The 72,089-nt window shown below is 38.5% G+C and overlaps 3 long non-coding RNA genes across 4 annotated transcripts; all 3 read right to left on the reverse strand.

The window, feature by feature from the left end:
• Positions 1-15,258: 15,258 nt before the first annotated feature.
• On the reverse strand, positions 15,259-15,674 carry LOC137092381 (uncharacterized). The gene is made up of 3 exons (XR_010908255.1): positions 15,584-15,674; positions 15,415-15,507; positions 15,259-15,341 (listed from the first exon to the last, which is right to left on the reverse strand). It is a non-coding gene; the product is annotated as an uncharacterized lncRNA (long non-coding RNA).
• A 1,832-nt stretch (positions 15,675-17,506) lies between these two features.
• Positions 17,507-17,882, reverse strand: LOC137092382 (uncharacterized). The gene is made up of 3 exons (XR_010908256.1): positions 17,839-17,882; positions 17,677-17,761; positions 17,507-17,600 (listed from the first exon to the last, which is right to left on the reverse strand). It is a non-coding gene; the product is annotated as an uncharacterized lncRNA (long non-coding RNA).
• Positions 17,883-34,070: 16,188 nt separating this feature from the next.
• LOC137092384 (uncharacterized) lies at positions 34,071-37,025 on the reverse strand. Of its 2 annotated transcripts, XR_010908258.1 has the most exons (5): positions 36,950-37,025; positions 36,581-36,679; positions 36,264-36,310; positions 35,723-35,772; positions 34,071-34,223 (listed from the first exon to the last, which is right to left on the reverse strand). It is a non-coding gene; the product is annotated as an uncharacterized lncRNA (long non-coding RNA). The 2 variants fall into 2 exon arrangements; XR_010908257.1 differs by lacking the exon at positions 35,723-35,772.
• Between the last annotated feature and the right edge of the window lie 35,064 nt (positions 37,026-72,089).

Below are 72,089 nucleotides of genomic sequence, written 5' to 3' on the forward strand. Positions count from 1 at the left end.
ATAATACAACATAAAACAAAAAATAGGAATGACCTTAAATTTATCGAGGTAACAAACATCACATTTACTTTTTAGGACAAATATGATATTTAAAATAACACTGCACTTCAAATACTTCAAATATTAATGGTTATTAGCTTTAAACTTTCCGGTAAAATAAATTATAATAGTTTATATAAGTTAAAATGAAAGTGCTCCATTAGCTTTTTCTTTCAAGTAATTTTTTTTTAAAAGAACTAAAAAAAAAAATCATAAGAATCATCTTTTACAGTACTCTTAAGTAAAACATTTAAATTGAAAATTAACATAAAAAAACACATTTCACCATGAAATCATGTAGTGAATTGTTCTGTGTGTTTAACAATCACCATAATGATATCCAGAGCTGTGAAAAATAAAAATACATGAAAACACAACACTGCCTGAAGTTTTTTTCCCCCAACTTCAAAGGCCCCTTTAAATGATTAAAACTAGATGCTTAATTTTAACTTTAAGGTTACTTATCATGTAAACTAGCCATATACAGCATGTTAAATGCATGTTTGGAACAGAGGGGAAAACGGTCGCATTTGCAGCAGATATGCATTGCTGCCTAATGTGCCCATTATAAATTAAAGCACGAGATGCCAGGGGTCGAGCAGAACACTGGAAAACCTGACAGAATGGACAATATTTGTCTGTATGTGCAATACACGAGCGCGGCTCCCGCTCTCCATACGCAAAGCTTCTGCGCCGCCTGCGTGTGCAGTGTGAAACCGCCGTTAGCGTCGAGTTTCTTAACTTTTTTGCTGCCGAAAGCAGAGCCGTGGAGACCAACTTCGCTGTACTTTCATTGTTTTGACGGGCGAGCTGAAATGACGGGAGGGGTTGTGTCGCGAAGATTTGCTTCCCCCGGTCTGCACTTTCCTCAGACATACGTTCTCCACCCACACGACACAGAATTTCATTACAAATATGTAAAATTCCGGGGAAATCTGCGTTAACACCAGATTCCGCGTTTATATGCAGATTCCGCGTTAATATGCCAATTCCGCGATTCCGTCCGCGATTCCGTGATCGCGGAAATTATAGGGCCCTAGGTTTTCAAGTCTTCCCATATTTATTATTATTAAAATGTAAATTGTGTGTGTGTGTGGGCGGAGGGGGGGGGGGGGGGGGGTTGTGTGGATCTACTGTGTTTGTGGGCCCAGTTTACAGCAGTTAGTTCACCTACAAATGAAAATTAGCCCATGATTTACTCACCCTCAAGTCATCCCAAGTGTATATGACATTCTTTTTTAAATGAATAAAATCTGAGTTATTTAAATTTATATTAAAAAAGTCCTGGCTCTTCCCAGCTTTATAATGCCAGTGCCTTGTCGGTCCATAAAAGTGCATCTAACCATCATATAACTGATCCACACAGTAACTGATCCATAGACTAAAATACTAGCTTTCGGTTTTCAGTGCCACACGAATCACATTGCGCTTAAAGGACAACTCCGGTGAGAAATGACCCTAGGGGTAATTAACAGATGGTTACCGAGTAGATCGTTCTCTGGGATGCGGTTTCATGAAAATCGAATTTAAAGAGTTTTATCTCTAAACACAGATTAGCTTATAATGTCTATGGGGCATGGAATAAGTGAAATTAAACCGCTAGTTAATACCACTAACACGGCAGCATAATGAGGGCCCCTACATGCAAACCGAAGCATTGAGAACTTGTTAGAGTACAAACGGTTTAATAAGAAGGTACTTTATAAAGACAGTACATTACACGTTTACAGACGGCAGCCATCTTGGAAAACAGTCTCGACGACTCGAGCCACGAACGCTGTGCTAAGTGAGCTGGTCGATAGGAATTAAGTTTGTGAAATCTAATTACATGGACTTTTTTTTTCTTTTTTTCTCTACTGCGTTCAGTGCTTTCTTCCGGAAACAACGGACCATATGAGATTCCAAGTCACAGTTCATCACTTAGCACAGCGTTCGTCACTCAAATCTGTTTTTAGAGATAAAACTCTTTACACTTGATTTCCATGAAAACGCATCCCACAGAAAGATCTACTCGGTAACCACCATCTATTAATTACCCCGAGGGTCATTTCTCACCGGAGTTGTCCTTTAAAGAGTAACCCTTCTTCACCCATGAATCCTTGACGTATGTGCACTGACAAACACTGAAGAGAGAAGATAGAGCTAAACAAAACTTAGCGTCAGGGGTTACTCTTTTCATAATAACACTAAAACACAATATCTTTCAATAAAAATAGTTAGTTTAGTCTATAAAGTTTAAAATATGGACATCGTTCTTACACAAACGTGCCACTTTGCTTCAGTAGGCTCTTCATTACTCACGTGCTATATGGGTGAACACCTGAAGCACACGCCCCGAAAGCTGTATCTCTGACAGTCCACGAATGCTAAACTGAGCTCTCTTTCAGGACTCTCTGCTCTTAAGTGGACAAATTAATACAACATTATTTTTTAAAAAAATAGGAAGTATCCCAGTAAACATAGTTGCTTATGTCATAGTAGGTTCAGTTAAGTGAACATACACTTTGAGAAAAAGTAACTTTAAAATTATTAACTTATTATATATATATATATATTTTTTTTTTTTTACAGTGAGGACAACAGTGTTATATTACAACTACTGAGAGACCGTCCTGAAAAGCACTGTTTATTTCATTTGTATCATATCTTTTGTATTTATTTGTGCTTTCACTTGTAATGTGTTTGGGCTAGTGGTTTAGATGTGCTCTTGAAATTGGAATAGAGAATAGTGTGTGTTGAGTTTGCTGCTCTACCCCCCACCAGTAATTTACATTTCAATGCATGAAGACTCTCACAGGTGAGACACAGAACCTCACTACTGTTACCTGTGTCCTAGACCAAATACACTGCCAAAAATAAATTGAAATTACATGAAGAAATGAAATTACAATCGCTAGGACATTTCCCAATCTTTAGGAGAACTGAGTGAGGAGTTTATACATTTGTTAACCAACTTTCAGCTTCACAGCAGTTAATTTTACATTTACAAATCAACTCATTCTTACAGAGCACTGGCAGCACAGGTTTACATCAACACTAACATCAGGAACATTATACAATTAAAATGTCTTTACAAAACTAGAATGACACTCTCTACTGCTTATAATTCACTGCATGCTTATAGTACAGTACAACATTATTCCTAAGTTTCCTCTTTTGAATGGATGGTAATGGTCTAACACTTGTGATGGTGTTCAGTTTCATAAAAGTTGCTTTGATAGTGTTTGATTTTTTTAGCAGGATAAATTGCATTACAATATTACTGTATACATGTTGTAAATTGCTGTCTCATTCAGTTTTGTATTATGTTATTGTTTTGTCCATAAGTTTAACACTTTTGAAAACAGCATGTCAGGATGTGCAAATTGGCCTGTAGAACAAAGTTTTGATTGTGTTTGTGTCAAAGTGAGAAAAGATTTCAGGTAAATTGAAAGATGTTGCCATTGAATGCATGTTGTGCTAAAGCAATGTTGATTCACAGTTAAGCTGTGATATCAAATGTTCTTTTACAAAACATTTCTCAATAATAAACACACTTTTTCAAAACTCTTCACACAGTGATAACAACTTCAGTCTGTGCAAGCTAAACTGTGGATCATTGGCACTTGATTCGAGACATGAATTAAGTGTTTTGTTAGTTTTTGTGGATTTTGAATGTGAAATAACTGCTGTGAAGCAGAAAGTTGGTTTGGAGAACTGTGTGAAGGATTTTGAAAATGACCAAAGTATTGAGAAATGTGGCCTAGCGATTGTAAAAACTGTAATTTAGTTTAATTTGGCAGGGCAAATCCCAGCATCTTCTCTAGTTTATTTGAGAAGGGTTCTGCCACATTGGTAGTTTGAGCTCTATTGGCCTGTGGTTCACAAACTGGTTTTTCAAGTCTTCCCTTATTGAAATGTAAATTGTGAGTGGGGGGTTGTGGGGGTTGAGGAGAGAAACACACAGGCGTCGTGATTTACTATCTAACAGGGGACCTGAGTCAGTGTGTGTGTAACGTAATCACTATTCAATAATGACCTGCAATTAATACATTAGAGAGCTATTTCTGCTTGATTTAACCCTTTAAACTCAGATATTGCTGTAAAAACTCTTAATCTTTGCAGTGTGTTTGTGATTATAAGAAATGTCACAGCAAACACACAGGCGTCGTGATTTACTATCTAACAGAGGACCTGAGTCAGTGTGTGTGTAACGTAATCACTATTCAGTAATGACCTGCAATTAATACATTAGAGAGCTAATTCTGCTTGATTTAACCCTTTAAACTCAGTTATTGCTGTAAAAACTCTAAATCTTTGCAGTGTGTATGTGATTATAAGAAATGTCACAGCAAACACACAGGCGTCGTGATTTACTATCTAACAGGGGACCTGAGTCAGTGTGTGTGTAACGTAATCACTATTCAATAATGACCTGCAATTAATACATTAGAGAGCTATTTCTGCTTGATTTAACCCTTTAAACTCAGGTATTGCTGTAAAAACTCTAAATCTTTGCAGTGTGTTTGTGATTATAAGAAATGTCACAGCAAACACACAGGCGTCGTGATTTACTATCTAACAGGGGACCTGAGTCAGTGTGTGTGTAACGTAATCACTATTCAATAATGGCCTGCAATTAATACATTAGAGAGATATTTCTGCTTGATTTAACCCTTTAAACTCAGGTATTGCTGTAAAAACTCTAAATCTTTGCAGTGTGTTTGTGATGATAAGAAATGTCACAGCAAACACACAGGCGTCGTGATTTACTATCTAAAGCCCCGTTTCCACCGCAGGAACTTTACCCAGGAACCAGGAACTTTGGGTGGTACTTCGTGTGTTTAGACTGCAGGAACCAGGGTCAAAATGAAGTTCCGGGTAAATATGTCCCCCTCCAAACGGCCCTGCTCGCGAGGTAGTACTTTTTCAAAGTTCAGGAACTTTCGAGGGCGGGACTTGGGCGCTGAACATGCTGATTGGTTTAGATCAAGCAGCATTTTATTTCAACCGGCATTTTTAAAAGTCTTGCGAGGTTCAGTCTCGTTCAGTAAATATCAGTCTTGCGCTCTTGTCTGATGGCGCACGCCACGTTCGTCTCAGCCATCTCACGTGCAATGTCCGTAATAGCTGATAATAATATACGTTGTCATTTTAAATCTAGCTTTACAAGCTTTCTGAATATGCTGCATGCTGCTGAATCTGCCTATTAGTGCTCTTTTCTGTCGTTGTTAATTTCCTCTTTAGTAAACCGATACATAACCAGCAAAAGCAGCACAGCTTGAATCTCTTCCATACTCGTTATTAATTTTTTTTCACCATGTAAACGACCTGACCGATTACTTTTAAGTGTGCGTCCTTACATGACGTGACAGCGCGCGCCGCGCTCATGTTGACAAGAGAGGAAAGTTAATTTTTCGTAGGGGTAAACTTTTTATTTCGTAAGTTATGAAGATAATGTTGGAATAATGACACAGCGTATATTGCTCCAGGCAGTTTTTACTTTAACTGCGCCTGACAGAACATTTTTTTTTCTGAGATGATTATTACACTTTACAACAAATAAATAGCTATAAATAATACTGTATTAGTCCTGGTGGCCGTTAAGAGTTGCTATGGCTTCAGTTAACACATTCCAGCTGCTGGAGAAAACAGCGTTGACATTTTTGATGCGGCAGACAAACTGCATGTGACAAAATGATTGTGATTGAAAGTCATCACATGTAAACACCAGATCGGATAACGTCTCATGTCTCATGTAAATAGTCCATCTTTCAATCGGTACACACAAAAATGATTACTGCAGTAAGACATGTCCTTCACTGACTTGGAGGAACAGTCGCACGCAGTCCTATCACTGGACTAATTTGCCTAATCTTCTCGGAACTTTAGATCGCGGTCGAAACGCAGACAGTTGCAGGTCTGGGGGGACGAAAAGTTCCTGCAAAAAAGTTCCTGGTACAAATTGTTCCGGGTAATTTTGGTGGAAACGGGGCTTAACAGGGGACCTGAGTCAGTGTGTGTGTAATGTAATCACTATTCAATAATGACCTGCAATTAATACATTAGAGAGCTATTTCTGCTTGATTTAACCCTTTAAACTCAGGTATTGCTGTAAAAACTCTAAATCTTTACAGTGTGTTTGTGATGATAAGAAATGTCACAGCAAACACACAGGCGTCGTGATTTACTATCTAACAGGGGACCTTATAACCCTAAAGAACAATTTCTGCTTGATTTAACCCTTTAAACTCAGGTATTGCTGTAAAAACTCTAAATCTTTGCAGTGTGTTTGTGATTATAAGAAATGTCACAGCAAACACACAGGCGTCGTGATTTACTATCTAACGGGACCTGAGTCAGTGTGTGTGTAATGTAATCACTATTCAATAATGACCTGCAATTAATACATTAGAGAGCTATTTCTGCTTGATTTAACCCTTTAAACTCAGTTATTGCTGTAAAAACTCTAAATATTTACAGTGTGTTTATGACAGCAAGAAATGTCACAGCAAACACACAGGCGTCGTGATTTACTATCTAACAGGGGACCTGAGTCAGTGTGTGTGTAACATATTCACTATTCAATAATGACCGGCAATTAATACATTAGAGAGCTATTTCTGCTTGATTTAACCCTTTAAACTCAGTTATTGCTGTAAAAACTCTAAATCTTTGCAGTGTGTTTGTGATTATAAGAAATGTCACAGCAAACACACAGGCGTCGTGATTTACTATCTAACAGGGGACCTGAGTCAGTGTGTGTGTAACGTAATCACTATTCAATAATGACCTGCAATTAATACATTAGAGAGCTATTTCTGCTTGATTTAACCCTTTAAACTCAGTTATTGCTGTAAAAACTCTAAATCTTTAGTGTGCTTGTGATTATAAGAAATGTCAGAGCAAACACACATGCATCGTGACTTACTATCTAACAGGGGACCTGAGTCAGTGTGTGTGTAACGTAATCACTATTCAATAATGACCTGCAATTAATACATTAGAGAGCTATTTCTGCTTGATTTAACCCTTTAAACTCAGGTATTGCTGTAAAAACTCTAAATCTTTGCAGTGTGTTTGTGATAATAAGAAATGTCACAGCAAACACACAGGCGTCGTGATTTACTATCTAACAGGGGACCTGAGTCAGTGTGTGTGTAACGTAATCACTATTCAATAATGACCTGCAATTAATACATTAGAGAGCTATTTCTGCTTGATTTAACCCTTTAAACTCAGGTATTGCTGTAAAAACTCTAAATCTTTGCAGTGTGTTTGTGATTATAAGAAATGTCACAGCAAACACACAGGCGTCGTGATTTACTATCTAACAGGGGACCTGAGTCAGTGTGTGTGTAACATATTCACTATTCAGTAATGACCTGCAATTAATACATTAGAGAGCTATTTCTGCTTGATTTAACCCTTTAAACTCAGGTATTGCTGTAAAAACTCTAAATCTTTGCAGTGTGTTTGTGATTATAAGAAATGTCACAGCAAACACACAGGCGTCGTGATTTACTATCTAACAGGGGACCTGAGTCAGTGTGTGTGTAACATATTCACTATTCAGTAATGACCTGCAATTAATACATTAGAGAGCTATTTCTGCTTGATTTAACCCTTTAAACTCAGATATTGCAGTAAAAACTCTAAATCTTTGCAGTGTGTTTGTGATGATAAGAAATGTCACAGCAAACACACAGGCGTCGTGATTTACTATCCAACAGGGGACCTGAGTCAGTGTGTGTGTAACGTAATCACTATTCAATAATGACCTGCAATTAATACATTAGAGAGCTATTTCTGCTTGATTTAACCCTTTAAACTCAGTTATTGCTGTAAAAACTCTAAATCTTTAGTGTGCTTGTGATTATAAGAAATGTCAGAGCAAACACACATGCATCGTGACTTACTATCTAACAGGGGACCTGAGTCAGTGTGTGTGTAACATATTCACTATTCAGTAATGACCTGCATTTAATACATTAGAGAGCTATTTCTGCTTGATTTAACCCTTTAAACTCAGGTATTGCTGTAAAAACTCTAAATCTTTGCAGTGTGTTTGTGATTATAAGAAATGTCACAGCAAACACACAGGCGTCGTGATTTACTATCTAACAGGGGACCTGAGTCAGTGTGTGTGTAACGTAATCACTATTCAATAATGACCTGCAATTAATACATTAGAGAGCTATTTCTGCCTGATTTAACCCTTTAAACTCAGGTATTGCTGTAAAAACTCTAAATATTTACAGTGTGTTTGTGATTATAAGAAATGTCACAGCAAACACACAGGCGTCGTGATTTACTATCTAACAGGGGACCTGAGTCAGTGTGTGTGTAACGTAATCACTATTCAATAATGACCTGCAATTAATACATTAGAGAGCTATTTCTGCCTGATTTAACCCTTTAAACTCAGGTATTGCTGTAAAAACTCTAAATATTTACAGTGTGTTTGTGATTATAAGAAATGTCACAGCAAACACACAGGCGTTGTGATTTACTATCTAACAGGGGACCTGAGTCAGTGTGTGTGTAACGTAATCACTATTCAGTAATGACCTGCAATTAATACATTAGAGAGCTATTTCTGCTTGATTTAACCCTTTAAACTCAGGTATTGCTGTAAAAACTCTAAATCTTTGCAGTGTGTTTGTGATGATAAGAAATGTCACAGCAAACACACAGGCGTCGTGATTTACTATCTAACAGGGGACCTGAGTCAGTGTGTGTGTAACGTAATCACTATTCAATAATGACCTGCAATTAATACATTAGAGAGCTATTTCTGCTTGATTTAACCCTTTAAACTCAGGTATTGCTGTAAAAACTCTAAATCTTTGCAGTGTGTTTGTGATGATAAGAAATGTCACAGCAAACACACAGGCGTCGTGATTTACTATCTAACAGGGGACCTGAGTCAGTGTGTGTGTAACGTTAATCACTATTCAATAATGACCTGCAATTAATACATTAGAGAGCTATTTCTGCTTGATTTAACCCTTTAAACTCAGGTATTGCTGTAAAAACTCTAAATCTTTGCAGTGTGTTTGTGATTATAAGAAATGTCACAGCAAACACACAGGCGTCGTGATTTACTATCTAACAGGGGACCTGAGTCAGTGTGTGTGTAACGTAATCACTATTCAATAATGACCTGCAATTAATACATTAGAGAGCTATTTCTGCTTGATTTAACCCTTTAAACTCAGGTATTGCTGTAAAAACTCTAAATATTTAAAGTGTGTTTGTGATGATAAGAAATGTCACAGCAAACACACAGGCGTCGTGATTTACTATCTAACAGGGGACCTGAGTCAGTGTGTGTGTAACGTAATCACTATTCAATAATGACCTGCAATTAATACATTAGAGAGCTATTTCTGCTTGATTTAACCCTTTAAACTCAGGTATTGCTGTAAAAACTCTAAATATTTAAAGTGTGTTTGTGATGATAAGAAATGTCACAGCAAACACACAGGCGTCGTGATTTACTATCTAACAGGGGACCTGAGTCAGTGTGTGTGTAACATAATCACTATTCAATAATGACCTGCAATTAATACATTAGAGAGCTATTTCTGCTTGATTTAACCCTTTAAACTCAGGTATTGCTGTAAAAACTCTAAATATTTAAAGTGTGTTTGTGATGATAAGAAATGTCACAGCAAACACACATGCATCGTGATTTACTATCTAACAGGGGACCTTATAACCCTAAAGAACAATTTCTGCTTGTCCAGTCCATGATTTATTTTATTTTTGTAAATGGTGCAAGAAATCAAATCTCTTAAAATCTCAAGAACAAAGGATTTCGGGGGGATTTTAGAGAGCAGAAACTATATTTGAATAGGCAGCTAATACAATCAGGCACAAATGTAAATGCATTGGTGTACCTGACAATAATCTTAAATGAGAGATGTGGACTGATCATATACTGTAATTATGAAGACACAACAGAGAATTAATTTCTTATAGAAATGACTTTCCTGTAATGTATTAGGTGTTATGTCTAAGGTATATTGTGTTATTTATGTGTGCATATTGTGATACCAGATGCCTGTGTAAACAAGTTAACTTATTTTATTGTGTTGACTAACATACTAAAGCACAAGAAGACTTGTGGACTAACTAAGTGTAGTGTGTTACTTGATGTTACATCTTGTAACTTTATTGCGACTGTGTAATAAATATATTTAAAAATAAGCTTCAAAATAAATGGCATTAAAGTATATTTTAGGTTACAAATAAATACTTCTCAGTACATTCAAAAGAACACAGTTATTATAAAAAGACATATTATTACTCGACACATTATATAGTCTGTACGAAGCTTAACTGCATTTATTATCATTTAAAAAACAATGTTATTTATTTGTAAAGACATGTAATGGTGGAGATGGCATATATATATATATATATAATGAAGACAGACTTGACTGCCAGCTCACTTCACATTCACACACACAGCTCCACTGCAGACTAATGGAGGTCCCCTGTTGGATAGGTAGACATCGTTCAGGTCCCCTCTTGGCATGTTTTTTAAAAAATAAAAAAATGCTTATTTGAAGTTATATTATGAATAAGGACCTTAAAAGAAAATTTTGTATGTAATTTTTGTTTCTTCAAAATGACTAGAAACACAGGTCCCCTCTTGGATAGTGTAGAGTGATAGTCCCCTCTTGGTAATATAGACGTGTATGTGTGTGTGTGTGTGTGTGTGTGATAGGTAGGTTTAGGGGTAGGGGCAGTGTAGGGGGCTAGAATGAAACAGCGTTGATGAACACGCTAAAAAGCGATTATGCGTCTTGATAGCACTCCAAAATGGCATACAAATTGGCGTGTCATACATACGCCATTTCATGAGATCAGTCTGATTCTTGGATTGACTGGCTAATTTCTCTATCTGTGTGTTTGGTTGTGTTGGAGGCGTGGACATCATTCACCTACCTGCCTATATAATTGCCTTACCTGCTATCTGTTAGTGATGGCCAAATGAAGCGATCAAAGCTGAAACAGTGTTAGTGCTGTGAAACTCATTTATGTAGGTACATTTTACAGATACTGAGGAATTTCATGTGTTCACCTTGATAGTAAAACATTAATGATGTGTGCGTGTGTAATTATTTCTTTAGACAAGGACAGAAGATCAGACCAGCTTTAAAAAGCTGGAAACTATCACAGAAATGCTAATGGTTTCTATTAAAATACCAATAGGAACCGTTGGCTTTTACCATTTAAACCACTACAGATTTTTTTTTTCTTTGTGTATGGGACATATTCCATTAGGATGTGATGCCCCCACCAATAGAACCCAACACATATCAGAAGAGACGCGCAGAGACCACAATAATTCCCATTACAACCAATAAAATTCCCATGAAAACCATTAAATGCAATAGTTTTTTTATTTATTTATTTTTTGTTTTATTTATTTATTTATATATATATATATTTTAGCATGGCAGTATCATGTGTGAAAGCACATAAGAAATACAGCCGGCAGGTTTCAAACCTGCCAACACTGATTGGGCTGTCAAAGCAGTCAGGTGGTTCACTACAGGAGTGAAGCAGTGTTTGCTTCAGAAGGCATTTTCACGTGACTATTGACGTAATGATACAAACTCCGAAGCAGTGGTTCATTTCAAAGACCGTTCGAGTTTGAAGCATGCTTCGGAGTATCGGTGTCAGACATAACATCGCTACTATCTGTGTTTGTTTATTGCAGTTTGTTCCTGGGTGGCCTTTTGTGCAGGTCGGTTATCTTGGGTGTCTTGTGATGAGGTTTTATACTTTCTGGAGTTCCTGTTGGCTGGTCCTTGCCCATCGCTGGGTCTCTGTCTGCCTGGTCACCTTGGCTGCTTTGGACATTTTTCTGAATCAGACTATTGCTGTCTATTTTCTGAATCTTCTGAGTCTGTGTTGGTAAATAAAGACCTGCATTGCACTTGCTATTGGATCCTTGTCTTTTTTTCGGTGTTGCCCGCGTGACACCACAGGCACACATTAATTACAGCACATGCTCTCAATGCAAAATGCTGAACAGATAGTTCATGTGTTCATGACTCCAAGGCTAGATTATTGTTATGCTCTACAGGGTAGCTGCCCTGCTTGCTAAATAAATAAACTGCAGCTGGTCCAAATGTAGCAACTCTAGTCCTTACTAGAGTATGAGCATATTAGCCTGGTTGTGTCAACACTACATTGGCTCCTATTAAACATTGCATACATTCTAAAATCTCGGCAATTACTTAAAAAAGCACTAAATTGTTTAGCTCCCCAGTACTTGAGCTATCTCTTAATGCATTATACTCCATCATGTCTATTGTGTTCTCAAAATTGTGGCCAGTTGATAATACTTAGAATATCAAAATCCACTGCAGGTGGCATGTCATTCCCTTATCTCTTCTGTCGGTACAGGCAGGTGACCATACTCCCGCACCGGGACCCTGCAACTCCCATGTCCGGGTCGCCCATATGGAAAAGTCTTGCTAAAAACATATGTGATTCTTATATGTTCCAACAGAAAACTATAAGGATCATATATGCTGCAAAAACCACATATACAAATTGTACAATATTCATGTATTTTCAATCATATATGTCCTACACTGTAAACAAAATATATCCTGGATTGTGTTAAATACAACCCCTGCAAATCAGTGAGATTTTACTTTAGTAAATTAATTAGCAAGTAAAACGAATAAAAAGGGGTAACCCTAATGCAAAGAAAAAAATAAATAAATAATATATATATATATATATATATATATATATATATATATATATATATGTATATATACACATACACACACACATACAGTTAACAATAACACAAGTCAAGCACACTGGCATGTTCCTACATATTTAGTAAAGAGCTGTAACTGCTGACAAGTGCACCGACATTATTGTTAATAAAAGTAACAGTTTTACAGGTTTTTAAATTGGGCAAAAACACATCAAATAACAATTAATTTTAACATTTAACCTCCTTTAAATCAGAAGTAAAGCATGATGGGAAGTAGAAATTTGTTGTAACTCATTCTGTAAAAGTGTTTATGTGTGTACATGCATTCACATTAATATGGGAAATTCAATCTACAGTAAGGCTTCACAATAAAGGATACAACTTAATGGATATTACATGTAATATTATTTATATCTTAATTACTAAATATTTTATGTGTTAAAATATAGCCATATTTTATAAATATAGTCAATATGCATACATTGCAGTAGCTATATTTAAAAAAAGGCTTTAGTTTCCTTTATTCCTTTATATTTCCTTTAATATAGGCTATTTTGCATATAATTGCAGTATATTCCCATATATTTGTTTCGTAATGTTCTACCCATACAAACTATTTGTTAACAGCAATATTTAAAAAATAATAATTAAACACTCACTCTAAGCATTAGGCTTAGACGATGAAGATTTCTGTAACAAAAATAGCCTTAGTTCTGTCATCGCAAACTGCGCATGCGTCAACTCGCCGCGGCCAGGAGGAAATCAATCGCGGGTTCTTGTTGTCTCCGTGATATGATTGCCTCCCAGCGGGACCGCAAAGTGTCGAGCTCCAGGTATGAATTGTGTTTGTCATGTCGTTCTCAATGCAAATGTTAACTTATTTAATGGCAAGATTTGCTAAAAGATTTGTAAATTGTTCGTTTCTGTTATCATGTCGGTGCCACAGCCTTAGTGTTAGGTAACGTACAGGTAACGTTAAGCCTAATTATGCTGCGCGCACGTGCAAAAATTAAATTACAAGTATTTAAAGGGGGGGTGAAACACTCAGTTTCAGTCAGTGTCATGTCAATCTTGAGTACCTATAGAGTAGCATTGCATCCTGCATATCTCCGAAAAGTCTTTATTTTTTTTATAATTATATAAGAAAGATGCGCTGTTCCGAGTTTTTCCGAAAAAAGCCGAGCGGGTGGGGGCGTATCGTGTGAGCGGAGCTAAATAATGACGTGTGCGCGCTGCTGCTATTGTGTTGAGTCGAGTGCGTCGTAAAGCTGTGTCATCCCTAACAGCGGAAATTTTTTTTATTCAAAATAAAAATATGGCTTTTAATCAGATACAGCCATACATCTATGATCCGGAATCAGACCCAGAGGCTGCAGTTGAACAGGAGCAGCAGCAAAAACGACTAGAGCAGGACGTCTCTATGTGGTACAAGTTATACACTAACTATATAATATGCTTAGCGGCTTGTGTTATTTACATATTTATACTTGAATTATATCGTCGTATTTTTGTCTTTGAAGGTGTGCATGTGTGAAGTGCAGTTGTGCACGTGTGTGTGTGTGTGTGTTTACGCGTGGTTTGTGTAGACAATTGTAACGTTAGTAAGCGGACTGGTTTTGCACGGCAGGCTAAGTTAGTGTTTACATAGAAAGACACAGAATAGTAGTAGCATTCCGCCCCCATTAACGTCAAAGGGACGCATGATCGCAAAAAACTTGCCGAAACTTATGACTAACCGGAAGTAGTATTTTTGACAAAGAAATACTCCATCAAACGTCCACCTTAACTTTTGAAACTTTGTCCATGTTTAGTATGGGAATCCATGTCTTTAACAGTGTAAAAAGATCAGTATGCATGAAACAGCATTTTAAACAAAATACAAAAAAAATAAAGAAACAGCTTAAATAATAATCATATACATATAAACAAAACAAATACCAGCAGGGCTGAGGCTCCCAATGGCGGGAATCAATGGAGATGGGGGTTCTACAAGAGCACACTTCCACGCACACACACCCGTGCACTCTAGTCACACTAGCAAATACTCAAAGGTGTACACCGCACACGATGAAGAACCACCACCACCACAAGGAAGAACCATCCACCCATGGGACCTCAGCTCCTGCAGTAAAAAAAAATGAAAACACATTAAAAATAAACTTTAGACAAAAATATGAATCAAAACTAATGCAGCCGCTCCTCACATAAAATGGTAGAAAGCAGGGAGAACATGGAAGAGCAACAATGACCTTATTATCAAAGAGTTTAATCACAGGAATGGATTATAGCAATACTCAACAAGATACACACATTGAGCTGCATCAGAAACAATGAAAAATCAAAAACAAAGAAAATCAGAGGACTGGTTGACCTCTTCTAAAAACGAAGAGAGCTACCCAGGCCTCCCAAACAAACCAAAAAGCAGGGTACCAATACAACAAATCAGACAAGCAGTCCCCCTTTAGTTAGCATAGTTTCAGATTCGTCTGCGCAACCGGATACAGTAGCGCATTAACAGCGCGGCGACGACAGCACACTATTACAGCGTAAAACGAGAGGGAGCATCCTGCAGCAGAAAAAAAAGATGTTAATAATCAATATAATCCCCACTCAATTATAATTACAGTTAAAACACTTACCGTTGAGATCTTACACACACTAAACCACGTTAGAAGAACAGGTTTGTCACAGTCATACCCACTAAAAACACAATGGGGTGCGGGAAATCATACCTATTTTGGTATGCAAAATACACGTTAAATCCACACAACTATACAAATCCCCTCAAGCCAGTGGTTTAAAACATACCTGAGAGGTGAACAGACAGACTCGGCAGACACAAAGGACTCAGATTTCAGCTAGCCGCACGACAAAACACCAGCACTCAGTTACACTACAGCAAAGGCGATTTAAAAGTAGTACACATCAACAATTTCCAGGATATTTCCTATCAGAACATAGCACGCTTACCTCCAGACATTGGCGAAACAGCACAACAAAGGGGAAAAATGGACGTGACGCATCCCAGGTAACAACCAATCAGCCTTTAAATAGGACAATACTGATTGCTGATTGGTGGGCACTGCTGTCAATCACCTAATCCTGTTACATTCCACCCCAAGTTTCTGCAACGTCGCCCCGACGGTGAATCAAACCATTCCACCTGGGACTCAGTTCCAAGGTCAAAACAAGGTACCAACTACACTAGTCACTATGCTGGACACTGAACCTGCTCCCACGGCTCAAGGGAGGTGGTGCATATTCAAGTGCTGACCTGCCGTACTCCTCCCAGTGCTTCTCACCACTGCAGCATTTGCAGGAAGACTCCTCATGCCACCTGGGAATATGACATGGATTATGACCTCAGCCTAACATGACTCACGAAGACTGGTCACTCATTCAATACACGGGTTCCTCATGCCAACTAGAAATGTGACATGGACTGCAACCTCAGCCTACCATGACTCACGAAGACTGATCACTCATTCAATACACAGGTTCCTTATGCCAACTGGGAATATGACATGGACTGCAACCTCAGCCTACCATGACTCACGAAGACTGGTCACTCATTCAATACACGGGTTCCTCATGCCAACTGGGAATATGACATGGACTGCAACCTCAGCCTACCATGACTCACGAAGACTGATCACTCATTCAATACACAGGTTCCTCATGCCAACTGGGAATATGACATGGATTATGACCTCAGCCTAACATGACTCACGAAGACTGGTCACTCATTCAATACACGGGTTCCTCATGCCAACTGGGAATATGACATGGACTGCAACCTCAGCCTACCATGACTCACCAAGACTGGTCACTCATTCAATACACGGGTTCCTCATGCCAAATGGGAATATGACATGGACTGCAACCTCAGCCTACCATGACTTATGAAGACTGGTCACTCATTCAACACATTTCTTCCTCATGTCACCTGGGAATATGACATGGATTATGACCTCAGCCTAACATGACTCATGAAGACTGGTCACTCATTCAACACATTTCTTCCTCTTGTCACCTGGGAATATGACATGGACTGCGATCACGTACCCCCCTCCCCCAAGGCATGCCCTCTCTTTCCCAACGAAGAGCGTCGCTGTGAATGTCAAACAATGTGGCAGTGGGTTGCTGATGCACAAATTGCTCAAGTTCTCGCTAAAGTGCACAATCGTTAAAATGCTCAAACTGGTCTCTTAGCAACATTTCGGCGTTTGGCATGCCATGAGATGACCAAATTTTAACTTTTTCCAGAAGACTAACCAGGACCCAGGAGAACTCCACTAGCATCTCCCCATCCTGTTGTCCTCTAGAAAAAAAACGACTCCCGGAGCGCCACATAAGACTTTGTACAACCGTACAATTCACGCAATACCTGAACAATTTAATACGGATCCTCCCTCTCGTTCCAAAAGATCAAATTTAAAAAAAAAATGTTTTAAAGAAAGGAGCCTGATCAGCTGCAGACAGATGGTGACACCACATACAAGTCTGGGCCTCTCGCACCCAGCCATTGACTTAACTCACAATTCGTCCTCCATACTGCACTTGCACACGCAAAGAGGGACTGCTGTTGTCTGGCTCCTAACAAAAAAACACTACAAAAAAACAAATATACAAAACTCACATCTCTATACTACACAAGAGGGAACCCTGCCGAAAAAGATGTTAATAATCAATATAATCCCCACTCAATTATAATTACAGTTAAAACACTTACCGTTGAGATCTTACACACACTAAACCACGTTAGAAGAACAGGTTTGTCACAGTCATACCCACTAAAAACACAATGGGGTGCGGGAAATCATACCTATTTTGGTATGCAAAATACACGTTAAATCCACACAACTATACAAATCCCCTCAAACCAGTGGTTTAAAACATACCTGAGAGGTGAACAGACAGACTCGGCAGACACAAAGGACTCAGATTTCAGCTAGCCGCACGACAAAACACCAGCACTCAGTTACACTACAGCAAAGGCGATTTAAAAGTTGTACACATCAACAATTTCCAGGATATTTCCTATCAGAACATAGCACGCTTACCTCCAGACATTGACGAAACAGCACAACAAAGGGGAAAAATGGACGTGACGCATCCCAGGTAACAACCAATCAGCCTTTAAATAGGACAATACTGATTGCTGATTGGTGGGCACTGCTGTCAATCACCTAATCCTGTTACATATGTAAATGGGGTGGTCAAGAAGATTTTCTTTTCTTCCACAGAAAGATCTTCATGAAAACATTTGAAGACCACGCAAGAAGAACAGGTTCAGCCACAGACTGTTTCATCCCATGAGGACTGGTTCAGTTCTGAATGGAAAGTGTTGAAGAAGTTTATGTAATGTGAGTTGTAAGACTTGAACTAATGTTAACAAATGAGACTTTATTGTAATGTATTAACTAACATGAACTAACAATGAGCAATATATTATTACAGTATTTATTAAACTTTGTCAATTTTTAACGTTTAGTTCACCCAAAAATGTATGTTGTTAAAATGACCCTCATGTCGTTCCAAACCCATAAGACGTTCATTTATTTTCAGATTACGTGATTACGTCATCCTTGGCACCTCGCAGAGCTGAGCAAGTTGAACAATTAAGGTTGAAAAGTATATTAATTTTTTTTAAATGACTGATCGTTTGACTAGATAAGACCCTATTCCTCATCTGGGATCACGCAGAGGGGCTATAAGGCCCTTTGAAATGGCGTTGATCTGGACCTTTAACATTTTGGTTGTAACTGAAAAGCATTATATGATGAACAATCCTGGAATGTTTTCTTCAAGAAACTTAATTTCTTTTCCACTGAAAAAATAAAGACATGAACATCTTGGATGAGATGGGGGTGAGTAAATTATCAGTCAGTGTTCAGTGTATTTTGTTGTTGTTTTTTGGGTTTTGTTTTTTTCCTGAGCAAAGTTCAGTTTGCTATCAAGTTGGAATTGTAAATTACTCATGTGGAGTATAATTTGAGTGTTTCATTTTGTGTTGAAATAAAAGTGTTTCCATCACAAATTTGTGTATGTCATTGATTGAAATCATATATGGTTAGTATATGCAGAGATGTTGTAATATTGACTGAAATCATGTATGATTATTGTATGTAGTTTATATGTATATTATATAAACTTGAAGAGCTAACACACCATTTCCCTATTAAAAAAATATGAAATCTGTATAAAAAGCATATAAACAAATGACACAAAATATAAATAAATCCTATATGACTTTAATATGACTAGCATATGATTCAGTATAAGAACTTTATATGATTTGTATATGAATATCATGTATTTTCTACTAATACCATATACCATTGCATACAGTTTACATGTAAAACTCATATAAGATTTTTGCATGATTCATACATGACCCAAACGTTTTCTGTGTGCTTTTTAGTATGAAATGGGCCATAAACGGTCTGATTTTGTGTATGACATATATGGGACTTACATTAAACATATAAGATAATTCTGACTGATTTAAGTAAGGAACATATATGGTCGCTATATATGAACCATATAGGTTTTTTTCATATGGGCGGTCACGACGCTTTGCTGCCCCAACTGGGGTACATCTGTATGATCCCGCTGATGTATTTCCTGGAAGCCTGGCTAGAGCTTCCCAGGTTATCCCAATGGCTTCCATCAGACTCGGCCACGCGATTCAGTTTACACCGTATCATCCCCGCTTCCGGGGTGTCTGTTATACCTTGCTGGGCTCCAATGCCCCTGCGGAGATGCGTGCGGAGATTGCTACTTTGCTGGCGAAGGATGCAGTCGAGATCGTCCCTCCAGCCAAGATGGAGTTTGGCTTCTGCAGCCTATACTTCATTGTACCCAAGAAAACCAGTGGGTTCCAACCAATCCTAGACCTGTGTGTCCTGATCTGATCAGTTTACAGGGTTTCATGCAGTATTTTGACAGCCTTTTCAAATGTGTTCGTCCAAAACCGATTGGTTTGCAGCGATCGACCTAAAGGATGCGTACTTCCATGTCTCCATCCTTCCTCAACATAGACCAGTTCTATGGTTTGCTTTTGAGGGTTGGGCATATCAGTACACTGTTCTCCCATTCGGGAGCAGCCCTTGTGCCACTCAAGCAGCACAGGGTTCGCATCCAGAATTAACTCGACAACTGACTGATCCTGAACCACTCTCAGAGCAGGTGTGCAAAACACACAGACCTGGCACTCCGCCTTCGAGTACTCTGGGCCTTTGGGCCAACTGGGAAAAGAGCAAACCTTTGCCCAGTGCAGAGGATCTCTTTTCTCAGTATGGAGATCGACTCTGTTTCCATGTACGGGCAGCTTTCGAGCTAGCACGCTCAGGCATTGCTGATTTGCCTCCGTCAAATTGAGAGCAAGAGTACGGTTCCACTGAAGTTATTTCAGAGACTCCTGGGGCATATGGCATCTGCAGCTGTGGTTACGCTGCTCAGATTGCTTTGTATGAGACTGCTTCAGCACTGTCTTTGCAATCGAGTTCCGAGGTGGGCATGGCAGAAGTAGAAGCTGTCCTATCTGCCCTGCAGAGAGCCCTCTTTGAGCCTTTGCGATCAGTTGAGCTGTAGTTTCTGTCTATGAAGACAGCACTACTGATCACACTGGCCTCCATCAAGAAGGTAGGGGACCTGCAGGCATTTTTGGTTCATGAAGAGTGCCTGGAATTCGGGCCGGCTAACTCTCACGTGATCCTGAGACCCCGGCCTGGATATGTGACCAAGGTTCCAACCATTCCGTTCAGGGACCCGGTGGTGAACCTGCAAGCACTGCCTACGGAGGAGGCTTTGCTTATGGTTGTTTTCCTGTTAACGTCACGTCGTGTGTACGGACGTTCGTCATACTCGTTGGCTGGTTTTCATCCGGGACTTATGATTATTGGACTCGTGGTTGGTTCGAGTTCACCGGCTGTTGGCTGGCGTGTGATACTATTGCCTGCTTAACTCCGTTTGATCCTTCCCGTTATTTTTGTGAATCAGTGGTTGAGTGTAAAGTGTGTTGCTGGGCTAGCTGGCCCCACTTTGATTGTTTTGTTTGTTTATTATTTTTTGTAACTTGTTTATAAGTTTCTTTTTTTTATTTGTTTGTTTCATTTATTTAACCTCTTGTATGGAAGTCATTTTTTGCTGTTGATATACCAGAGGACTAGTTTAATTGTGATTTTCTTTCTGTGTGATTTGCCCACTGACTAAATCCTGGACGTGCTCGATCAAGTGGGCATTTCTGTTTCGTTATTGATTGTTGTGGATGGTTTTATGATAATGTTTCTTCCATTTAAATGTTTATTTAGAGTTACTGTCTAACTGTTAGTCTTTACAGAACGAGTTGTTTATTAGACATTTATTTATTGTATTGTTTATTTTTGTGTATGTTTGTTTAACTTTTAAGTTTATTTCTTTTGTCCAGGTGCGGAGACGTGGCCAGTGGGAGCAGTGCCCCTTGCGGTGGTGGGTCCCTTGGTGTGTGCTGTGTTCACCGAGTGTGGTCGTTTCATTTGCAGTGCGTGTGTGAGGTTGACACGTGTGATTGGGGTGTTTCTTTTTGATGCTCATTGCCAGAGCTACTAGTCTCCCACTGGTAAGATTCCGCCCTGGGTGATTGTGTTGTTTTTTTATTTTATTGTGTTGTACTGTGTATTTTTGGTTGCTGTGAAGTTTGACTTAGTTTTGGTGTGTGTGTGTGTGTGTGTGTGTGTGTGTGTGTGTGTGTGTGTGTGTGTGTGTGCGTTTGAGTTTTAAAGTAACAATAAAAATACTGTTTTTTTATCGGACCACTGTCTCTGGCTGATCCATCAATGAACTTGAGTGCCTGGTTAACATAAGATAACAAAATCTTTGGGTGGAAGTCCCCTCGTGGCGTAGTCTGCTAATGTGTATCCCTCCTGCCACAAACCATTATAAACATATAATTTCTTGAGTAAAGAAAATGCTGTATTTAGCCTATTAAAAAAGTTCTTTATTTACCCTTACAAGATCACTGATTACGTTCTGCACTATGCTTTGTGTGTCGGAGGAGGGGCAGAGCTTTCCAGCCTGGGTGCAGAGTGCCGTCTGACGTGAGATGGGGTGCCATGTACGCACATACACACTGTGGTTCATCTCACATCTGATGACGCATCTATAATATGGGTTGTAACTTGAAAATAATGCTTTATGTATGTTTCTGTGGATGATACAAGTTCTTGCTCCTCGGTGATTCATTACAACAGCGATACAAGAAAAAATGTTGGCAAAACGATCTCTCTCTGTAAACTTTAAACAATGCATGCGAACCCGCGTGTAGAGCCAGAAGACGCGAATGAGAACGCGCGCACTGATAGATCTGTCTCTGTGCACTCATCCGAAAGCGTGCACTCATCACAGCGTGCAAATATTGAGTTATCTTTCAAGACTTGAGCTTAAACAGACAAACTTACACAAGAAGTATGTCAACATGTCCATCTTGATGAGTATCCTAGAAGACAAGCCTGTATATGACTTAATTCAGTCGAGAAAGACGACACATATCCCTGCATAAGGTCTTAAAGGGTCAGTAGCCTTCTGCTGTCTGATTAATGTCAAACAAAAAATAAGGACATCACTCACTGCTCTTGAGTGAATAACTTTTGTAAGTTTAATAAGAATTAATCTTTAATTTAAACTGTTAAATATGCAGTTATTTTACATTGAATTACTTTATTTAATATATGTACCTGAAAACTAATATTAGACCTACCTGAAAAGCATTGTTTATTTTATTAGTAGTATCTTTGCTTGATAGTATTTATTTGTGCTGCTGCTTGAATTTATATTATTTGTTCTTATTTTCTTTATTTTTATTTGACAGTATTCTATATCTTTTTTTCCTGAACATAGCAAATACCAAACCGTACTGAAACCATGGCCTTAAAACCGCGATACAAACCGATCCGTGAGCAATGTTTACCGTTACACCCCTAGTGTAATGTATGTGAGGGAGTGCCACAAAATTTTGAACATTTTCAAAGGGTGCTATAAAAAAGGTTGGGTTGCTTTTCAAAAAGAGGTTTTCATTGTTTAAATATTTGTCAAATCCACTGACAGATGTAAAGGGTGACCAATAGCATTGCTTTATGATTTTTTTTAATTTATTTTTTTACAATTAATAATAATGTTCAGTTATAAATCACTTATTAATTAATTATGAACTAATCATTTACATACCATGATTATACATTCATAAATTATTAATAAATAATATGCTCAAATTTTATGAATGTTTTGTTTATTCAGTTATAACTCATTTATAAATTGTCCCCTTGAAACCAAATCAATTTCTGTTCTGTTTTAAATAAAAATTCTGTTTTAGCAGACCTGCATTTGTGTGCTTTTGAACACAGACCAGCTTATACTGATCATTTACTAATGGTCTGTTCATAATTAACCATTGTTTATTGATATGATACTAAAACAATTTTGACAAAAATACTTCAATGATATATGTTACAAATAAAGTATCATTTAATAACGCATCAAACATCTATTGATCTGTTTATTTATTTCATGATTTAATTATTTTTAAGATAACAGCACATTTGTAAATTGTTAAAATGTCATCTATTGATGTTAAGTGACAACTTATAACGTTATTGACAGCAACGAAATTAGGGGCATTAATATAAATATTTGGCAGGAATAGCAAGCCTATGCTAGTAGGCTAATCTGAATTTAACCAGGGTAGATCTCGACACACTGACAAATTGAAAAGTAGATCTTTGTTCAAAAAAGGTCGGGCACCCCTGGCATAACGTATAATCACATATAAAAATAATAAAGTAAGTGTATCATTACATTAAAATCCATTTGCCTTGTAAATTACATTTTTCATGTACCATGCTGCATGATGGAGAGATCTGGTGGGAAAACATGGTAATTAAGTGTGCCCGAGGCATTGATTATGCGATAATATGCATCAAAATGGTTTGTCTTATCTATTGAAGGAGAATGTTGTAAGCTGCGGCACTTGTCACCAGACAAGGCAAGCAATAAACTCAGCTCCTGTTGGGATAAATTATAATAAATACAAGCCAGCCTGTTCTCTACAACGTGCAATTTTCATACATCACAGAGAACTATCTTCAGCCCTGTTCTCTCCCAAAACTCAGCAGCGCTCAGAAAAACATGCTAACTCAGTTTTTTCTCTGTTCTAAGGTACTTTCATATGAAAGAATGATGAAGAGTACAACACATAAACCTTATGTATTAAAAATGCTTGTCTGGCCGTAATTCAAGTGAATCCGACGTACATAAACTGTACAGGGACATTTTTGATGAAATTCAGCCAAGGCTATATGACACGCATTCCAGTCCATTCAACCGTTTTGGACTTGGCTGTGTTGTGCGCCAGCACACCACAGCTAATACTGAGGGGGGACCGGTGTCCCCCTCTCAGTATTATTCTTGTTCATGTGGCTGGAAGCGCATAACCTCATATCCATTAAAACTTAATGATGACAATATCGTTTGCCACTTATCAGGAGAATCTGAATGGCTGTCACTTTAAATGTGACAGCTGAACTTATCGGCAAAGCATCTATCCCCTTGCTGACAGTAATTGCCCTCCTGCAATTGTTATTCTGCCTGCAACTTTGGCAGCCAAACATGACAGTAAATTCCTAGAAGAAAGAGAAAAAAGTTATCGAAATGGGCTTTTTCAGGCTTGTTTTCCAAGTCCTTCAGCTTTTTATTCTCAGCTCGTATATGAACTGCTTTTTCAGAATATTTCCCTGTCTGTGATGCCTTAAGATGTATGGTCTTAATTTGCTTTTTCTTTCTACATAATTTAATGAAGATTTTTTTTTTTTTTTTTTTTTTTTATGAAATAGGTGGTTTAGATTTGTAGATTTTTTTAAAAGTAAGTGTTTGGTGGCCCTGAGGGCACAATGCAACACCACTGGCAAAACAAACACAAGTTGGGGACACAAAGTAAACATTCTTGATATGTTCTATGCACATTTTTACAAATTAAAACCAAGATTGTGGTCTTGTGAGGCCCTAGAGCACTATTCTAAATGTCCCCATCCTTCCTGCCACAACAAGATGCAGTGCTCAAATAAGGAAAATATATCACAAACATGCAAAATAAGGTATGGATATTAATTAGAATAACTGTACATAACATTTCTCTAGGTAGCATTTTTCTTTTTAATTTAATTTAATTTACTAAAATAAAAATAAATATGAATATGACCTAGAAATATACACTATATTACTAAAAGTATCAGGACACACTTTCAAATCATTGAATTTAGGTGTTCCAATCACTTCCATGGTCAGATATGTATAAAATCAAGCAACTAGAAATGCAGAAACTTCTACAAACATTTGTAAAAGAATGGGCCGCTCAGTGAATTCAAGCACGGTACCGTGATAGGTTGCCGTACAATAAGTCCATTGTTATATAGTGGCCTGCACAGTCAATTACTGACCTCAACCCACAAAAAAATTCCCATAAACGCACTCTTAAACCTTATGGAAAGCCTACCCAGAAGAGTTGAAGCTGTTATAGCTGCAAAGGTTGGGTTAACTCCATATTAAACCCTACGAATTAAGAATGGGATGTCATTCAATTTCATGTAAATGCAGGTGTCCCAAAACTTTTAGCAATATAGTATATTTAAAAAAATTACATAAACACAACAAAATAAATTAAGCTTACTAGAATTATAATGAAAACAGAAAATATATATAAAAAAACACATTCAATATATTGTAAATATAATATAAATACATATTAATGAGAGGACGTGCCCTCTGATGATTTTCATCTAATTGCTGAGCTAAATAATACAATTGCGGTGCTAAAAATGTTTTTTTTTTCATGACTTTTCAAAGCTGTATGTTCTGTGAATAAAACAAAACGTTGTGTGTTATTATTTTCACCATTAGTCTCGCACACATTTCTCATCTGACTGCACTAACTGCCAACACTCACAGGTACATTTAGAGCTTTCCTAAAACTAAGGCTTTGTTCAGACGATCAGTTTTAATGCATTTTTGTGTAATCTGATAAGAATTAGCAAAAATCACATGAAATGCTAATGTTTACAAATCAATTTGTGTGGATGTGTAACATGCATGTGTGGTTTGAAATTCTATTCAAATCACATTTCTGAAAATACAATTCTGAAAGTCCAGTGCAGCGGCTGCACAATGTCATGTTGCAAATAAAGCAACAACTGCATTGCAAACCCCTCTGTGTTGTGGTTGTTGCTACTGTTTTTGGCTTAAGCCTATCAATGCAACATCATGGCCATAGAAAGCAATGCAGATATCCTGGAAAACAAAAGAGCTGCATGGATACACAAATCAGATCTGAGGAGTTGCGTTATACATTTTGGACAATAATAATTTTATATCAGATTCCAATTGGCTATACAAATAATCAGATTTTGGCTGACAGTGTGAAAGTAGCCTAAAATATTCTTTACTTGTGGGTTCCGTAAAGAACTTTAAAACTCATGGAAACATTACACATCACTAAGCTTTTTAGTAAAAAAAAGAATCTTCAGATTATTACATTTTATTTTTAAATTAAATTATATTTTAAATTAAATTGTATTGTTCACTATGAAAAAAAAAGTGCTTATATGAAAGTTATTTAAAGGACCCAAAATGGTTCTTCTGTGGAATAATTGCAAAAACTCCTTGTAAGAGTGATCTCCTTGAAAAAATAGCATTAAAAAATATAAACCACAACAATAGATATATGAAGGGGTACAGCAGTGGTCAGAAGGTAAAGTTGTATGATAAAATAACAATAAATAAATTTGCTACTTACCAGATTGTGTTTTATTAACGCCTACATCTACCTCAAACCCTAATCCTACAAGGGTTTGCAGTATGCAAATTATGAAACAATAATGCAAATACCGTAATTAAATGACACATTATTGACGTGCGCATACCCAGTGGCCATAGTTGTATCCTTTTAACCATGGTGGATGTGGTGTGATGACATCAACATTTCACAAAATATACAGATCTGCTGTACACACGAAAATGCAAGGTTGTCTGTTTTAGAATTATCCACTCTGGGACCCCAAAATATAGTGGTTTCACGTGCCAGATCCATGTGGAAATGCTGATACGATAAAACATTTTTTTTTACATATTCAGCTAAACACGTCTCCGTGAAGGAATGAATGAATGAATGATGCATTTATATAGCGCTTTCATATGCACTACTGTACATCCAAAGCGCTTTACACTCATGTCGGGGATCTCTCCTTAACCCTTAAATGCATGACTGTTTCACCAAACATTCTTACATATTCGGGTCGTTAGCGACTCAGATCTATATTTAACATGGATAGACCTCTACCGGTCTTGATAATATATAAACGTCCTGATATTTGAGTAACAGCTACAGAAGAACAAAATAAAACCCATTTCGTTACCTTTTGGAGCTTGGAAGGATTCAGTTTGAGCAGATGTTTAATACCATCATCATCTGTCCTCGTCAGTGCTCGCTTACCAGTATATTCAGCATCTGGTCACATTCGCGATCGCCAGCATATTCTCCAAACTCATTTTCAATGTCTTCAAAATCAATATTTTGATCACTGACAGCTTCTTGACCACATCCATCATCAAGAGACAGTGACACTAATATCTGATTGTATTTAGTACTTGCTCTCTGCAGTAAATCACTGAGCCATTTCAAGTTTTGCAGATTATAATTATTATTGTTTAGTTTTCTGTCAGAGGAAACTATGAGTGAAACGTCACTTCATCATTGGGTATAAGACATTGCCACCTTGTGGAATAAAGGTGAATTATTTTGTCATTATAGATTCATTTATTATTGTGCAAAAAAATATATATGTACAATCCTACACACCTCGGGTCGAGAGCGACCCTATACAATTTTGACAAAAAAACTAGTGAAAAAAAACAGGTATTCAATTATAATTCTATTATTTTTTTCTTGTTATATTGTTTAAAATGGATTGATTGAGGAATATTAAAGGGTTACTTCAGCGATTAGCATATGGCTTTGTATCAGTAGAAACCCTGGAGTTTATTCAAATGATTGTGCTTTCCCCCCTCATATCCCTGAGACAAGAGATTTATGCATTTTATTTCTGGAAAAATTCCTCCTATGATGCAAATTGACGATTTTTGCATCATAGGAGGAATGTTGGCCCAAAGGCTAAAGACTACAGCCAGCAGAGGGAGCCATTTCTGCATGTTTTGAACCTGCGCATGGGGGATGGGAAATTACACTCAGCTTGCAGGGAGAGTTCAGCTGGCAGCTACAGGCACTCATTTAAACAGAGCTATGGTGAGCAATGTAAGTCTTTTAACTTCTCAAATTAATTTCTATGAAAGTTAAGCTTGCAAAGGCATGAACTGAAACGCGCCAGACTGAACTCGCATTGTGAATGTATGCCGCAAGTGTAGTCGCGATTACCTCAGCTCTCATCACTCCTGCAGTTAGTGCTCAGTGCTGTGATACTCGCGCGGTGACTCACTCATTATATTGAACAGACACGTTCAGTTTTTAATTGTAGTGTCTTCAACTCAGTCACAGTAATCAAGTTGTTGGCTTTGGGAATGGCCTCACAGGGCAGCAAAGCATTCTGGGAATTGTAGTCTTTCAATCCCATGGGACAAAAATACATGTTCTGTCTTTTCTCAGTCTAGAAGGCACCAATTTCAAAAATAATTTCACATTTCTACTGCATTGATAACCCAGTTTAAATACAGATTCATCTTCCCAGCGCTGAAGTACCCCTTTAAGAAGGTTGATGTCTAACTTTAAAAAATGAATGAGGAGCAGGGTAGTGAATGACGTCTTGGGTCGCTAACGACCCGAGGTATTCATATAAGGGTTAACCACCACCAGTGTGCAGCATCCACTTGGATGATGCAATGGCAGCCACAGTACAACGGCGCCAGTGCACTCACAACACCAGCGATAGGTGGAGAGGAGAGAGGGTGATAGAGCCAAATCAGTGGATGGGGATTATTAGTAGGCCATGATTGATAAGGGCCAATCGAGAGAATTTGGCCAGGACACCAGGGCTACACCCCTACTCTTTTACAAGTAGAGACACAGGATTTTTAATGAACACAGAGAGTCAGAACCTCGGTTTAACGTCTCATCTGAAGGACGGTGCTCATTGACAGTACAGTGTCTCTATACAGGTCCTTCTCAAAAAATTAGCATGTTGTGATAAAATTATTTTCATTATTTAATATAATGATAAAAATTAAACTTTCATACATTTTAGATTCATTGCACACCAACTGAAATATTTCAGGCCTTTTATTATTTTAAAGATACTTTGGCATACAGCTCATGAAAACCCAAAATCTAAAAAGAATTAGCATATTTCATCCGACCAAAAAAGAAAAGAAAAGTGTTTTTAATACAAAAAAAGTCAACGTTCAAATAATTATGTTCAGTTATGCACTCGATACTTGGTCGGGAGTCCTTTTGCAGAAATGACTGCTTCAATGCAGCGTGGCATGGAGGCAATCAGCCTGTGGCACTGCTGAGGTGTTATGGAGGCCCAGGATGCTTCGATGGCGGCCTTAAGTTCATCCCGTGTTGGGTCTTGCGTCTCTCAACTTTCTCTTCATAATATCCCACAGATTCTCTATGGGGTTCAGGTCAGGAGAGTTGGCAGGCCAATTGAGCACAGTAATACCATGGTCAGTAAACCATTTACCAGTGGTTTTGGCACTGTGAGGAGTTGCCAGGTCGTGCTGAAAAACAAAATCTTCATCTTCATAAAGCTTTTCAGCAGATGGAAGCATTAAGTGCTCCAAAATCTCCTGATAGCTAGATGCATTGACCCTGCCCTTGATAAAACACATTGGACCAACACCAGCAGCTGACATGGCACCCCAGACCATCACTGACTGTGGGTACTTGACACTGGACTTCAGGCATTTTGGCATTTCCTTCTCCCCAGTCTTCCTCCAAACTCTGGCACCTTGATTTCCGAATGACATGCAAAATTTGCTTTCATCCGAAAAAACTAATTTGGACCACTGAGCAACAGTCCAGTGCTGCTTCTCTGTAGCCCAAAAGCGGCTTGACCTGGGGAATGCAGCATTTGTAGCCCATTTCCTGCACACGCCTGTGCACGGTGGCTCTGGATGTTTCTACTCCAGACTCAGTCCACTGCTTCCGCAGGCCCCCCAAGGTCTGGAATTGGTCCTTCTCCACAATCTTCCTCAGGGTCCGGCCACCTCTTCTCGTTGTGCAGTGTTTTTTGCTACACTTTTTTCTTTCCCACAGACTTGAGGTGCCTTGATACAGCACTCTGGGAACAGCCTATTCGTTCAGAAATTTCTTTCTGTGTCTTACCCTCTCGCTTGAGGGTGTCAATAATGGCCTTCTGGACAGCAGTCAGGTCGGCAGTCTTACCCATGATTGCGGTTTTAAGTAATGAACCAGGCTGGGAGTTTTTAAAAGCCTCAGGAATCTTTTGCTCTTTGAATCTAAAGTGTAAATGTCTAAACACTATGAAGCTGTGAAGAATATAAAATAGATGTATTTTTTGTCATTTAATGTGGCATGGTAAGAACTCAATATTGCGTTTTCTTTCAGTATGTTGTGGGTTGTCAATTTAGTTTGTTTGGCTAATGCTATAGTGCTGTCCCCCAAGGCCCATTTTAATTAAGTCTTGATAATCTTAACAATCTGGCAGTGTTGTATTGAACAAAAAAAATTGGTCCCCTAATAGAGAGAGGCTTGATTTACGAATCATTGCATTAGTTTGCGTCATACCCTCCAGTCTGTCATATTTTTATACAAAGTTGTAATGTCACTTGTCCAAATATTAATACTAAAGGGGCACACACATCCCCTGTGGGTAAAAAAATATATAAATATTAGCAGGGAACACCAGGCAGGCTGGCTACCATGTTTCATGACCTGGTCCACTTTGCAAACATTGCAGGTGGAGGCTGTTTTTGGCTGGTTATAAATTACTTCTTCACACAGGTTGCTATTGCTGCACGGCGATAACACCAACTTATCTGCCGGCTTACATTGACAAACCTGTGAGATGAATATGCAACATCCTCATTACATGCACACTTTATTTCATGAGGGACGTCTGGGATGCTCTTGCTCTCCTCCTGTCTTTTTTTAACCTCTTATCACTGTGTGCTTAATTTGAGCAGAGAGAATAGGAAAGCTGTACTCTGTTATGACCCTATTACTAAGAGCTATAATTTCTCATACAGCCTGTTTGTGCCTCTGTGTCAAGCCATTAAAGTGAAACAGAGCGAATGCATGTGAGTTGCAAGACAGATATGCTTGGGCACACTGTAACATGCAAGAAATATAGCAGTAGCCTACTTCACAGTGACAATCCAGTTTTTTTTTTTTCCTTTTCTTTGTTTTTTTTTTTGGTCCTGGAAGTGTTTTTCAGATGTATTTCACTTACAGGGATTTCTAAAAAGTATTCAATAAAGAACTGTGAAAACTAAATGTTTGGCACATTTAACTGCTATTGTTACATAGTTCTAGTAAATGGGTCTTTACTACCTTTATGATTTTGTCCCACAGCTCTCACAGAGTATTCTAAGTGTAGATTTGTACTAGGAATTTAGTTATAAAACTTTTTTTTTTTTATCCCATATCCTCATTTTTTTTTAATATGAAAATGAATGGAGAAATAATAAAATTATTCAACTCTCCAAAATGTAGAAAAATATATACAGGTCTTACCTGTCTGTCATGTTTGAAACAAAGGAAAACTGGTGTGAGGACTCAAGTGCAGATAAAGGAAGATTTATTTATAAAAATAAACATAAATATAGCTGCAAGCAGCCATTATCGGGGCCAAGCGCAAATAAGAAGACAAGACATGCCAGCATGGCTGGAAGTGTCAAAACAACTGCAACAATGAGCCATTAAAGACCTATTTAGTTGATTTTAGGCGAAATAGCGGAACAATTTTAAATACAGTCAACAAGCGCAAAGAAGAAGACAAGACATGGCTGGAAGTCTCAAACCACCTGCAACAATGAGCCATTGAAGTCAATGGGAATTTCATGTTTTGTTTTATTATAGCCCCACCAAGAGGCACAATCCCACCAATTTTTGATGTGTCCTCATAATGAGCCCATACATATGTGTGCCAAATTTGGTGAAAATATATCTAATTTTGTTTTGGAGTTATAGACATTTATATGAAAAAACACGTAAAAAATGACTGACACCTAGCAATATTTTGAGATTTGGGCTTTAGCGTATAGCTATCGACCTATGTTTCCAAACTTCTGGCGCTGGTTTCGTCTCGATTGGAAGGAAAATATGGAATTAACTACTATTAGATATTACATATTTTAAGAAGTAAAATGAGTTTTAAAAGGAAGGGACATTTAATGGGATTTGTATGTTTCATTTTTTTGTTGTTGATTTACTGTTGATTTTTCTACATGCCAATATTTAGTCAGTTATATTGTCACCTGTGAGCAAGAGTAAACTATGATTAACTGCTTATTAAGATTGAACCCAAACAACATCATATTTGGTCAGACTAATAGTTAATAGCCTTAGTGATGTTAAATTTTAAAGATCTTGCGTTTTGTTGAACGTCTGATGTTTCAGCAAAATTTTAGTTATTCATAGTGCCACTAGCTGGTCAAGTAAAGTCGCCTTTATTTATTGAAATTTCTTCAGGGCCAGGATGGAGAAAAAAAAATCTTAGGAGAAACCAGTCTCAGTCGGGGTGCCAGTTCTCCTCTGGACGACGAACAAACAGTGTGTGATTATTATTTTGCGTATAACAGTGTATGATTATTTTTTACCTTTTAAATTGGCAACATTACAGTTCAGAAGTCATATTAGATAAATAGATATTCGTAAGATTATTTGATAGATGGAGTTGTCGTGCCGGAGACAGGTTTATAAGGATGTCTTTTCCAGTCTGCATTTACAGGGCAGAGTTTAATTGACAAACTCTCTTCAGACATTTCAGGGATGCATTGGTCATGTCCTGGCACAGGTCCACCCTCTGATCAGAATACAGCCCAGTAGCAGGAAGTGTGGCAAATACAAATGATTGATATAGTCCTCCTAATTTTATATACTTAAATGCATATTGCCCACGGTGCTCTGTGTTCCTACAACCACAAGGTAGTGGTGCCACAGTTGCGAGGACCCTTTCATTCCTCTTGCAGCTTTAATGTAGTTTTGTATTTTCGTTGTATTTTTTACTTTTTGGGACCTCAGGAAGAGTAGTCAATGCCTAGGTATTGGCTAATGGGGATCCAAATAAACAAATAAACTTAGATCATAGATGGGAAAGCGCATTCATGGCTAATTTAACTAAGGAAAAATATGTTTTTTGACAGTTATAACATATCATAGCTTTTTTAGGTGTCCTCAATGGGGGTCCATAAATATATGTCAAATTTGTTGTAAATATCTATTTTTTTAAGTTATAGCAAATTATATTTATGAGAGCATGGGCTGCATTGATTGGAATTTTTTTTCTTCCAAAATGCAGGGTTGCCAACTCTCACGCATTTGGCGTGACACACACGCTTTCAGGCTCGGTGTCACGCACTCAAGCTGCCCAGCTTAATCTCACGCCAAATGGGCAAACCTGCTTTTTATATTAAACAAAGCTAGGCCTATACACTGTAAAACCCAACAAGTTACGGTAACTCAAACCATTTGAGGAAACCGATTGCTTCAAAACAATTAAGTTTTAAAACCATTAAGTATGAGTACTGAAAACTCATATACATTGAGTTAAATTAACTCATATTTTAGTGTTGTTTAAGTGTTAAAACTTATATTTTAGTGTTGTGTTGATCAATTATTAAGAGTAAACTGAACTTAAAGATTTTAAGTTAATTTTATTAATTCAGTTTGAATTCAGGTAACAAATCTAACTAAGTCTTAACAACTACATGGTTACTTAAATGGTTTTAGGAAACAGATTGCGGCAAATGGTTTAAGTTCATCAAACTCAAAGTGATTAAGTTACATAAGACTAAGCACAAGCTAACATTGGTACAAAATGAAGACAGAACAGGAGGGTATTTTTAAGTAATTTATTGAAATATAACATTTACATCATAAATACAGTATGCCATATGTTCACAAATATAACTAGACAAAAAATATTAGACTTTTTCACCAAATAAAACAGCACAAACATGTTTAAAAAAGTCATAACATTTAAATAACAAAACATATAAAATAAAAAAAATTATGTAAAAAGGTAAGTTTCCTCAAAAAGCAAAAGCACTGTATGACTTTTATGTACTCTAAGTGTATTGCACTGACCGAAGACTTGGCAGACATCACCACCTCATCTTTAAAGACAATCAAAGCATCCAGTGGGTTTAAAGGTAACGTTCCCTCTTCCTCCTCGACAGTAAGGATGGTGACTGTTGGCTTCTGCACCTGGTCAAGCTCCTTTTTCTATATGCATTGGAAAAAAAGTTTGTATGTCACCACATATAAAAATAACCCTTGTCAGGGCAGACACCATATTTCAATTTTCATAAATAAAAAAAACGTTGTTATAAGGAACGGATTATTGTTGATTTAATTGGGCGTGTGCTTATTTAAAACCCTGTAGTTCAATTTTGTAAAGATGTTAAGTTGTTTGTCAGCAAGGTTTAATTGGGGGAAAAACATTTTCAGGGGTGTATCAGCCAAATGTTCTAGACCTTGAATTGAATGACGAATTGAATTGAATTGAATTCAAGCGATAATGCACACATTGCAAAACATTTGTTTTTCATGTCAGTATGTCATAAATAGAAAGAGGCAACAGTTTACTGTCAAAGATTTGTCGCTCACATCACGCCGCATCCAGTGTAGACAACATAACGGACTATAAGGGGCTCTTTTGTCCTGTCGCGCTGCTCACATCCGGTGTAGACAAGGTGAAACAAGACAGATTTGATTAACAAATTTTAAATGGATAATGGCAAGACATCCTTGGTGTAAATTACGTTCTTCTTTCAGATTAATATAATCAGAGCGGTATTAATAAATGTCCTGGTTAATCCAAGCATTATAATGGCAGTAAATGGCTGTCCAAAATTTGAAGCCAAAAAAGTGCATCTATTCATTATAAAAGTAATCCACATGACTCTGGAGGGTTAATAAAGTACTTCCGAAGTGAATCGATGGGTTTATATAAGAAAAATATCCATATTTAACTCGTTATAAAATAAGAAAATAACTAGTTTCCGGCGAAACGATGACGTCGGATATAGCGTAAAAAAGCATAACAGCCACGGCGTTGACGGCGGACGCAGCGTAAAAAACATAAATGATGAGACGATGATGTCGGGCGTTGCACAAGCGTTTTGAATCACGAGAGGACATTTTTATTACACAAACCCATCGATTTAATTCAGAAGGCCTTTATTATTCCCCCGGAGCCGTGTGGAGCACTTTTAAAATGGATGGATGCACTTTTTTGGGCTACAAATTTTGGGCTGCCATTCACTGCCATTATAAAGCTTGGACGAGCCAGGACACGTATTAATATAACTCTGATTGTATTCGTCTGAAAGAAGAATGTCATTTACACCAAGGAGGACTTGAGGGGGGGAGTAAATCAGGGTGAACGATTCCTTTAAGCTTGAGCTGAGATTGGTTTATTATGTGTCAAATAAGCTTTTGCTGTGCTCAATGTATATGCTAATGAAAGCCTAAATTAAACGTTTTGAAGACTACATTTTCAATGGACAGATTAATAAAATTCTTATGTGTTTGGAACAATATGAGGGTTGGTAATTTATGAATCATGACTGAATTTGTATTGGCAAGTGGACTATACATTTAAGACAACTTGAATGATCAACTATCAGTCACTGTAACCACACCATGCATTTATGCTGGTGGCAGCTGAAAGGTTAACATGTTGCTAAATAAATGTAATGTAGTTTTGACATGTGTCCTACCTTGTGTCTTGAAAACATCTCCTGACTCTTCCTTTTAAATAGTAACAGACCTGCCAGGATCGTAGTTTTTTTTATGATTCATGACAAGACTTCTTTCAACCACTGCAAATCTAGCATTGCCAATTACCTTACACCTTTACAAACCCAAGGCAACTTCAGGATAACTGCCAGTGAAAATATAACACACGAAATGTTTCTGTTTATATTAGGAAAGCCGACTATAACAACAACTTTCAAGACTTGACCAGTATTCTCCTGAAGCAATACAACATGACTTTGAATGATAGACAGACTGGACTTTGGACTTTAAGCCTTTTAAAAAAATCATATTGCTTCAGAAGACTTACAAGTTGTGCTAAAAGACATTTATGGTCATAATTACGTTTGCAAAAATAGCAATTCATTCAAAAATTAAAATTGAAGAACAAACTTATATTTGTATGAACATTATGTAACTGTTCATAACGTTATCATTTGCATTTTGCACAGTAACGTTACAAAATTCCATTGATTTTTTCAATGTTAATTCTAACTTACTTACTCATAGAATTGTAGCCACGTTGCTGCCATTGCACCTTCGTCTTTGCTCTGAAAAGATTTAAAAGCATGGCAACAATGTGTTAGTGTGAGTTTCAAATGAGAAAACGTCATGAGAAACAAATAACAGTTTAAAATGTTATCTAACGTTAGCAAAACAGGATCTAAAATGCTCCTCAAGTCACTTTGTTCACCCCGGAGCTTCAGCTGCTTTAGTCAAATTAACTAGCATCACATATGATAGAGGAAACTCGAATTCGATTAACAATACATTTAAAACGGTTGTAATATAAGGAATGCGCGAGTTTGCATTAACGTTACCTTTTGCTTTAACGTAAGTTAGTTAACGTCACTGTGGCACGAGACGAGAGACATGGAAAGATGGCCAACTGTCTCAAAAGCCAGCGTTTATCTGTCCGACTGTGAGAAAGCACAAACATATATTTTTTAATTCCCCGCTGACAAACTGCAGTGTAAAACAGCATAATTAACTCCAAACGTGTACATTACTGTTGATAACACTGGTGCAATAGCGCATTTGCTCCTAATGTTAGATTGTTTGCTGGCTAACTTTACACACAACATTACTGAGCTGGTTAATCTTCGGATAAACATAAAAGAGGTACGAAAATAACACTGAAAATGTTCAAACATGAGCGAAATATGAATAAATAAGTTTGAAACGCTTACCTTTTGTTTTTCTTGACTGTAGCGCGAGCCGTCCTGCTGTGACTGGACTGAAGGAGGGAAAATGGTGCGGTTTTTGTGCGGAGTTGAAACTCACTGGGATGATACTTTGACATGACTAAATGTAATGACTTTAAAAGAGCTTAATGTAAGACTGTAGGCTTAATATGAGGTAGATTAATGTATATACTCTTGTTTATTTATTTATTTTATCAGCTTTTAGTTATTTAATTGGCCATAGATGTAAAATACTAGATTAAATAAATATCTGTAATTTAAACCATTAGAGTTAAAAAGTTTTAGTAACTTATTTAGATTGAGGTTTGCTTACAATAATACATTTTTGAGTTAACATCACACATATTTGTTAAGTTGAATTAACTTTTTTGGTAACATTAAGTAAAATGAACTTATTTCATTTAGTGAATTTCACTGTTAGGTTTTACAGTATAGCTTTTTTGTTATTATTATAACGTTTTAATTCGAAATTCAAACAATAAATAGCGTTTTGGCGCTAATGTTGAGCCAGAGGTGCTGAAAAGCGGAGTTGCAACATGCTCTCATCTCCCGGTGTGCACATAGTCACGTGGCTCATGGAGCGCTCAACACTTCTAGCGCTCTTTGTCAATGCATTTGAATGGCTTAAGCGAATACACAACAGTTTACACTATACAGATGTTTGCTGCCAGTTTTGTTAAACAGTACAGCTTAGTGGTGTGCATTGATTATTAAGTCAGCCATAGTCACAGGATCGTTTTATTATGGAGAGTGATAGAGATGTAGCATTGTTAACATTAATTTTATTCTTGTATTTAGCCCTCAGGTATTCTTTACTAATTGGTCACACACTCATACTCATATTGATGGTCAATTGTGACCATACACCATAACTATTTTTCAATTAAATAAGTGTTCTATATTTTAGTTCAATAATGTTTATTGAATATTTTGAAGAGATCTTTTGGTAGGCTACTAAAATACTAATTTTGCAATAATTATTGTCAATTAATGACCACTTAAAATATATTTCTTCTAATATTTTTATTATTTATATTTCAATTTGTGTAGTAATTAAAGTTAAAATATAGAATTTCAATTTAAAGAGGCAAATTGGTTATTTTGTTGCTTATAAAATAATAATGTTAATTTGTAGTGCCATTATAGTTGCCTTATGGCTCTTTAATAAATCTACATATATCTAATCTAGTTGCTCAAAAACAGTCTTCCATTTGAATAAATTTTTAGATATGATTAAACACTAGATTTCTTTAAATGTGAAATTTTAAAATGTTTAGAACTTATGCATCATATTAGGACTTAGTAATCTAATATTTTTAATGAATTATGATTCTTATATAAGCTCACACAAGTGAATATTAATGAATGCGAGCACATTTAATTTGACCTATGAAACGTTTAAAATAGTGCTAAGACAAACTATTTTGCCCTTATTATGTACAGTAAGCTATATAGTACTACATATGAATTGATACTAAATTAAGTTTGAAATAGACTTTTTATTAAATAAGGACCCGGTTACATCAAACATTTTGGCTCCCCTTAGCGACCATGAATCAAAAACATTTTTTTTTTGTTGATAATTATTGATAGTCTCTCTCCAGAGAACATTTCTGCAGGGGTTTGGTTCCGATCAGTCAAATAAGCTGGGAGTCATTTGCAAAAGTAGGTTTTACAAAAAACCTAAAATATCTTGAAATTGGCGCCTGCAGGCCGAAACCTGGCAAGTGGGGTATCGTTGGACTCGGCAACGATTCAGGAGTCTAAAGAGAAGAGTCTCGTGAAAATAAGTCAACCACACCCAAAGTTATAAGCCCTTTTAAAAAAAAAATCTCCACTAGGTGGCGCTGTTTCGAAACTTATCAGGCTACTTCAGGGCAATCGTGGTGATGACCCATACCGAGTTTCGTAAGAATCCGTTCATGCGTTCATAAAATACAGCATTTTGGCACATAATTCAAGATGGCCGACAGCCAAAATGGCCGACATGGTAAAATTGGATATCAGTCGACTCTGCATGATAGTCCAGGCAAAGTAATTCATTTAGGAGCCAAAAATAGAACTAATTGTAAAATATTTTTTTTCAGCTTAGATCATTTCTATGAGGTGTCCAGAACAACATACTAAAAGTCCTAAGAAATCCTAGTTGAGGAAATATGTTAAATTCTCATCAATCCGAGATGTGTGCCAGTAAGGCCAGACAGCAATAGACCCCAATGGGGCAATTTTTTTCCTTTACTCCTATCAAAATGAAACTTTACACAATGAAAGTATACATGAAAAGTACATTTTTTTGTTTTACAAGTTTCTTTGAAAATTATTTTTACTATGCAAATGAGCTATACACTAATCGAATATGCCCAAAATACACCCAAATGAGCTTATTTTTTCCTTTACGCCTACCACACAATAAAACTGTACACAATGAAAGTCGACATGAAAAGTAAAACATTTTGTATTAGAAGTTTCTTTGAAAATAAACTTGAATATGCAAATGAGCTATACACTAATCGAATATGCCCAAAATACACCCTAATGGGCTTATTTTTTTCTTTACACCTATCACAATCAAACCTCACACAGTGAAAGTATACATGCATGAAAAGTAACATTTTTGTTTTCCAAGTTTCTTGGAAAAATCTATTTTAAATATGCAAATTCTTACATTAATGATGTCTCTTACTGAAATATGTAGTAGAAACCCCATGAAAGATCTACGTTATTTAAAAAATTCGATTTTATATTTGGACCATGAGCGGCGCCTTTTTATTTGAGTTCTAGGTTGATGACGTAGAATGGTTGCACTCGGCAATCAGCTGGAGTGACTTTAATTACATCAACCTAGAACGCAAACAAAATGGCGCTGCCCATGGTCCAAATATAAAATCGATTTTTTAAATAACGTAGATCTTTCATGGGTTTTCTACTACATATTTCAGTAAGAGACATCATTAATGTTATATTAAGCCATACAAGTCTCAACACCAGGGGATCCCTTTAAGAGGAAACGTTCCCACAACAATGTTCTTGAAACGTCTTTATCATGTTATTTGTGCTTGACTGATTGTCTCATAATGTTGAGGGGAAAAGTTCCCACAACGTTCTTGATACGTCTTTATCAGGTTATTTGTGCATGACTGATGTTCTCATAATATTGAGAGGAAATGTTCTCACAACATTGTTGGAATGTTCTTATGATGTTATTTGTGTTTGACTGGTGTTCTCATAATGTTGAGCGAAAACATTCTCACAACAATGTTCTTGCAACGTCTTTATCATGTTATTTGTGCTTGACTGGTTCTCATAATGTTGAGAGGAAACGTTCCCACATCAACGTTCAATGAAACGTCTTTATCATGTTATTTGTGCTTGACTGATGTTCTCATAATGTTTAGGAGAAACGTTCCCACAACAATGTTCTTGAAACGTCTTTATCATGTTATTTGTGCTTGACTGATGTTCTCATAATATTGAGAGGAAACGTTCTCACAACAACATTGTTGGAACATTCTTATGATGTTATTTATGCTTGACTGATGTTCTCATAATGTTGAGCGAAAACGTTCTCACAACAATGTTCCCTTTCGAAAGGGAACTCGAGCTGCGTCAGCTGACGCTATGGGGAACGCCTCCAGCGCGACCGGTGTCTGAGCTACTATCAAATAACAGCAATCCTATTGACCTGCGATAGCCTATGATGTCATCAAGGTGCGACCAGGAAGTATATAAGGGCGCCTTGCAAACATGACACCAGCTTCTTCGTCTTCAGGGACTGTTTTTGTCTGAATGCTTCAAGTCAAAGGTAATCCAAATTCCTTTATTTTCTGCCTGGGATTAAGAGCATGCACAATCAAGCTCTTGTGGAGTCATTTGTTCGATTGTGTGTAATGTGAGCGAGGGTTTCAATCCGAGATCGCTCCGTTCTCATCTAGCGCTCTTCCTGAGGGAAGAGCATTTTTTCATCTGAGAGTAGTGATGTGGTCCCCGCTCACGCAGAGGCTGAGCGCGGATGCGCGTCACAGTCCCTCGAATGGGGTCGCCGATCGCCGCGAGGGGATGTTTCCCTCCGGCGATCTAGCGACTGACGAGATTAATCACGAATGCTCGTAGGAATGGCTGGTGAGAAGGGAAATAAATTTCTCGGCCATCCTGACCGTGTATGCTGAGCCGATGGCTGTTATGAGCGCGCTGCATGCAGGCTGCGGCCGTCATGCGGGCGCATTAAAGGAGAGATTGCTTGTTTAAACGGAATGATCAATTTCTCCCCGGCCATAGAACCGTCGGCTCATTTGAGCTTTTCCATTCCATATTCAGTGTATTCACGGACATCAGCGGTTGGTAAACGCTGATGTTTGGAGGATGGGTGGATATGGGTATGTGTTCTCGCCCCGGATTGCTGTTAAGAATAATCTAGAAAGATCCGGGTAGGCGGGGACACTAAGAGCTCAAACCCTGCCATCTGAGCTTCTTTCAACTATGTTTCAAGAAGTTTAGATGGCGGGGCATACACGGCAGCGGGTCAGCCTGGTGCTACTTTTACGCCATGTCGGTGTTGCAAGTCAGCCTGCTGAGGGATCTCAATCAGGGAAAATACCCTTTTAGATGCCATTATGTGGTATGTTTAGAGCTAGCTTTGCTAGGAGAGAATAGCCGTCGTTGTATGTACAGCTGTGTGAACAGTTTTTGCCTTCTCTCTGTGTGATGAAGCAGTATTGAGGCAACCGCTCATTCTTGTGGGATTGTGCTGTTGTTTTAGGTGAGTATGCTCTTCTAGTCAAACAGGAAGCTCTTAGCCACCCCAGGGTAAAGCGGTTAACGTTGCCCCTCGTTGAATTTCATAGACGGGAGGGTGAGTTCAGGCTGACGCACAAACTACAGATTTATGTCTAGCATCGCATGGCTTGGACGGAGTATTATTGAGGTTTTTTCGCTCCCCTGAGCCATGGATAATACTCTTATGCAGGCTGGCCCTCTCAGGGCCGCCGCGTCTGTTGGCCTAGGCTTTTTCGGGATGGGGGGCATTTCTTTCCAAAGAAGGAAAGTAATTATCGCCCAAGACCCTCTGTTTGAATATTGCAGGGCGTTTTCTTTCGCATCCCTAGTCAGCCTCCTCTTACATTAGAGTCGTCTGGTCAAGGCCCGCCCCCTTCTCTGCGTTTTGGGGTTTTTAGTAATGCAGGTTGGTGTGAAGCAGAATGAACAGCGACTTAGCCAGTGGTCGTGGGGCGGGGTTTGGCGTCCCACGCTTGTACGTGGGTGGGCTAGTTTTGCGAAAACCCCGCTTTCCAGAGCTTGTTCCAGAGCCCTGGCCCCATCCTGGGGGATGTTGGGCCGATGGTATGCCCTCTGCTCTGTGTCTTCTCCTCCACCTTTTAGGGCTCGGGTTGAGCTGCACTCGCAACCTGCGTGCTTCGTGATGGTTTGGTCGGATGCTCCCCTGGAAACCAAAGCATTGCCATGGCTGACGCCCTAGCGTGAACGGTAGGCCGCTTCAGCAGTACATCGTCGACAAGCAGGCCCATCATGGCCTCCCTGGGGATGAGTCCCCAGGTGGTAACTGGATGTCTAGTTCTTCGTCAGCCAAGCAGACAGCCACTGTCAGCCCGACTTGGAGTGGCCAGCATTCATCCAACCTGCCAGCGAGCATTCGTTAGTAGGCCTCCCTAGACCTCCCTGAGGGCCTGCTGTGGTAGCAGTAGACCTCGTCTGGCTTCCCCCGAGGGGTTGTTCCTGGGCTTCAGTCACTGGATGACAGGTAGTAGGCCTCGTAGTAGGCCTCCTCCATATTAAATTTAATCTCCTACCGTATCGGAGAGAAATGTAGCCGCACGTTGATCTGCCATGTATGGGTCTTTAACGCAGAGACTCTCCTCATGTGTTTGCAGTTTAAATATAATGATGCATTTTAAAGTTAATGGCCAAACGTGTCATTACAAAAGTTCACAATGCTGCTGCAGGTGAAATATAATGTGGACAACACTGAATAAATATATTTTTGTCAGATTAAATATTGATAGTTGGTCACTCAAACCCCTTTATCTAAACTTCTCTACTTAACCGTCTGACGCACATCCGTCATGTTTGTAGTTTTTTAACGCTTTTTATCCGCGTTTGTAGTTCTAATTGAATCCTCGTCCAACTCGCAATGAGTTGTGGGCAATATCAGCCGTTAGAGTGCCCATCGATCCATACTTCGAATTCGGACCGGAAATAGTAGACCATCCGGGAATCTTTGGAATACTCTTTTCAACATACTACGATTTGGGACATACTAATTCTATTTTCGAATACTATTTAGGATGGATAGTATGCAAATTGGGACGCAGGGTCATTCTTGAGTGAATCAACCGTTTCAACGAATCCACTCAATGACTAATTTACTAAGACGGTCACCAACCGCCACCTACTGGCAGTTAAGTTTCATGTTTAAACATTCTTTTCAAAATTCTTATTTGAATATACAAAAAATATTTAAAACGAATTCAAAACATTTATTTAATGCTGTTTTAATTTTTCAGTGACAGAATTGATCAAATTTAAGAAAATAAAAGGAAAGCTGAAGCACAGCCTATATTTAATAAGATTAGAGAAAAAAAATGCCCTTTATAAAAGGTAAAAATATCACAAATATGCAGATGTAAATATGACAAAGCTGGTTGAACACTGGTAAGAATATTGCTTCGGAATAAATTATATTTTAAATAAATAAATAAATAAATAAAAAATTCCGGACAAGCACATTTTTTACTCTGACAAGTGAATGACAGATGTACTTGTCCAAAGGAAAAGCACCTGAACAGGCTTAATGTTGAGCCTTGCTGTATAAATGTATAAATGCCACATAAAGACAATGAAGAGACAAAAAAACAATCACCTCGTTTTTTTCAAAAACCAAACAATGTAAGTCTCCTGTGCCCTTTTGGCTTTCCCAGATGTGGCAGGTTAGATTTTTTAAGGGGAATAGCTAGTCTGACAATAATGGCAAAAAGGCTTTTGCACTTAGCAAACACAGCAAAATGTGGAGACCATAACTATGCATTTAGGTGAGTGGACAGAAACAAATAATAAATAAACACAAAAAAAGGGATTAAAAAAATAAATAATAATAATAATAATAATAATAAATGTTAATATTTCCTACATCATTCTAATCTGTAAATTGCAACAAACTTAAAAAAAATGAAATTTAAAATTAACACTTAAATTTCACATTTTTAGTTATTCTTATGTTAGGGTGATTGGCATACTAGTCAAATAAAAGCCCAATCATTAGCCCAAATTACGCAAAATAACTACTTGAGCACTAGTTAAAGCCCAAATTACGGTAAATAACAAATTGAGCTTAAATCATTTGCTGACAGCTTGGTCCCCCCCAGTTAAAAATTTCTATCTGCACCCCTGGCTGTGTCTGAAGGTGGTGGTTGTGAGGTTGTGACAGTTCCCTTATTCCCTTATTGTTCCTAGTACTTACTTTAAAGTTACACTATAATTACTGAAAATTATGCTGAAAATTCGCTTTAATTATGCAGTACTTTCCGGGCCGTAATCTAAAGCGTTACCCATTTTATTTGCGACTGTGCATTTCTAGCCGCTCTGCTTTCTCTTTTAGCTCCAAATATACAGCTCCATATTGGATTCATGCAGCTCCCCGCACACTGTCTCCAACTTTGTGATCCGCTCATCCATAGTCAGTAAAGTTTTGTCCATTTCTGCAAACTTCCGTGTGAAACCAGAAATATCATTCTTGGTGGTATTAAGTTGAGATACCACCACACTTATCTCTTGCTTGATTATAGCATGTATCAAATACGCCAAAGTACTGCTGGTTTGCACATCTGTTGCCGCCTTGTGCATTTCTTCTTGTTGAATCACAACATATTTACAAGATGTGTTTAGACTTCTCAATTAGCCTTTCCAGAAGCAATTCTGTAAAATGAAAATATGATTGATGGAAAGAAATTTTGCCACAACAGTGTATTGGAAAGAAAATGCGGCCACTGTACTTTAATGTTTTTTTTTTTTTTTTTGCCACATTCACAGATAAAAATGGCACTGAAAGAGAAGCAGATTGCTTTTAATGCTCCTCATTGTAGCTAGTAACTGAGCTGACCCTAGTAAATGCATTTCTGAATAGTGCGCTGGCTTACTGATTTGATATTGATCAAAATAATGGGACAAAACAAAGAGGCTTTTATAAGGCTTGACACTTTTGTTTCACTGGATAAAATAAAAAGAAGTCATTACAACGCTATCTGATATTGACAACTGATATTCTCTTACTGACAAAGACAGTTTTGGTTTTGCAAACAGAATTTAAAGGGATCCCCTGGTGTTGAGACTTGTATGGCTTAATATAACATAAATGATGTCTCTTACTGAATTATGTAGTAGAAAACCCATGAAAGATCTACGTTATTTAAAAAATCGATTTTATATTTGGACCATGGGCGGCGCCATTTTGTTTGCGTTCTAGGTTGATGACGTATAATGGTTGAACTCCTCAATCAGCTGGCGTTACCCGTAGCTATTTTTACCACAACGCAACTCGAAAATTGTTTCAGAGTTAAACAAAACCAATGAATTGCTTTGTAATTGTACTTAAAACACACTCAAACATACATGTGCACACAAACTCACCTACACAAGTCACAAACAGATCGGCGGACGGGCACACACACCTGACAGACTGCGTTCGTGCGTTGTCTCAATCGAGATGTTGGGCTGCTCAGTCTCCACGACAGGGGCTGAATCCGAAATCGACCCCCTATACCCTGAAATAGGGCATTATTTGAAGGGACGGCCATTTGTAGTGTTGTCCGACATCATAGTGGACATGTTCGAGTGCAGTCATTCAGTCTCACGTTGCACCGCAGTGTACAGCCGATTTACAAACAGCTGTCCGACTTCACGCACCCAAACATACATGTGCACACAAACTCTCTCGCTCACACAGACTCACACACACCCCAACAGATCGGCGTGAACACACACACACACACAGACACACACACACACCCCAACAGATCGGCGCGAACACACACGCACTGCGTGCGCGCATACATAACCCTCAATCACTATTCCCTGTGTTGATATCATAGATAGACTGTTGATATGCAGTAGATTAACTGTAATGCCTAATGTATCCAGCAGAGGGAAATATCTAGGTAGGATGATGGGATAAATTAACGTGAGGAAGAGAGGCAGGATGTTTTGGTGATGATGCATGGGATTGGTTTGTGCATTAAAGTTTGAGCACAAGCTCAGTGAATTAACCTCAATCTTTAAACTTTCACTTTTAAGACACAAATTACTTTCGCTACTTTTGTTCACTAATACAACTTGAAGGAGTTAATGAAGACGATCGAGTGCGTGAAGTCGGACAGCTGTTGTGTGTAAATCGGCTGTACACTCGTTATTGCGGTGAACGTGAGACTGAATGACTGCACTTGAACATGTCCCTATGGTGTCGGACAACACTACAAATGGCCGTCCCTTCAAACAATGCCCTATTTCAAGGTATAGGGGGTCGATTTCGGATTCAGCCCATGTCGTGGAGACTGAGCAGCCCAAAATCTCGATTGAGACAGCGCAGTCTGTCAGGTGTGTGTGCCCGCCCGCCGATCTGTTTGTGACTTGTGTAGGTGAGTTTGTTTGCGCATGTATGTTTGAGTGTGTTTTTAGTACAATTACAAAGCAATTCATTGGTTTTGTTTAACTCTGAAACAATTTTCGAGTTGCGTTGTGGTAAAAATAGCTACGGGTAACGCCAGCTGATTGAGGAGTTCAACCATTATACGTCATCAACCTAGAACGCAAACAAAATGGCGCCGCCCATGGTCCAAATATAAAGTCGATTTTTTAAATAACGTAGATCTTTCATGGGTTTTCTACTACATAATTCAGTAAGAGACATCATTTATGTTATATTAAGCCATACAAGTCTCAACACCAGGGGATCCCTTTAAGAAATGTCAGGGGTTAAAGGCTTTGAAACTCAAATCGAAACTGCATTTGCTTCTTGTGCAAACTGTGGCTATAGCTTACGTTAATGCCTGACAATATGAGGTTTTGAGAAAGATGATTTCCCATGGGCTTTGTCAATGTGTCAATTTTGTCAATAACTCGCCCTCAATTTGTTCCAAACCTGTATGAATGTGTTCCTTCTGGTGAACACAAAGGGAAATATTTTGAAGAATATCATTAATCAAACAGTTGTGTGGCACCATTGTCTTCCATAGATAGTATTTTTCCCTACTATGTAAGTCAGAGGCTACTGTCAACTGTCTGGTCACCAGCATTCTTCCAAATATCTTCTTTTGTGTTCAGCAGAAATTTCATACAGCAACTTGAGTGTGATGAATAAATTATGACATCATTTGGTAACACTTTACAATATGGGTGCTGTAGGATATTCCAGCAGTGAGTCGACACAACAAAGTATTACAGAGACCCCCTCTCCGAAACCTGAACCGATCATAAAACTAATCAAGGATGCCCCAACTGGCACAGAGACATCTCTACCCCTTTACCTGTGTTATCTCAAAACCAGCACAAGGACAAGATGAGTCGCATGTTGTGTTTCCTCTTTGTTCTACAAACGTAACAGCGGGTAGAACCTCACGAAGAAGAGACTCATTTATTACTAACAGGCATAAATTTAAATTGTTATCAGGACACAGATTTGCTAAGAGCTTTTTGAAGGCTCGAAGTCAACCTCGTTGTCCCCCCTCCTTTCTCAACCCGCACATTCCAAAGGCTCTTTGAACATCACACAAAGACCTCACACCAATGCAGACATGAGGAGTAAACTTAAACCACAGATTCAATAACATTAATTAATCCACCCAACAGCGACTTAAAGGTAGGGTAGGTAAGAATTGGTTAAAAAACTTTTTTTCTAAATTTGTTTTAACATTCTTTATATATAAATACATAATTAAAATGTAAGTACTCTAAAAAAGAAAGTATAAAATTTGATTTTCTGTAGACCTCCCATGATGATTCACTCCATTCACTCCACCTTCTCCTTTCTGTACTCTTTCCAAAGCCACACCCCCAAAATACATGGACCGCTCAGCTGGAAGATGCATTATTTACCTGAGAGGAGCTGTGTATGTAGTGACATCATGTTAGAATCAAATGTAATAAAAAATAAAAAACTTTATCAGTATGAATATAAACAAATAAGATGTCTTTTAGTAATCGCTATCAAGCTAGAATATCGATACTGGTAAAGTTTAAAATATATTTTTGTTTAATTTGGTAATGAGCTAGTTATATTTATAAGGCAAAGCTAAAAACAGGTAGCATTGATACATTTTTTCCCCCCAATAACATCAGTTAAACTGTGATGAAGATGAATTTTGTGTAAGATTCATAACATATACAGTGTTTTGCATGTAAGAGTTTCCATGATGAAAGCATTGTTGATTAGTAGTAGCTAAAGCTAACTTAGTTCTAAAAAAAAAAAGGAAGTTCCTGGATGCGGTGTACTCGCTTTTACACATGCATTTTGTTATCTAAAGTAAAAATTTTGCGAAATTCAACATGACAGCGATCAACTAGAGCAAAGCATATTGAGTATTTATCATTTCTACTAATGGCTAAGTGTATAATATTGTAACTTTATGCTAAATAATGTTATGCTATATTAGGCAGCTACATGTGCTATTGATACATGCTTCATGAAAACATAAACCGAAAAAATGTATAATCAAAATGAAAGATTACCAGTCCAGCAGAAATACAGCCAGCAATGAGTCATTTTTCAGCCCCTTTAGGTCCCTCAGTTCTCGATATTGTTGGAAAGCCACGCCCATATATATTCGTATTTGATTTCTTTGTTTTATCCAAAGACTTCTTGTGCATTGCCTTTAGATGTAAGCCTACTGTCTTCCTTTTTTTTCATTGTTTGCCTTTGCTGACTGCAAAACCCTAGCTTGACAAGCCAGACCCACATCAAGATGTTTGGTCTGGAAACTCACCATAGACAGGGCGCAATCCGAGGGGCGGGATAAACGGTTGTCTTTCAAACTCCCTCTGCACGCGATAGGATAGCGCTACACCAACCAGAGCAACGAAGGTGAAACAGAGCTCGCTGATAGATTAAACATTCGCCGTATCCGGTCGGCTAAACTCCGAAAACATCTTCCCTTTTTAAGAATGACTTCATTGCCGTTCTTTGTTCTTTTATCAGAGAAAAGGTTAACTCCAAGTCTTCCTGGATCGCGGTCAAAGCTGATTTGAAAGACCGCCGCCGTTCGCCAGTTTCTGTGTTTACTAGAAGCACGCAAACGCAACTTGGCCATCGTCATTATGGCCCCGCCCGCTGACTCTGTACACTATGTGATTGGGCCGTCCAGATTCTGAGGAATACAACTCAGACGTGTATTAAGAGTTCCAAGACGACACTTGCGGGCAAATTAAATTTGCTGCCGCTAGGGTGCATCTAGATTTCTAGGCTAAAACAGACTCAAGTTTAGATAGATCTCTGTGTGGATAGCTGTTGTCAGACTCCTGCATACAAAAATATCACTGGAATAAATTATTACAAATAATGGCAAAATAAATTATGATAAATAATAAATGTTATACATAACTGGCTTAAAAAAGATTTTTGGGGAGTGAAAATACTAATGTGTATATTTAACGTGTGAAAATTCTAAATTCTAAAATGTGTGTGTGTGTGTGTAGCAACATCAAAACTAAGTGAACCGAACATGTCCCATATAGATGGTTATGGTGATAACATTTTCACATGTCCCATATAGATGGTTATGGTGATAACATTTTCACTATGACAACTCGCTATTTCTTACTTTTTGTGCAGATTTGGTAGATGTAAATTTGAAGAAAAAAAAGATTCGCAATTAGCTTTTTTTTATGGCGGATATATGAATATGCAAAAATATATAAGACCATGAAAAATTGTTAATATTCAGACTGGCTGTCATCGCTGAAGAATCCCCCACTATGCCTGGCTTTGTTAGCTTAAAATCCCCCAACGTTTCACTTTTTGTGTTCGCTGGGGATATTTCACATCTATTCCACTGTCAGAGCAGCATATGATGACTGTTTGCCTTCAACCTAACTTCACCTGTGGCAAAGAGGAACAAAAAACATCCTGTGGTTGATGTCGTTTTATTTAATCTTCAGATTGTCATTTGCATTCTAGCTCTGTTTTCTATGCTGAGATGGCATCAGAAAATAGATAAATATTCCTCATATGCTGGATCATTGTCATTCTTGTTATCTCATAATGGCCTATTTATATTTTGTTTTACAGGGCCTTAGGGATACACTAAGGATGAGAGAGTTGTCATTACTTTTATCTGGTTAGAGTGCCAAGCATTGACAGAACAACACAAATCATTCTCCACCACAGAACAAAACTTCAGTTATTTTGCAAAGATTACAGGCAAGTCAGCAAATGGGGAGTTGCTCTGAACAAAGAAACTTCAACTACTCAATAATTTTGTAGCTTAAAGAAAAACTCACATGTTCCCTTGATATGCATATGAAAGTGTGTTGTCTAACAGAGTTTTGCTGTTTTATGTTAACTCGCTGTTGCAGAGAATTATTCTGCAATGGAAACAAAAGTATACTTGCAGCCAGACTAATTATCCTTCAAGTGTGTTAACAATTAATTAACTTGAAGTGTGCTTTTTTGGAAAGAAAACTAATTTTGTTCTATAGTATATTTTAGTTGTAATCAAGTTGCATTAAAGTTGTATCAAAAAAAAATTATTATAATAATATTGGACCAACACCATATACTTGTTACAAAAGTGGTGTGTAGGTCAATCTCACAAAGGCGAAGGAGAACTTGGAACAGGAAACTTAATAGAAACAAACAACTCAGGAACATCCAAAACACATTACAATACATGAACGTTGACAGACAAACACTGACTACGTTTAGATGGACAGCAGTAATCTAATTATTGACCTTATTCTAAATAAGACAATATTCTGATTAAGGTGTTTACATGAGTTGCTTTAAGAATACTCCGTTCATGTTCCCGTTTTACATGTGATAGAACATAGATCGATTATGGCACGTCATTACGCCATGCCATGCTATGTTCTCCAACATCCAATCATAGCGTGACTTTGGCAGGTCTGTTAATTTTATGGGCTCAGGAAACCCGCTGTAACTTCACCTGCGGGTGTCGCTGTTGGACAGTGTTACTTTACATTAAGAAGTTTAGAAACATGCATTTTTATAATGTTTTATATACATTTACGTTGATTTATTTTTGTAATATTATGCATAGTCTCTTTCTGTTTTTTTGAAGAGACACTACCCCTCTTTCCTCCTTATTGACAGCCTACATTTAGAATAATAGCTTTGATTAATGATGAAAAAGGTTTAAAAATCGTGACTGTTTGTTTTGTTTTTCCTGCCGTCGAGCCACAGGCGTTCACTGAATGAGCCATCTGGTTTGCGATTACAGATACAAACTTAATAATAATATTAAAATAATAATTAACATAATTAAAATAATACATAATAATTACATTAAAAATAAAAAAATATAGAGAGAGGACGCAGTGTTCAGAATGAACAGTCAAGTAAAACACAAACCGCCCATAGCAACGACATTTCAGACTGACAGATACGTAAAAGATAAACAGACAAAATGACTTTTCCGCCATTTGTTACTGGTTTGTAGACGTTGTTATATTAATTATAATTCCAATTCTGTTTTATTGGCTACAATTTATCGATGATTGTTGAAAGGGGCACTTTTGATTAATTTTCAAAAAGGGCAGAGGCTCGAACCCACAAAGCCTCCCCTCTGCACTTCCCTGTTGTGCATAAGGTTATGTGTCCTGTCACAAAATGCGGCAAAATCTCCGACACAACATTAATAGTTAGATTAAGGAGTGTACATGTCTCCGATAATGCGACTAAAATAGGCATACTGCTAGTGATGTTAACAGTGTCACCAAAGCTCCGAAGCATGTGTCAAAAAAATGAAACTATTTTCTGTGAAGCTTTGTATCGATGCTTGATTCGTTCTATCAAAACCACGTGACCAATGACGTCCGAAGCTTCGTTTCACAAACACCCACGTGACTGATTCAGAAAGGTTTAAAAATGCGCGACACAGGGCGTGCCTGTGAGGTGTATTGCGTTGCATTGAGCAGGTTTTTTGTATTGCGCGAGTTTGTTATGGACCCTGTTGCAAAGAGAGGGCATTCTGAAATGTGGGAACACTTTCACTTGAGTTCGCCCAATAAGGTTGATCATTTATTTGGCTTTTGTTCTGCCGCATATATTTATTTATTTAATCCGCACTAGCCTATGAGTTCATACATTAGAGACAAGTATAGGCTTATCCTTCTATAATCGTGAAAGTGTGTATGTTTTTCCTTGTGTGCATGCATTTATTTAGCATACTACCTTTATTCGTGAGTTTTATTTGTTTACAAACAGGAAAAATGTTCACATTCACAATACAAAATCATATCTTTATTGGTTTAAGTTACTAGGAGTATGCAATGGAACAGATTGTGTCATATGTAATATATTGATTAATTTATTAATCAATCCATTAATTCACTTTTTGCTTCTAGATAATGCGTCGGTTGCAAAACATTTTGCGACACAGCGCTTTCCCTCACTTTCACCAGCAGAGGTCCTCGTTGAGCTCTGACTTGAAAAGCTTCGGGTAATGAACCTTTTTCTGATACAACTGTGCTGAAAGCTTCACTGGTTCAGAAAGCTTCACTTTGCCAACACTACATAATGCACATGTCTTAATACGATTTTTGTTAAGTTAGATTATGACTTTAATCAGATTAAGGTAATTAGAAATCACTGTCTACATGGTAGTCTCTTAATCAGAGTATTGTCTTAATCAGATTAATATCAGAGTATTGTTGTCCATGTAAACGTAGTCACTGAGGGGAAACTGAAAACTGAATACACAGGGGCAAACGAGGTAATTGACAAGACACATGTGATGGACATAACTAATTAGACAAACTGGGGAGAAACTAGGTCACGGGGGCTGAACTCAAAACACAAGGAACACAGCAGACAGGGTATACATGTAACATTACACTGATGGAGACCCTGGAAGAGCAGCTGGGTCGGTGAGCCCACACAAGATGCGGAGGAAGGACGACCACTAACCAAGGCAGAACTGGAGAGACGAGGGAGCCCGGAGAAGCCGTTTGGCCGAAGGTGTTCAGTGGAGCCGAGGGCGGGAGGAGCCAGGGCATAGCCGATGTGTCGATGGGCCACGGTGGAGTGTAGGTAGGGTGAAGAGACCGGCAGTGACGACAGGGGATCCTCTGGGTGAGATGGCACTGCTGGACTGAGATCCCGAGAAAAATGCACACTGCATGTGGGAGGAGCAGATGGGATGATGGGCAGCAGTGTGGGTGAGGCTGAAGAGCTGGTAGACAGAGGCGGAGGAAGAGGGCGGGGGAGTGGGACTTCTGAGGGCGCAGGAGAAACTTGGAACACTAAAGAGACAGGGTTTACAGGAGAGACAGGGGCTGTGGGAGAAACTTCTAAATACCAGTCAATTAACTTCACCTCAAAGATGTCTCGCAGTTCCACGAGATAGCCACCAGAGGTCCTCGTCGCATCCAACGAGGCGGGCTGATGGGTGGGGCTCCTTTCCCAACCCTCAAGCTCCACGAGGACTCCCTCCACGACGGATGATGTTGCCGTCTCACGCACCTGGTCAGACTCTCGCTGTGGTCCGGGCTCCGGGGCGATGACTCCTCTCAACCTCTGCCTGGGTTCGGGCTCGTCGATCGCGGCAGGCCGGTCTCCACGGTCTGCGGCGGGCTACGGCACTTTCCTCATGCCGGTCGTGGTCGATGGTGGATGGCTGGTCCCTGGCAGAGGTGGAGTGGGACTGGTACCTCTGTCCTCAGCGGGGCCGATGGTTAAAGGTGAGTGGTTATGTACCAGTACCCACTCCAAGAATGCGGCGAAGTCTTCCTTTGGACCACCCACTGAAATGCGTGCCTTTGACTGCTCGCTCAGGCCGGCGAAGTAGAAAATGCCGAGCGAGCGGTCTGTGAAACGGGACAGGCACGCGAGCTGAAGGAAGTCCTGGCTGTGTGCCTCCAGCGGGCGGTCTCCTTGCTCCAGGCAGAGAAGCTGGACATTGGGGAGGGCCATGGGAAGACGGGAAACATAAAAATAACAACAAAGAAACGCCACAAAAAACACTGTTTTGGTCCGTTGGTCTGTTAAAAAATTGGTGTGTAGGTCAAACTCGCGAAGGAGAACTTGGAAAAGGAAACTTATAATAGAAACAACATCCAAAACACACTACAATACATGAACGTTGATGGACGAACACTGAGGGGAAACTGAGAACTAAAAATACAGGGCTAACAAGGTGATTGAGAAGACACAGGTGATGGGCATAACTAATTAGACAGATTGGGGAGAAACTGGCCCTGCATCCCAATTCGCATGCTATCCATAGTAAATAGTATTTGAAAATAGAATTAGTATGTCCCAATTCGTAGTATGTTAAAAAGAGTATTCCAAAGATACCCGGATGGTTTACTATTTCCGGTCTGAATCCGAAGTATGGATTGATGGGTAGGGCTGTCACGATAACAAATTTTGCTGGACGATAAATTGAACAAGAAATTATTGCAATAAACGATAATGTTATTCTGAGACCATTTTCATCTAAAATAATGATAATGGCATAAAAATGCAGGTACATCTTTTCAAAGATCAATAAACTTTAATTTCTAAAGACTATTTAACACATGGAAAACATGAAATGGAAAACATTTTAAATAACCACAATAAATGGAACAACCAAAACAACCAAAAACAATAAAAGCATGGACTCTCAGTCTGTTTAAAATGCATTTAAATAAGTACCAAAAACAATAAATAAAATGGATGAAAACTGCAATGGATGATTGCGTTTTAGGTGCATATTAGGGGCGGTACGGTTCACAAAACCCACAGTTCGGTTTATATCACGGTTTTAGGGTCACGGTTTTCCGTTCTGTACGGTTCTTGTTTTTTGTTTTTTTTTAAATCCAGAAATGTACTTCAGCATATGATCTATTAATTATCCACAATTTAGGATACAGTATTACATTTTTTGTTTTATATCATAGCCTAATCATGAACAAATTGAACTTGACCATCTCTGAGGAAAGTGATATTTTGATACAGCAAGAGAGAAGACATTGATGATATGCTTTTCATTTATTTGGCAAAAAAAGGACAATGTGTCGACGCGGAGTGCGCGAGACCCCATTTCGCTTGGCGTTGTGCACGTCAAATTTCATAAATTTGCGTGTGGCTGCGCAACCGTAGAGCCACGAGATTCCAGACGAATCTGCTGGCCGAGAATGACGTCTCATCACGCCGCACCCGGTCTGCGCGTCGAATAAACACCTCCCCAAACGCACGCAATCAACGAGAGAGACAAGGAAAACAAAAAAGCATGCAAATGGCAATTATCGACCGGAAAAAGGCTCGAGCTATTTGTTTTTATCGTACATTTAATTGATTTATCGACTATCGCGACAGACTTATCGATGGGCACTCTAGCGGCTGATATTGCCCACAACCCATTGCATGGTGGAAAAGGATTCGATTAAAACTACAAACGTGGATGCGAGTCAATGCATCATTATATTTAAACTGCAAACACATGAGGAGAGTCTCTGCATTAAAGACCCACAGATGGAAGATCAATGTGCAGCTACATTTCTCTCCGATACGGTAGGAGATTAAACTGAATGTGGAGGATTTGTACTGTGACGAATCTGATGATGCCTACAGGGTAGGTAAACGGTGATGGGATGCACGTAACTAAGCGACAGAAGACCTTCATTTAACAGCCCTTAATTGGTCTTTAGAGGACACTTTTGTCCTAGAGTGTCTGAGGTGTGACCTAAGAATTTTTTTTAAATAAATGTTTAATCAATATCTTCAATAATATAAAAACTATCCATTTATGCAGTTTTTTTATTTAATTTTTGATATATTTATTAGTAATTTAATTTTAGTAAATTAAACAATTCGAATATGTTCAGAGAGCCAAAACCTAAAAATGTGATGACTTTGGTGACATCTGGTGACTTATGTTGGTATAAAATTAATAATGTTCAGTAGCCACTAGATGGCAATAATAGTACCCAATGGCTGCAATAAGCATTAAGGCTTAACTCAATAAACCAATGTTTAAACGAATTTAACCTCTTAAGTTTTACATTTTATCACAAGGTAAAATTGTAAATAAAATTTACAAAAAAAATCATCTTTGTTGTTTTAGACTATAGAAACATGCCAAAACATGCTTAGCGCTCAAAAAGACCTTCATATAACATTTGGTCCTTAGTGGACACTATTGGGCACGGGGGTCTGATGTGTGGTCCCCAATTTTTTTTTTTTAAATAAATCAATATGTTTAATAATATAAAAACCATCAATTATGCAGTTTATTTATTTAATTATTTTATTTATTTACCACTAAAAGTACCATATTTTTATGTAATATATATATATATATATATATATATATATATATATATATATATATATATATATATATATATATATTTTATATATTTAATTTATTTATATTTAATATTGATTTAGCTTCAATAATTTTTTTTTAAATTCCAGTATTTTCAGAGAGCCAAAACATAAAAATGTGATGCCTTTGGTGACATCTGGTGGACCTATGTTGGTACAAAATTTAAATAAATAAAAAATATCAGTAGCCACTAGATGACAATAATAGTACCCAATGGATTCATAGCTGCAAAAAGGCTGAACTCTATAAACCTATGTTTTAACAAGTTTTAAGTTAAAATTGTAATAATAATAAAAAAAAACATCTTTGTTTTAGACTTTACAAAAATGCCAAAACATGCTTAGACAAATCTGGCCATGCAATAAGTGTGTGTGTGTGTGTGTGTGTGTGTGTGTGTGTGTGTGTGTGTGTGTGTGTGTGTGTGTGTGTGTGTGTGTGTGCCACATTCAGAATGTTGTACAGACTCACCCCTTCATTCATGTATGAATGATCATCCATTGATTCCTATGGGTGGACATTTTTGTCCAAGAAGGCCCAATTAAGGAGGGGTTTTTTCTTCAACCACTTAACATTGTAAAATCAAGTCAATGTATTTTTGTGTGTGTGTGTGTGTGTGTGTGTTCAGGTGGCAAACTTAGAAAAAGTAGCCAAGTCTTGTACCACTCAGATTAAGGGAAGTATTTTTAAAAATAAATTAAAAAATGATTTAGCACACTTTTGTCCTTAAGGTCCTTTGAGAAAGGCGAAGTAGTATGTCCCAAAGCTTCCATACTTTTCTGCTACACACTCAAAAGTATATACTTTGTCTTCACAAAAAGAGTACATACTTTTAGGACGTAGTATAAGTAGGCGAATTGGGATGCAGCATAGGTCATGGTGGGCTGAACTCAAAAGGAACACAGCAGACAGGGTATACATGTAACAATACTGACCATCAACACACAAATACAAATTACACATTATATTCCATTTTCTGATGAGCTGCTTATTGTTACACTTGCATCTGATGGCCGCTTACACATCAGAAACAGACTGCAGAAACTTGTGAATAACAGCATCTATTCAAGAGATAAGGTCAAACAACATGATCATACAACTTTTTTATTCCTGTTTTTATTAGTCTTACTTATTATTTACCTCCAAACAGCAGGACTACACACACACACACACACACACACACACACACACACACACACACACACACACTCATTGAGACAGCCAATACTACTGTGTTTCCTCTACATTCCTTCAAGTGGTGGACCACCATAGTATGAAAATTACCACACCACATAGGTAAAATGAGAAATAGAAAATTATAAACAAAACACAAATACAAACAAGCAAAAGGCTCAGTGCTCTGAAGCAGCCCTTTAATTAACAGAGAGGGTAGAAAGATATTACACTCTGCCACCACAACCACAAAACAATTACAAAGGAAATATATAACCATAAACAGCAAAGCAACAGAATTCTCTGCATTCACAGTTCAACTTCAAGCTGGTTTAGCTTTATAAATTAACAGGAAGGCTACAGCATCATCAGTGCAGAACACCGTGTTTTACGGAGACAAAATCACAACATTATTACAGACACAAACCACTGTGCAATACAGTAAACTGTGTATACAATACAGCCGTAATAAAAAACGGCGGGATTCCCTCCATCTCTGAGGGCACGGGTGTGAAGTAAATCCAAGGGGGTAATCTAGCGCTCGGAAAGCGTTCCACCCCTAGGGGCTGCCATTGCTAACCAAGCCATCACCTGCTGTTAGCATCCCATTGACTCCCATTCATTTTTGAGTCACTTTGACAGTGAATAACTTTACATCTGAGACGTTTAAAGACTCCATTTGTCCATTGTTTATTTCTAAAGAAACACGACAATGTATAAAAGGCTCCGTTACCTTGTATCTTACACTATCGCCCCGCAGAAGCTGTTTTTGTAAAAATAGGCTAACGATTGCGTCATAACCAACACGACTCTGTCGCACAGTTGAGAAATTACCGTATAGACCTGAGGAGACGCTCGCAGGCAATCTTTTACTGTCTATGAGACAGTCGGGGGGACGTGGAGACATAAAGTCTGATAAAGTCAAGCGGGAAAAATGGGGAGAAGCCCATAGTGAGCCAAAAGCAACGGGAGAAAATATTTAAACAACGTGATTCAGCTTTCACTTTCCACATCTACTAGAAGACCTACAGCTGTCAGACAGGAGGCTCACGTCACATCTACGTCGTCAAGCTCAGTCTGAGCCTGCGCAGTTCGCTCAGCCATCAGGAAGTGAGTGCCCCTAGGTTGACTTCATTATTTCGCCGTTGACGTCAATGGGGTCGCTCGGTCCATTTCTTTTACTGTCTATGAGTAAATCCCCAGAAGCGATCAGCAGCGTCGAGTCCATCCAACGGCTGATGATTAATGATTAACACATTTCCAAATTTGCCACCCGGAACTTCCAGGGGAAACATCACGTCAGCTTTGACAGTATTGGCTGTCGTGTGTCTCATGACCAATTACGTCATTATGTCAGCTTTGGTTGTAAAATGCCATTGGCTCTCATATGTCATGTGACCGATTGCGTCCTGCTAAAGAGTCAGGACAGGAGTATTATTTGAATGAGAAATATGAGAAATATGAGTTCATAAAGGGATCATCATTTCAATGATTAAAACATTAAGATCAACTCTTTTCTTCACACACATAAAGATATCGTATGACTTCAGAAAACTTTGAATGCAACATGAGCTAATACTTTTATACTGTTTTTGGTCAGTTTTTGCAATAAAAAGTAGCCTATTTATATTTATAAAATCATGTCAACTTTTACAAATGCAAAGAATTAAATGCGTCTTGATCTGATGCATTGGGATATGCATCAATACATTATATAGGCTACTCATCATTTACTAATGGTTTGATCATCATTTGTTCATGATTAACAATTTATTGATATAATGGTACACTGAAATTTCAGTGATTAATAATATATTAACTAGTAACTTAACCATTTACTAAGGATCTGTTTGATTATTTTATGAAATGGTATTTTTTTAAAGATAGGCCTAAATTATGACAGATTGGTAAATCATTAGCCTATTAATCATTTATGAATGTATAATTATGATTTGTAAATTATTAGTTTATCATTATCTAATAACTTGTAAATAATTTATAACTGAATCTACAAAACTCAAAAAAGTAAAGTGAAATTCATTGTCATGTTTTGTAAATCATTAGTTCATTATTAACTAATCAATTGTAAATTACTTAAAACTTAATCTACTAAATATAAGTAAAATAATTAAAAAATCACTCATTAATCATTAATGAACACGTACACATAGTCATGTTTCATAAATTAGTTAATTAGTTACTAATCACTTGTAAATGACTTGTAACAGATTTGACAAAACATTCATAAAATGTTAGCATATTACTTGATAATCATTTATGAATGTTTTGTTTTAACTAACCATTTATAAATGACTTACAACTGAACGTTATTATAAAGTGTATACCGCTCTATAATAAATTAAAATAAGCTGATAACATCACTGTTTTCTCCAGAACGACTGTACAGCCAAATCAAATTTTGTTGCAATATTGCCCTGGTTAACACTGTGAAGCTGCTTTGAAACAATCGTCATTGTAAAAGCGCTATATAAATAAAGTTGATTGATTTATTGAAGATCTCTGGGTGTCAGGGTTCTGTCACTTCGGTCTAGCTTTCTCTTGGTTTGGTGACAGAGTCCTGACACTCCTGTATTTTGTCCAGTCTTGTGTAAGCATGCAGCTTTGAGCATGCTCGAGCTGCGTGCTCTTCTGTCCCTGTCATTTTCTGAGTGGGGCATGGTGTTCGGGTCCCAGCACTTCTGTCTAGTTGGGTTTCGGTTTTGTGTTGGGATTCGGACATTCATGCTCCTTGTGTTTTGTCTTCTGTTGTGAGTGCACAGAATGAGCATTCGCTCATTCTTGTGCACTCTGTGTGGCTGTGTGTGTGCACTGTCCTGTCTGTGTGTTTTGTGTTGTGTAGCATGCAGCTGGTGTTTTACTTGCTGCATGCTTTCTTGTTGTCATGTTTCGTGTGAACATGCAGTTTATGAGTTTTCATTAACTGCATGTTCATGTCATGTTTGGTGTGAGCACATGTTCATGTGTTTCTTTGTCCCATGTGCTCTCATGTCAATTGTCTAACCCCACCCACCTTGTTTCCTGATTATTGGTTCATTTGCCCCACCTGTCTTCTCCCATTACCCTCGGTTGTTTGCTCCCCATTTAATCTCCTTGTGTTTGCAGTCCTGTGCCGGATCGTTGTCAAACCTTCCTCGTCAAACCTTCCTCATGTTTCCCTGCTCCTGAAGTCAAGTCGAGTCAAGCCAAGCCAAGAAAAGTCAAGTCTTGTTTTTCCCCCTCGGGGTTGTTTTGTTGTTTGTCTTGTTTTGTTTGATTTTTATAATAAAGAGCCCATTCTTCCTGCAATTGAGTCCTCGCTCCTTTTCCCCTCTACAAACCTTGACACTGGGAGGACGCTGCGTGCAGGCAGGAAAGGCCCGCACGATCAAAACAGAAGTCACCACAAAACCATGGCAGTCAGTAGAGCACAAATCAAAACAAAAAGCAAAGATATCTTGTTTGCCCGGGAGTTTTAAACGGGCCCCAAGGCCTTGGGGGCGTCTCCGGCCAATGAGAAATCGTTGTGGGCGGGTGTCCTGTCCACTTCTCCTGTTCATGCATATCATTAGTGTAATGTCAGATTAAACACTTTTAAGAAACCAACTTTCCTATTGTGATAACAGTACATTTTACACAAATTTACCTTGCATCAAAATGAGGAGAATCATTTATCCATCACATAGACATCAAAGAGCCTGCTATTCCCATGATTGGAGTAGAGCAGTGGTTTTCAAACCCTGGGTCGCGACCCTCGGGTGGGTCGCGAGACTTAAAAAATGGGTCGCCAGGACAATTAAGACAAATGGAGTTAGCTTACATTAAAAATTTTAAAAATATATTTTTTCAAAAAATCATTCTATAGGCCTATATAAAAGTAATAAATACATGAAATATATATTGACTTAAATAATTAACAGATTAACAAACAACAACAAAAAAAGGAAAAGAAATGTGTGACAGTTGCTGCTGACTGGTTCATTATCGTGAGGCGGGACGCTCCTCCAAACAAGTTCACAGAACGGAAACCCAGAAGACAGAAAGCAAATCTTGTTTTCTTTAGGCTATTTTATAGCAAAATGTAAGTAAACACTTTTGCAATTTTAAATAATGTCCTTCTCTTATGTATGACTATTACAGATTTTATTTGTTTCCTCTGCTCTTACGCACGGACGCCTCGATCACGCGCACACAACATGCGAACTGTGATGGCATTGCAAACTTGACATCGCAGCCAGTTCATTATCAAAATAAAATAGCCAACCTAATATATAAGAAGTTACACAGCTCAGTTTAAATAGCCAGTAGTAGCCAACACTTCGTGCCATTCAGCGTGAGCACTGCTCCTGAGGTGTTTCCAAGTAGAGACCCGCTCGCAACATGCATGTTTTGTCTCCCTCCTGGCCGCATACAAGTATAAATCGTTGTTTGTTTGTTTTCTGCGTGGTTTGGCGTGGCAGAATACGCGCAAAGTGCGCTCGTAATTCCAAAAAAGCTATTATCTCAGTTCAACGCAATCTCACAAAGCTCTGTTATCAATAAAAATGACTGCACAATGAATCTTTTTCTTTAATAATGTCTAAACTTTCTTTGTTATAATCAGAGGATTTGTCAGCATACAGAATTCAGCACTGCACAAAAACTCTTTTGAGCGGTGAGGGGATTTTTCTCTTAAATAAATCTGTTTGGCCATTGCGTTCTAGAAATAAACATTTGTTGTATCGGCTTTGTTTAACCAATATATTGGTTACATTGCACAACGTGGCAAAACGTGTTATACTCTGCCTCCACCTGTAATTTGTTTTTATTTTATTTTATAACATTTTTTTTGTTTCTAGATGTTTTCTTTTTAGATTTTTTTTTATTTTGCTGTAGGCCTAGTCACTCTATATGCGTTGGGTTCCGTGAGTGCCTGCAATTTCTCAAGCACATTTTTGCGCATGTGAAGAGGATGATTTTTTCCCATCAGTATTGGGACGCGAGTTAAGTAGCCAAAGCCTATAATAAATAATGGTTTGGCATCTAAATTTATCACCAGTATGGAAACATTTGGACTCGAATGAGGGAGTTAGGCTGCGTGAGTCTAACGCTGGTTACTTTCAGTTCTTCAATAAATTATTTCGTTTTGACTTTATATAGTTATAGCCTTCTGTTCTGAATACCGTTAAATTTGAAGGATTTTTTTGTGAAGTGAGGGGAACTAAAATAACCTATGTTTGTAGTACAATATTTCACTTTATTTAGCTTACTGGTATTATTATGAATGCAATCAAATGCGACTTATACGTGACTTACCTGTTTTTCTCTCTCTTTCAAAAGTGTTGTTGGTTAACAGATAACCAGTTAATAGCCTCCCATAGATATGCCTAGCTATCAAATTAGTGCACAATCAACTTTGCGTTGCGAACGCATCAAGGATTAAAAGCACTTGTGTGGAAAAGTGCTGAGCTGAATATTTGTGCCATCTAGTGGTTTAATGGAGAATACAGTCAAATGGCCCATTGTATACAAGTATTGTATACTTGGCTTGACTTATTTGAATGTAAATGGTTGTAAGCTTATATATGGGTCGCGACAACAAAAAAACAAAAAAAGAGGGTCACTTTAAAAAAAGTTTGAAAACCACTGGAGTAGAGGATAGTAAAGATTAATATGATACATTTCTCGCGTACACAGAAACTTCACAAGTTACAGCAAAATATACATAATACCTTAGTATATGTTTAAGGCACAATTGGGTGGATTAATTCATGTTATTGAATGATCAGGTTTTATATCAGTCTTTGTGCCTGATTGGTTAGAGGTCTTTGTGTGAGGTTCAAAGTGTCTCTGGAATGTGCCGGTAGAGAAAGGAGGGGAGATGAGAGGTGGTGTATATTGAATGTCGGGGTTGACTTTGAGCCTTCAAAAAGCTCTTAACGACTCTGTGTCCCGATAATGATTTAAATTTATGCCTTTTGAAAATAAATGAGTCCCTTCTCCTTGAGGTTCTACCTGCTGTTCCACTTGTAGAACAAAGGGTGATCAAGTCATGTGACTCATGTTGTCCTTGTGCTGGTTTTGAGATAACGCAGGTAAAGGGAGAGAGCTGTTGTCTCTGGGACGTTTGGGCATCCTTGAATAGTTTTACGATCGGTTCAGGGTTCAGAGAGGGGTCTCTAGAATGCTTTGTTGTGTCGACTCACTGCTGGAAAATATAGGAATATTATATATTCCTACACGGGGAACACAACTGGGGAAGAGTAGACGGACGTATCCGGCCCAGAGAGCGGAAGTGTCATTGCAAGCCGACACAAGAACGGGTCCTTAGCACTACTGGCCACTGGAGGCGAGGATGGGGGAAAATACCGGCTGAAGACACAGAGGCTAGAATAGAATCTAGCGAATGTGTTAGGTGTCGCCCAGCCCGCAGCTCTACATATGTCTGTCAGCGAGGTGCCTTAAAGCCAACACCCAGGAAGAAGCAAAAATCCTTGTTGGGACTGGTAAGCCAAGACTATAGCATTCAATATACAGTGGGCTAACTTTTGCTTGGAAACAGCATTCCCCTTCTGCAGGCCTGTGTAACAGACAAGAGCTGCTGTGAGGTCCTAAAGCTTTGAGTCCGGTCAACATAAACGCGAAGTGCGCAAATGGGACAAAGCTAGGGCTGGGTCTGCCTCCTCCGAAGGCAGCGGTTGCAGGTTCACCACCTGGTCATTCAATGGAACCTTGGACACATATCCAGGCTAAGGGTCTCAGAACAACATGAAAGTTGGCTGGCCCGAATTCAAGGCACTATTCATCAACCGAAAGTGCATGCAGGTCCCCTACCCACTTGATTGTTGTCAATCCAGTCAGGAGGACTGTCTTCATTGTCAGGATTTTTAACTCAACAGACTGCAAAGGCTCAAACAGAGGACCAGGGCTCCAAGTCCCAAGAGTGTACCGAGGTAGAACAAAGAGGATTCAGTCTCCTCGCACCTCTGAGGAACCTGACTATTAAGTCTTGCTTAGCTAAGGATTTTACCGTCTACTGCATTTTGATATACCGCTATTGCTGCGATGTACACTTTGAGGGTGGAGGGAGACAGCCTTCGCTCCAGCCCATCCTACTGGAAGGAAAGCACAACGTTAATCAAACACCTTCGGGGGTCTTCCAAGTGGGAAGAGCACCACTTGACGAACAGGTTACACTTCAAAGCATAGAGGCTTCTCGTAGAAGGGGCTCTATCAGATGTGATGGTGTCTAACACTGCTTGTGGCAGGCCAGCTAGAGCCTCCGAGTCCCATCCAGGGACCAGACATGGAGTTTCCAGAGGTCTGGATGCGGGTGCCATAGAGTGACCCGCCCCTGAGAAAGCAGGTCCTCGGGGGGATCGGGCAGGGATGCGCTGTCGCAAGGAGTGCGAGTTCTGAGAACCAGGTCTGGTTGGGCCAGAAAGCTGCAACTAGCAAGACCTGCTCCTCATCCTCCCCGACCTTGCACAGAGTCTGTGCTAGAAGGCTCACTGGAGGAACGCATATTTGTGTAGGTACCAGGGCCAGTTGTGCACCAGTGCATCTATGCCTAAGGTACCTCCTGTCAGGGAGTAGTACCACTGGCAATGGGTAGTGTCCGGAGAGACGAACAGGTCTACCTGCGTGGCTCCGAAGCGGCCCCATATCAGCCGGATGCTCCTGGGGTGGAGTGGCCATTTGTACGAAGGTGTACACTGACGAGAGAACTCGACGGCTGTCTGGTTTGGCCAGAGACCAAACAAGCAGGACCAATGGCACCACAGACATACCCGGGGTGGGGCAGCGAGGCGGAGTGCTTTGGCACGACTCGGGTGGCCCGGGGGCGGCCTGGAGGTTTGCCTGAGCACTCCTGGATTGGGCAGAGAGTGAGTAAGAAGGCCTGGAGGCGTCCGCAGTGCCCACTCTGCTGCCTGGAGGCTTGGAGGTGGAACAGACCCGACACCGCCTCCCTGAGAGCAGATTCTCTTCTCACTGGGCTACCTATTTCAGGGCCATTAGCGTGGGGCTTAGCAGGGGCAGAGATGGACAGAGAGGGACACCCTCGGCGATCAGCTGGTGGAGGCGCTGCCACCGACGACTGGGTGGAGGCAGCAGCTGATTGTCGGGGCAGGTTTTTTTTTTATCTCCGTCAGCTGCTGGGCAAGTTCTCGATGGCATCGCCAAAGAGGCCAGCCTGACAGACAGGGGCATTGAGGAACCGAACTTTGTCGGGCTCAAACATATCTGCCAGGATTAGCCCCATGTGACGTTCCTGCACCACTAGTGTGGGTATCGCCTGACCCAGGGAGCGTCGGGACTGCCCTCGTGCAAGCAGGACAGAAGGCAGTGAGAGAGGGAAAACACTTACTGTATATAGATTATTGCCCTTTTGGTGTTCCATATTGCCCCACATGAAATGCTAGATCCCTCTTCTTTTTTTCGGATAAGCAATCCCATCTGTAAGCTAGCAGCAGTCATGTGAGACAGTGAGTGTCTCACATGAGGACTCAACCCTGTTTGAGGTTTCATAGTCTCGATCGTGCCGGCAAGTGACACTGTGGCTTGCTGTGGCAACGCCCGAAGTCAGCTGGCACTCGATGGCACATGGCACACTGAACGCTCAAGCCCTTACGAGAAAGGTGAGTCGAACAATGTGACGATGTGACCATTTTCTCCCGAGAGTGCACGGACTACCCACGAAAGCAATCTCACATGTTTAAATCTTCACATCTTCCTAGATCGTGGACATCAAAGAAGGACAGGAAACAACCGCAACCAGGAACACATGGTTTGAATGACATCTTGAAAAATACGCAGGGTCAAACCGTGTTGCTCTTTTAGAAGGAAGCGCTCTTTTAGAAAGGCTGAAGCACTCATATACATAATAAATAAACCGCATCTTACAGCAGGATTGCAAGCCTGGGTGAGCACTCAAAGATCAGAAATGCCCAGCCGACCAACACAGGAACAAGTGTATGTTACAGCCATAGACAGTAAAAGAAATGGACAGAGCTATCCCATTGACTTCAACGGCGGAAAGTGATGTCAGTAAAGGAGCACTCATTTCCTGATGGCTGAGCGAACTGCTCAGGCTCAGACTGAGCTTGACGACGTAGATGTGACGTGAGCAACCTGTCTGACAGCTGTAGATCTTCTAGTAGTTGTGGAAAGTGAAATGTGAATCACGTTGTTTAAATATTTTCTCCCGTTGCTTTTGGCTCACTATGGGCTTCTCCCCATTCTTCTCCCTTGACTTTATCAGACTTTATGTCTCCACGTCCCCCCGACTGTCTCATAGACAGTAAAAGATTGCCTGCGAGCGTCTCCTCAGGTCTATACAGTTATTTCTCGGTAACACTTTACAATAACAGGACATGAATAAGCATGTATTAATACATGAATTAATAGTTTTTTCAACATGAATTCATGATTAGTTAAGATATGAACTAATCATGAACACATGAGGAGCTATCCTTAATTAAGACTTGAGTCATAATGATTCATGCATGAATACAGCAGCATTAACTACATGTTAGTACATGTTTGTTAATTAATGCATTAATTAACAAGTATGGGTAAACTAAATTAAACAGGCTCTCTAAGAAGGAATAACAAATACTTTGAAATACATTTTCAAATGAATTATTGTCATAATTTAAACCCTTTTTATCAGAAGCTTCATCATAAATATTACTGGAAGCCAAGATTCGTTTTTCATTACTTTCACTGATCATCTAAATCTGCTATATTTCATCTCAAAAGGTCTCAGTCTGTTTTGTGATCTCTTTCTTATCAAACTAAACATACTGTGACTTATAACAGTTTCTGAGGAATCAGTCCCCAAAAAATAACCAGACAGGAAACAAGCAGTTATGTCCGGAAGTGAGGGAACGTCTGCTGGGATCCGTACAGTTCTCTCTCCACCCAGACATTGGCCATGATGATTCAGTACCTCCGTTCTCTTAACTGGGCTGAATACTAGTTATACTAGTTACATGTGAATTTTATAGTAAGTTTATGATAAATCATGAGCGAGCTGAATTTGGTAAGTAGTTAATAGTGAATTAATCATGAAGTCATGACACAATGACGCATTAACAAACTATGAGTTGATGTTAGTGTATTGTTAGTTAATAATGAATTAATCATGATGTGCCCCCTCAAGTAAAGTCATGACATAATGACGCATTAACAAGCTATGAGTTGATGTTAGTGTATGGTTAGTTAATAATGAATTAATCACTATGTGCCCCCTCAAGTAAAGTCATGACATAGTCATACATTAACAAGCCATGAGTTGATGTTAGTGTATGGTTAGTTAACCATGAGTTAACAATGATGTGCCCCCTGAAGTAAAGTCATGACACTATGATGCACTAACAATTCATTAATTACAAAATGAATTAACATATACACAAAGAAACCTTATTCCTTTTCACCCCTGGTAAGAAAAAAAAAAAAAAAAAAAAAAAAAAATATATATATATATATATATATATATATATATATATATATATATATATATATATATATATATATATATATATATATATATATATATATATATGTCATGAGTTAGGTTTGGCTTCTCTCTCTCTCTCTCAGCTGTGTGCTATCACAATCTCGCGCTCTCTGATTGAGAGCACACCTGTTCCTCTTTGCATGCTTCTCTCTGGCTATTTAGTGATTCGTGTTTGTGGCTTCTTTGCCAGATTATTATTGAATGCATCTCGATCTAGTGCTGATCTCTCGTTTGTCCTGTCTAGTCTGGTCGGTTTGTCCAGTGTCTGTTCGTGTTGGTCTCACCTGTATTTCGGTTTAGCAAAGCAGTCGACATTATAATTTGATAAAATGCCAGCATTACCGAAGGAACACAACTAACACGCTAGGAGCACCGAGAGCGCCACTAATGAATGTCCCACCAGAAACAAACCAAACATACTGTAGTTCCGGGAAGAAAATTATAGCTAAAAAAGACTAAATGTAATTGAACTATAAAAATCAGAAAACGGTTTATATACCAAATGAAAATTATTAGTGGTAGTTATTAGTCTATTTTCCACGTTTGATTAGACAAATCTTTGAAATTGATGGCTAAATAATCATGTTATTTGTCACAAAGCTGCAGATGGCAGATTTTAATACAGTTTACAGTTTAAATTATGACAGTATTAAATCACATGTTTAATTAAAAGTCAGAGTACTTCTTATTTATTTTAAGGAACCTGTTTGATTTAGTTTACTCATACATGTTAATTAATGCATTAATTACCAAACATGTACTAACATGTAATTAATGCTGCTGTATTAATGCATGAATCATTATGACTCATGTCTTAGTTCATGATAGCTCCTCATTTGTTCATGATTAGTTCATATCTTAACTAATCATGAGTTTATGTTGAATTAACTATTAATTCATGTATTAATACATGCTTATTCATGTCCTGTTATTGTAAAGTGTTACCAATTTCTCAACTGTGCGACAGAGTCACGTTGGTTATGACGCAATAGTTAGCCTATTTTTACAAAAACAGCTTCTGCGGGGCGATAGTGTAAGATACAAGGTAATGGAGCCTTTTATGCATTGTCGTGTTTCTTTAGAAACAAACAATAGACAAATGGAGTTTTTAAACGCCTCTGATGTAAAGTTATTCACTGTCAAAGTGACTCAAAAATGAATGGGAGTCAATGGGATGCTAACAGCAGGTGATGGCTTGGTTAGCAATGGCAGCCCCTATGGGTGGAACACTTTCCGAGCGCTAGATTACCCCCTTGGTTACAGCGGCCACTCGCTAACTTGCGGTGTCACACCAGCACCCAGGTAAGAGAGGGATCCTCCTTGAGACTCGTTTAAAAACTCTTCGTAGAAACAGCTTGATACAGCAAACTGTTCGGCTCCGAAGTTAAAAGCAATGTTGCGAAAACAGATCCCAAAAACAGAAAACATTAGCTTTTCGAAAACAGATCCCTCTGAAAACAGATTCATCGGTCAGTTCAGACATATGTCGAACGTGACCGACTGAAAGGGAACTCATCCTTGCTTTATATCAACAATCAATGACACGTTCAGTGACTGAGCAGCATTACACACAATTTAAATGGTGCCTACAAAGAAATTGCTAACATTAATTTTTATTGTGGCTTGTTTTGAAAAACAAAGACAATTTGACGGTCGTGGTAGGAAAAGGTACACTGCAGGACTCTGAGTCAAATCTTTTGACACTGTCAGAATTTTGTCAGAGGTCAAATTTGATCGCAACCGTTATTATCCAGCTGTCGGTGAACATGTCAAACATGTCAATTGAGGATTTTAGAATTTGCAAAATTGGTCTCAGACGAACAAAACATGGTCAAAATCGTACAGTGTGCACCCGGCTTTAGAGTAACTTTACTAAATTTGTGTGAAATGGGTAATGTAGTCAATGTTTCTTAAAGTCATATATGCAAGGGATTTTAAGGATAACCACAATCAATAAAGCATGCTGACTTCCCTTGCCTGATCAAGGGTAGTGAATTAAATTTGTACGGGAATGCTGCTCGCATTGAGATTTAGTTATAAATTAGTTTGACACTGGGGCCATCTATTGAATTCTTTATAGCAAACCACATGGCTGGTTCTTGACTAAGTATGAGATGTTCTCACAAAGTGAAATATCTAGAATGTTTACCTTCAAAACTTACAGTGTAGGCATTCATAGATCAGTCAATTCACAGTAAATAATTGAAGTGAGTGACCTTGGTAATGGATTCAGTCTTTTCATGGACTGAAGGCACGAGCCATTCAGAGATGCAACATTGATGCGTGAAATGACAAGCTTTTGTTGGCGAATATTGTGTCAGATATTCAAACATTGGCTTTTATTCAAGCCAGAATAATCAACAAGGTAATATTATGACCAGCAAATCCACTTCTCATAGGATTGACTATTCATACAACAAAGACCTGCAATTTTATTCACAGCTAAGGCTAGAGTTGCTTTGATGTTCTATGAAACAAATTGTCTCGCACCATTTTTATTTAATATAATGTCTCATATGATGTTTTGAACAGTACAAGGACATGTGAAGTCACACTTACTATGCACATTTAAGCCTAGTGCTTGACTTTTAAAACTGACTAGAAACTGCATCCATAATTTTATTTATGTTTCGGCAGACACTTTTATCCAGAATGATATACATTGCATGGAAGGTATATATAGGTATAGATATACCTTTCATGTAGTTTGTAATATCCTGAGGCTGTTTGAGAATATAAAAGGTATGCAAAGTTTAAAAGTTTGCCTCCAAAAAAGAAAGACATTGGGATTTGGTATCTGTGACATACAATGAAAGTTGTAGACCAATCGCAACAGACCGGGCCACCTTACCAATCAGAGCAGAGTATACCAGCCACAATAGACTGGGCAATCTGGCAAATCAGACCAGAGTCGGCTCTCGGAAAGGAGGGGGTTTAGAGAGACGAATCCTTAATTTAACCATTCAGTGATGGGGAATGTTGGGCCTGTGCTGCGTTCCAGTTCGTTTTTATTATGTCCTTCACTTGCTAACTTCCCTCCGTCTCGTTCACTCGGATGCATGAGAGTCCACTAGGGCTGCACAATTAATCGAAATCGAACTGCAATCGCGATTTGGGTAATGTGCAATTGTAAAAGCCTAAAGGCTGCGATTTTATTTAAATAAATAAATGCCAAATGTGTTAGCGAAGAGCGGTGTGATCAGGAGTAAACGCTGCTCTGTCTGAAAGACTGCGAGTTAGAGTCGCTTATAACGTGCGTTTGAAAAAGCAACAGGAGTCAAACATCTTTACTAACCAGTGAAGTGTTCATAAACCTGTTCAACAAAATACAATGTTTAATAACATGTTTTACCTCACTTCATATCATCAGTCGAGTGTTTGTGAGCTAATGTGGCTTCTCATCACAGAATAAGGCAGACAATGCATTATTTTATAGTATTCTATACAGTGATGAAGTCTGTCAATCAGCACTGCATTATAATATGTTTAATTATTATGAAAATACCCCATACGGCTGGCAGAACTCAAATACACCATATAAATGGACCTAAAAGTATGTAAGTATGCAAATTATGTAAAAGTATGTATGTAAGTATGTTTGTAAAGAAAAAGTATATACTTTTGAGTGTGTAGCATAACAGTATGTATGTTCTGGGACATACTACGTAGACATCATAACGGAAGAGACCGGTGTTGCCTAGTTACGCAGTCACGTATACAAAGAAAAATATTCAACATTTTTTTTTATTCCTTCCTATTAGTATAGAGTATTATTAATTACTATTCCCATTGTATATACATCTTTTTTTTCCCTTTTACATTTCATTAACACCACTTGAACATGCATCATGACAACTTGGAGAGAGAAGCAGCACGTCGACACCGGTCTTCCAGACACAGGTCTTTT

The sequence above is a fragment of the Pseudorasbora parva genome, chromosome 11 (assembly GCF_024679245.1).
Source record: "Pseudorasbora parva isolate DD20220531a chromosome 11, ASM2467924v1, whole genome shotgun sequence".
NCBI lineage: Eukaryota > Metazoa > Chordata > Actinopteri > Cypriniformes > Gobionidae > Pseudorasbora > Pseudorasbora parva.